Below are 66,260 nucleotides of genomic sequence, written 5' to 3' on the forward strand. Positions count from 1 at the left end.
CTACACCCGGCTAGTCGCACCAGGGGGCAGCAGGGCCCCGTGCTGCTGACGCTTACGAGTGGAATCGTTTTCCTTAAAGCCCCAGCTCCTGGAGTCAGGTGGGTCTGGGCTGGTTTCAGCCTTAAAGAAAAAGGCTGAAACCCTCGTGGCTGTGGAGAAAGCTACAAAATGTGACCCCGGGGATCCTAACGACTCAAAGATCAGACACCAAATAACAAGCTCCCCAGATCTCGTATCTTTACATAATCTTGTGATTTTAAAGCCAATCTCATGAGTTCTGGGAGCCTGACTCGCGATTAAGGATACGATTCTGTCACAGGCAGAGGTCACAAATTCCGGGACTTTCCGGGACCTCCAGGACATCTTTGGGGGCAGGGCTGGCGCAGCTGTCAGACCCGGAGCAGCGGCCAGGGTTGGGTCAGCCCCCCTGGGCCTGGCGCAGTGGGGCGGCGGGAGCAGCTGCAATCCCGGCAATGCTCTCACAGGGGGTGACCCAGGGAATTCAGACCGTTAATATGGGGAACTGCAGGCGCCAGTGAAAAGCCCCTGGCCAGTCGGGTTCAGGACCACAAGCCCTTGTCACACATCTCAGGACTAACCGAGATCCCAGCGCGGGTGCAGCCATTACAGGCCCAGCTGGGAAAAGCCTCACGAGGGATCCGGCGAAGGCAGACGGGTTCGGTGAATGTTCCTGCCCCGGATCGGAAGGAAGTGGGTCGAAACATTCGGCTCTAGCAGCGGTACCAGGCTTTCTGTTCAGCCAGTGACTGGGGGGGATGTTAAATACCAGATGCTAAAGTTACACATCTCTAAATCGGCAGGACCGGGTACCCTGTACGGAAGAGTTGCAAAAGAATTGGCCAAGGAGCTCCCTGAACCATGGATGTTGATATGCAACAAATCTTGGCATTCAAAGGAGGGCCCAGAGGACTGGAGAAAGCTCTTATACCAATATTTTAAAAGGGTGGAGAGGGCGACCCAGGAACCCCGGGCAGTAAAACCCCTGCAGGAGGGGGTGAGCCCTGTGCGGGAGGGGAGGCTCGTGTTCACTCCTCACTTTCTGGGGTGGGGCCGCCCCTTTTCCCCACAGTTTAGCGTGAAACACAAGACGGGCTTTGTGTTGCGTGACGCTGAATTCCTGGCATCAGCTCCTGTTACACGAAGGGCAGCCGCTGGCCTGGCCGCTTTCAGTTTCCATTTGACACAGGGTGTGGGGGGAGGGGGTTTCGGGCCCAGCCACTTCCCCATGCCTGAACTCCGTCGCCTGGAAGCTGTTAAAGGGAATCAGTGTCCTGGTGCAGAAAGCGGCGGCGTGTCCCGGCTCAGAGACAGTGACGAGGAGGAGCCGGTGGTCTGTCTGCAGCACGGCAGAGGGACCCGAGGAGCTGTGCTAATACGGGTAGTTAATAGATCACGTAACAGGCTGGGAAAGAAAAGGGATCAATAGGGTGCTTCAGATTCACTGGAAAGCCAGAGACCCACACATCCCGCTCTGCTCTCCGGCACTTCCTAGTCACCGCCCCCAGGTAAGCTCCCTACCGCGAGCTGCCCCAGTAGCAAATTGCTGAGACACAACATTGGTGTATAGGGTGAAACCCGGTGGGCAGCTGCCTTTCAATCAGGATAAGTATCAAAGAAGCAATTAAGCTCCTTTTATGGAACCAGGCAGCTGAAACTAAAGAAGCCACCACCCAAACTGTGGGACATATACAAAGCCTGTCAGGAATCCGAGCTGTATGGGTGGTGTTTTTGGTGGAGGGGTGTGTGTGTTTGAGGGGAGGGTGTGGCAGAGAAACAGCAGAATCACCACTGAAGCAGACACAGAAGGAAGCCAGCAAGCCCCAGAGATGTGCTTCTAACATGACCCTGAAAAAGAGAGAGCTTTTGGGCAGAGTGCTGTCTGGAAAGAGGCTTGAGATGTAAGTAAAACAACCTGCCTCTTGCTGTGTTCTGGGGAACAGGACTTTGTAAATAAAGACGTAGCAAAGAAGTACCTGACCCATCAGTAATGTCCCCCCCCATAACAAACAACACGTGAGACCCCAAATATGGTCAGCCACTCAGGCTACCGTTGGTGTGAAGAGTGAGATCCATTCTCCAGGAGGAGACTCGAGATTCCCCTGTTTGGCCAGGATCACCTGAGCCATTTGACCCTGGGGCAGGGCCAGATTACCAGTGGCCTGGCAGCTGACGGTGAGCTCACCTTCTCTCCTAATCGCATGATCATTTCCCACCCTGCAGGGGCCGGTTTTATACGTCCATTGCTGTCTTCAAAGGGCTGCTTGTCTGGCCCAGGCACAAAAGAGGAAGCGACCAGCCCTCTGCATAGACCGTCAGACCTGGAGGGCCCAGAAAAAGCCTCCCAGAGTCCAAACCCTCTGCTCCTTTCTCCCCCTCCCAGTGCTCAGCACCTTGGTGAAAAGTGCCGTCGACACGACACCCCGCGGGAACGTGCCCTGCCTGGAGGACGCCGTGACACTGCTGGCGGCTGTGGAGAACGAGGCGGCCGTCGCGGAGGCGCTGGCTCACTACGTGCCTGAGATGGTGACGTTCCCGGTGGCCATGATGGAGCTCTCGGAGCCTCACGGCAGAAGCCTGGTGGCTGCAGCTTTTCATGCCGTGCTCCTTCAAGGCTGAGAAGCCACGGTCTCAGTGGGAGCTCATGGTAACGCACTGTCACCGCTCGGGCTTCCAGCTCTAAAGGTCCCTGGTTCGATCCCTGTGGCAGCAGGGCCAGGGCCGGTCTAGGATCGAAACCGCTGTGAGCTCGCACGCTCGAGGTGAGCTTGGCTGTGCTTGAGCAGAGGGAGTAAGTTACCTGCTGGCGACAGGGCTAGAAACGCCAGGACTGGGGCCTTCTCTCCTGCAGGGCAGGGGCCCCCCTGACGCTCTAGGCCAGAGCAGGCTGCAGAGAACAGAAATGAGGTTTTTCCTTTTGTGGGCTAGGCCGGGATAGCAGAAAACTTTGGCGAAGTCTCGGGCAGAAGCGAAGCATCTCCAGGGAGCTTTGCCTCGTGCTGCGGGAGGAGCTCTCGGCCGCTGTGCGGAAGCAGCACCCGCCCGGGCTATACATGCAACCTGGCGGCTCCGGAGTCGACCTCCGAGACCAGAGCCGCGGGGTGGAGAACGTCGGGGCAGAACCCAGCCAAGGGGTCCAGGGGAGTGGCTGACGACCCGTCACTGGAAAGGGGGCAGGTGGGCGGAACGGGGGGCCGGGGGAAGGGGTGAAGCGGGGGCGAGGCCTCCGGGGGAGGGTAGTGCAGGGGGCAGGGCCACGGTTCGGGCACTGGTGGCCCCCCCACTCTTAGGGACCTTCCCTCACCCCTGTAGCCACAGCGGCACTTTCCTACCTCATCCCCCCCAGGTTTGTTTTCAAACTCCAGCAACGGCCCTTGCTCCCTTGCTAAGAGGAAACGTGTTTTAGTGGGAGAGGAGGGCGATTAGCATATTCATGAGAGCTCATGAATAATTCAGCACTGTGCTCTCATCTTCCCAGGCAGAAGCGGTACTGGACCGGTTCCTGGCCAGGAAAAGGCGGCGGCAGATGGAGCAGACAGCCAGGCCGGTGCTCGAGTCTGCAGGATTCCCGATCGAACCGGACCTGAAAATTCCCTGATTTCCTCAGACGGCTGAGGAGTAAATGGGTCAGTGCCGTGCAGGGAGGCACAAAAGCAGAGACTCACCCCCCATTGCGTGGCGACATCCCCACGCGCAGGAATAAATGGGTCCGTGTGTCCCTAGCGTTCCGGTCCCTGACCTAAGTGACTCGCCAGAATTTGGGGTCTTCTGGGTTGTTCCACTTGGGAGGGGAAATTGAGGCTGGAGTGTGGTGCCTTTGGGGCAATCCCGTTCATTTACCAAGCACGGACCAAGTCCAATTTTCCTGAACACAGGACGACTCGGAAAAGAGGGGCCCCCTCCTGCCCCCCACAGAAAGGATGTGGATGAATTGGAGAGAGTCCAGCGGAGGGCAATGAAAATGCTTAGGGGGCTGGAGCACATGACTTATGAGGAGAGGCTGAGGGAACTGGGATTGTTTGGTCTGCAGAAGAGAAGCGTGAGGGGGATTTGATAGCTGCTTTCAACTACCTGAAGGGGGTTCCAAAGAGGATGGAGCTCGGCTGTTCTCAGTGGTGGCAGATGACAGAACAAGGAGTAATGGTCTCAAGTTGCACTGGGGGAGGCTTAGGTTGGATATTAGGAAACACTATTTCCCTGGGAGGGTGGTGAAGCACTGGGATGGGTTCCCTAGGGAGGTGGTGGAATCTCCATCCTTAGAGGTTTTTAAGGTCAGGCTTGACAAAGCCCTGGCTGGGATGATTTAGTTGGTGTTGGTCCTGCTTTGAGCAGGGGGTTGGACTAGATCCCTCCTGAGGTCCCTTCCAACCCTGAGATTCTGTGATTCTAACAGGAGACAGTTTCCTTGCTCACAATTCGAAGCCTCTTTCAGCCAGTATTGTGCCCAAAAGCTCCCTCTCTGGGCTTCTCTCAGGCCTGTGCTATCAGTTGCTTGTTCAGGCTGCATCGCGCTTTCTGCTCCTTCTGTCTCTGAGTGTCTCTCCCCTTTTGCGGGGTCTTACACGCAGACTTTTAAGCCAAAGCAATATTCAGTGACGCCCCTCTGCCCGGATGTTTGCAATGTCTGTGAGTTGCTTGAGGCAATGACTGGTGCTTATCTGTCTCCTGCAGCTTATCTGAAACAAAGGGTAGCAGTTAAGCCTCTAATAACATGCTAAAAAAACCCTGCAGCTGGAATGAAGAGATTAAACGTGTGTGTGTGTGTGTGTGTGTGTGTGTGTGTGTGTGTGTGTGTGTGTGTGTGTGTGTGTGTGTGTGTGTGTGTGTGTGTGTGTGTGTGAGAGAGAGAGAGAGAGAGAGAGAGAGACAGAGGGAGAGGGAGAGGGAGAGACAGAGGGAGAGAGAGAGGGCTCCCCATCACTTACCCTCGATTTGGTCTCTTAGGGGTCGCTGACCCAGTCTTTTCCACCCATGTGACATTCACTCACTATAAATCAATACTGCGCTGGATTTAAATCTCTCTTCATCCTTGAATTATTTGCTGCCTGTCACAAGGCAGCCGAGCGTGTGTGAACTGTGGGGCACAGACTCAACTACCGTGAAGGAGACGCAAAAACCAAGCAAACCTCAGGAAGATTTAAAAGAAAAGTAGGGGGAGAAAATATCCTCGTTTAGTGGGAGGCCCCCCAGGAACTAATGGTGCGAGGTTCCCGTAGCAACTTCAAACGCTGCTCACTTGGACAGGGAACAAATCAAAACCAGAATTAGTTCTGGGGCAAGATTTTTCAAAAGCAGCTAAATGATTTAGGGGCCTAGTTTGATCCCCCAGCCCAGAGTCTGATAAACTCCAGCCAACCGGCAACCGCTCTCAGGGCCAGACCAAGCCATCAAACCACTACCGGCAACGTGCCCCACGCAGGCCGGTCTCGGGGCTTAGTCATCAGCTGAACCCCCGGGCACGGGCTGTGGCAGGATGCTGCAGTGAGAACACGTCAGTGTTTAGCTCCTTTGTCGCCCCTTGGAGCCCAGGGGTTCGCCAGGATTCCCCACCTTGCGGGGGTTTCTGTGGCGTCATCTGGCTGATTGATAAAGGATTTTCACAGGGGCCTGTGCTGCAGCAGGAAGTTCCCTTCCTCAGAAATCCCCACGCCTGCCTCTCCAGCAGGCTCTGTGCCCAAGAAAATCTCTCTGTGGCGCACTCCCTACGGGAGCTAGGGTGACCAGATGTCCCGGTTTTATAGGGACAGTCCTGATTTTTGGTTTTTTTTCTTGTATAGGTTCCTATTACCGGCCCCCCCGGTCCCAATTTTTCACATTTGCTGTCTGGTCACCCTAACAGCAGCCAATCTCCTGTCACCGGCGACCAGGGAAACCCCCACTCTTGCTAACAGACATTGGTAGCGTTGGAAGAAATTTTTGGTGCAATGTTTTTTTCCACAGATTCAGGGCAACCAAAGCTATTGGTAATTTAGGTCAATGTGTGGCCATAACATAACATAAGAACATAAGAAAGGCCGTACCGGGTCAGACCAAGGGTCCATCTAGCCCAGTATCTGTCTGCCGACAGTGGCCAATGCCAGGTGCCCCTGAGGGAGTGAACCTAACAGGCAATGATCAAGTGATCTCTCTCCTGCCATCCATCTCCATCCTCTGACAAACAGAGGCTAGGGACACCATTCTTACCCATCCTGGCTAATAGCCATTTATGGACTTAGCCACCATGAATTTATCCAGTCCCCTTTTAAACATTGTTATAGTCCTAGCCTTCACAACCTCCTCAGGCAAGGAGTTCCACAAGTTGACTGTGCGCTGCGTGAAGAAGAACTTCCTTTTATTTGTTTTAAACCTGCTGCCTATTAATTTCATTTGGTGACCCCTAGTTCTTGTATTATGGGAATAAGTAAATAACTTTTCCTTATCCACTTTCTCAACATCACTCATGATTTTATAGACCTCTATCATGTCCCCCCTTAGTCTTCTCTTTTCCAAACTGAAGAGTCCTAGCCTCTTTAATCTTTCCTCGTATGGGACCCTCTCTAAACCCCTAATCATTTTAGTTGCCCTTTTCTGAACCTTTTCTAGTGCTAGAATATCTTTTTTGAGGTGAGGAGACCACATCTGTACACAGTATTCGAGATGTGGGCGCACCATGGATTTATATAAGGGCAATAATATATTCTCAGTCTTATTCTCTATCCCCTTTTTAATGATTCCTAACATCCTGTTTGCTTTTTTGACCGCCTCTGCACACTGCGTGGACATCTTCAGAGAACTATCCACGATAACTCCAAGATCTTTTTCCTGACTCGTTGTAGCTAAATTAGCCCCCATCATGTTGTATGTATAGTTGGGGTTATTTTTTCCAATGTGCATTACTTTACATTTATCCACATTCAATTTCATTTGCCATTTTGTTGCCCAATCACTTAGTTTTGTGAGATCTTTTTGAAGTTCTTCACAATCTGCTTTGGTCTTAACTATCTTGAGCAGTTTAGTATCATCTGCAAACTTTGCCACCTCACTGTTTACCCCTTTCTCCAGATCATTTATGAATAAATTGAATAGGATTGGTCCTAGGACTGACCCTTGGGGAACACCACTAGTTACCCCTCTCCATTCTGAGAATTGACCATTAATTCCTACCCTTTGTTCCCTGTCCTTTAACCAGTTCTCAATCCATGAAAGGACCTTCCCTTTTATCCCATGACAGCTTAATTTACGTAAGAGCCTTTGGTGAGGGACCTTGTCAAAGGCTTTCTGGAAATCTAAGTACACTATGTCCACCGGATCCCCCTTGTCCACATGTTTGTTGACCCCTTCAAAGAACTCTAATAGATTAGTAAGACACGATTTCCCTTTACAGAACCCATGTTGACTATCGCTCAAGAGTTTATGTTTTTCTATGTGTCTGACGATTTTATTTTGGGTCAAATAAATTTTATTCTGGTCAATGGCAGGCTCGATTAGACGTGGGAAGACTGCAGTGAAAGGCAGCGTACGCGATGGGGGGGATGGAAGAGCTTCCATGTGAGGGAGGAAAGGCCTGGGACAGCTCCACCGGGCAAAGAGACAATGGGGGGATGTGACTGAGGTCTATAAAACCTTGACGGGTGTGGAGACAGCAAATAGGGACGTGCTAGTTACCCCTTTGTGCAACACCCAATGAACCGAGCGGGCAGCAGGTTTCAGACAAACAACAGGAAGCGTTTCCTCACGCAGCGCTTAGCCAGCCCGCGGTGCTCGCGGCCGGGGTGTGGTGAAGGGTTCAGCAAAGCACTAGAGCAGTTCCTGGAGGACGGGTCCATCAGTGGCTACTAGCCGAGATGGGCAGGGACACCCCCCCCCCGCTCCGGGTGTCCCTAAACCTCTGAGTGCAGATGCTGGGACCTGACAACGGGCTGGATCACTCGATAATGGCCCTGTTCTGGTCACGCCCTCTGGGGGGGGCGCCTGGCACTGGCCACTGTCGGCAGCAGGACACTGGGCTGGCTGGACCCTGGGCCGCTCCTATGTTCTTAACAAGAAGAACAAGTCTGGAAATGTTAAAATATTTCAGAGAGACGTTTTGTGCTGGGCTGACATTTCATTTGTAAAAATAATTTAAAACCACACGAAACAAAAAGGAAACAGAGACAAACACTTGTTTCGGGTGGAACGAAACGTTTCCTTTGACCCCAAATAACTATTTTCATTTTGCCGGGAAATCTGAACGTTTTTCGTTCCACTTTGATGCAAAACAAACATTTCTCTTTTGATTATTTGGTTGGGCCCCTGACTCGAAAACGTAGCTCTTCACTCGGTCCAGGCAGCGGCAGCTCCGCGCCCGACAGGCCATAGGCAGGAAATGGGGGGGCTTCATGTGCCTGAGAATCGGACTCTGGCAGATCTGCTCCAAATGCCGCCTGTTCTCGTTTAAACGCGTCTCAGGCGTCGTGTCTGCGATGGGAGGGCGGCGCCGTCTCACTGACCTTTACATCAGAATTGTTCCTTTCAACCCTTCTGCCCAATGTGCAGAGGAGCAGAGGGCCGAGATGCTGGAGCAGCAGCGGAAGGCGGCAGAGGAGAAGCGGCTGCAGGCGGAGCAGCTGCTGAAGGACCAGGAGCGCAGCCACCAGGAGAACGTGAAGCAGCTGGAGGCCAAGGTGGCGGAGGAGCTGGCCAGTGCCCGGCAGGAGGCGGAGCGGGCGCTGCAGAGCGAGCTGGGGGGGCAGGAGGCCATGATGCAGAAGGGCTTCGCGGAGAAAGCCAGGCTGATGGAGGCTGAGATCTCGGGCCTCAGGGAAGATACGTTCAGCCAACACCTCCCATGCCAATGGCCCCATTGTTCCCTTCTGTGCCCCGACCCCTCTGCCCCTGGGCCGCGTTCGGCCTCTTCCTCCCACCCGTGTCTATAGCCCCTGTTCTCCCGTCTTCGGTATTCACCGGGCCAGACTCTCCATGCGCCACAGCGACCACAGGACCTGCTGCTCCAGCGACAGCGACAGCGACTGTCCTTCACACACACCAGCTGGGCCAGGACAGCTCGGCAGCCCCCCATCCCCTCGCCAGCCCTCAGCCTTTGGCTTGTCTGAGTCTGAGCTCAGTCCCCCTGCGCTGTGGGTCTTTGGGGGGGGGTTACGGGAAAGAAAATCCCCAGTAAATAACGTAGCATGAGCTGACAGCCTGCGGCAGGGGGGGGGGGGGGTTAGGGGATCGGGGCCCAGGGTTTGGCGGGCGGGGGGTGTCTCCAAAGCTGTTGGGTGGGTTGGGAGCGGGGGAACCACTGGCGCTCAAGGCAGGATGAAGCTGTTTTCCTTCCCGTCGGCCAGGGCCGGCGCTGCCGTTAGGTGACCCTAGGCGGTCGCCTGGGGCGCCAGGATTCGGGGCGTGCGGGAGCTTCCGGTTCCGCTCCCATCGCGCCGCCAGAGAAGGACCTTCTGCCGACGTGCCACGGAAAACAGCGGCAGGCAACTGAGCAGCTCAATGACTGCCACTGTCGCCTGCGGCATTTCGGCAGAGGGTCCTTCTTCGGCGGCGCGACGGGACTGGAACCGGAAGCTCCCGCGCGCCCCGTGGGGAGCGCACAAAATGCCACCCCCCGAATTCTGCCCAGGGCGCCAGAAACCCTGGCGCTGCTCCTGCCGTCGGCCCTTGCGCCCCGGTTCCCAAGTGACCTGCCTGGCTCGGTACCAGGGCCGTGTCCTCGTCGGGGTCTCCCGCTCCCCCCGTTTAGGGGTTGGCTGCCAACTTTGTGTGTTTTCAGGGCCCAGCCCAGAGCCACGGGAAACGCCCGGCTCGGGCCGAGCCCCCGGTTACAGCTCCGTTTGGAGGCCGGGGCACTCGGGAGACGGCTGCAGGCCAGCACCCTGGCTCTGGCCCGGCCACCGAGCGCGGCTGCGTGGCCGTGTTCTCGCGTTAGTGCCAGGGCGGCCCCTGCTCGACTTCACCCGTCTGCCAGCCGCTGAGGCCCCCTGACGGCTGCACTGCTCCTTGGGCCCGTGCGCCCGGCGGGGGGCAGAACCCCCCTGGCTGGGCAGTAGCTGCCCCGTGTTCAAGGGGTTCACATGAGACCTGGCTGCTGTGGGGGGGGGAATGGGGGGCCCTCCCCCAGCTGGGCTGTAGGGAGCGTGTGTTAATCCGGCCCTGCACCCGCCCAGCTCCGGCCTCACTCTCGGGGAGACCCTTGGGGGGGGCGGGGGCGTCTCTGCCGCAGGGCAGCGTGTGGGGAGCCCTCGCTCCAGCCCCCTCGATGGATCCGGTTTAATTTCCCGTTTGCTCCATTAGCGGGTTGGACGGGGCCGGACACGGAGGAGACGGGAGCGAAGCTTCACTCATCAGCCGTCCAGGCGTCTGTCCCCCAGCTCTGCCCTGCCCCCGCTCCCCAGGACCCGCCGGCGCAGACACGCAGCCGCCTCCGGTTTGCCAGGGCGTGGAGAGAATCCCCAGTCTGGTCATTGAGCCCGGCTCTAACCACTCGCCCCCACTGCCCTCCCAGAGCCGGGGAGAGAACCCAGGAGTCCTGGCTCCCGGCCCCCCCTGCTCTAACCACCAGCCCCCACTCCCCTCCCAGAGCCGGGAGAGAACCCAGGAGTCCTGGCTCCCAGCCCCCCCTGCTCTAACCACTCGCCCCCACTCCCCTCCCAGAGCCGGGGAGAGAACCCAGGAGTCCTGGCTCCCAGCCCCCCCCCAACCCCCCACTCTAACCACTCGCCCTCACTCCCCTCCCAGAGCCGGGGAGAGAACCCAGGAGTCCTGGCTCCCAGCTCCCGCCCCCACCGCATCCAGGTCCCCCATAGTGAGTTTCACCTCTTCCCACCCCATGGAACCCCCTTGGCTCTTGTCACTTTAAGGCGGGGGGGTCACCTGGCCCCCACCGCTACACTGGTGCCGAGCGGAAGGCGCTCAGCCAATCAGCGGGCCGGGGGCGGCGTTCCAGGGACCGCAACGGGCGGGGGGGGGCGCTTGAGAGTGTCCCCTCCTCAGGCCCCGCCCCCAGCCAGCCCCGCCCACAAAGATCCCCCCCCGGGGGGGCGGGTCCCCGCTGCCCCACAGGTGCCCAGAGAGCAGGTGTGAAATCGGGACGGGGGGGGATAGGTGCAGATAAACCCCCCCGACAGGGGGTGTCCGGTCCCCATTCCAGCCCCCAGCTCAGCCCCCGCCCGGCGCCCCCAGCTCGGCCCCGACCGGCGCCCCCAGCTCAGCCCCCGACCGGCGCCCCCGCCCGGCGCCCCAGGTCTCTTGTTTGAGCAGCTCGCGGCTTGTCCAGCCTCTGTGCCCGCAGCCCCCCCGGCCCCGCCCCCCACGGGGCCCGGAACCGGCCGGACCGGTCCAGCCGGCGCCCCGCCCGCGATGGAGGTGGCTGGGGGAGGGGGGAATTTACCCCCCCCCACCCCACCCCCCCCCCAGTGCTCAGCAGGAGGTGACCGCGGCTGCCTAGTTCCCCTTCCCCACGGGGGGGTTGAGTTTTGCGGCGTCCCCGGGTCACCCCCGCACAGATCTTCCCATGGGGGGGGAGGCCTAGGATTGCCCCAAATGCATGGGTCAGCGGGTGCCCCTCACTCCCGACCTGCAGCCCCTGCCCCCGCTCTGCCTGTGCCCCTCACTCCTGACCTGCAGCCCCTGCCCCCTCTGCCGGTGCCCCTCACTCCCGACCTGCAGCCCCTGCCCCCCACTCTGCCGGTGCCCCTCACTCCCGACCTGCAGCCCCTGCCCCCCCAAGCTCTGCCGGTGCCCCTCAATCCTGACCCGCAGCCCCTGCCCCCCCTCTGCCGGTGCCCCTCACTCCCGACCTGCAGCCCCTGCCCCCCCAGCTCTGCCGGTGCCCCTCACTCCCGACCTGCAGCCCCTGCTCCCCCAGCTCTGCCGGTGCCCCTCACTCCCGACCTGCAGCCCCTGCTCCCCCAGCTCTGCCGGTGCCCCTCACACCTGACCTGCTAACCCAGCCCTGCCCTGCCCCCCTCCCGCGCACACTTTGTGTGTTGTGTGTTGGAATTGCACCATCACATGCAGTTGCTGGGAGTCAGTTACAGGCGGTTTTGTATTGACTTTCCGCCCCCGGGAGGGGCCTGGGCCCTGGCGTCTCTGCTCCCCCCCCCCCGCAGGTGCAGGGTTCGAGGCAGGCGGAACCCCGGCTCCCCCCCCCCCCCCCCAGCCTTCCTGCTTCTGCTGCGACACGGAAGCCGGACGCCAGAGTCTGCCTGGAGCCCTCGCCCGCTGCCATGGCCCTGCCAGGCCCCCTGCTCCTGCTGGCCGCCCTGGCCCTGCGCTGGGCCCACGGGGGTGAGTGGGTCAGAGCCTGGCCCCGTCTGCGGCCTCCCTTCCTCGGGGGGGGGCTGGGGCTGGGGCTCCTTCCCCCCAACACGGTGACCCTGTTCTGCCAAAGGGGCCCAGTCGGGCCAGGGGGGGCCTCTGCGATTGGGGGCAGCAGGGTGGGGGGAGCTGTTCCCGCGCCAGCTCCCCCCCGGCCCCAGGGCAGGGCCTGGCTGGTTAAAGGGGGGTGGGAATGGGGCAGGGAATGGGGCACAGGACCTGTCCCCTCTAGGGGGGGCGGCTCCCACCCGGCCCCAGGGCAGGGCCTGGCTCGGGGGGGGGCGGGGAATGGGGCAGGGGCCTGTCCCCTCTAGGGGGGGCGGCTCCCTCCCGGCCCCAGGGCAGGGCCCGCCCGGCTCAGGGGGGCGGGAGTGGGGCCTGGCCCCTCGAGGGGACGCTCATACTGTGCCCCATCGACTGTTCCAGAGATACCCACCGTCCACCTGATTGACCAAGAGGGCCCGATCCTGGAGGGCAGCTCCGTGACCCTGGAGTGTCTGACGGACGAGGCCGGAGCTGACATGAGCCAATTCACCTTCCAGAAATACAGTCCGGTCAGGACCCCCCCCCCCCCAGCCCCACCGGGGACGAACCTGCCCCTCACCCGACACTGAGGGGTGCCAAGCTGCAGGGGGCGTGGTGGGGGGTCAGCAGGGGGCAGTGTGGAGGGGGCGGGGGGTCCGTGTCACAGGGGCCAGGGCACGGGGTCAGCAGGGGCGCCGTGGGGCAGGCAGGGGGTCTGTACCATGAGGGGCAGGAAAGGGAGACCAAAGGGGGTGCCATGGGGCAGGCAGAGGGTCTGTGCCACAGGGGGGCAGGGCAGGGGATCTGTAGGCAGTGCCGTAGGGCAGGCAGGGGGTCCGTGCCATGGGGGTAGGGCAAGGGGCTCCATAGGGGGCACCCTGGGGCAGGCAGGGACTCTGTGCCACAGAGGGGAGGGAAGGGGGTCAGCAGGGGTGCTGTGGGGCAGCCAGTGGGTCTGTGCCTCAGGGGCAGGGGGTGCATACGGGGTGCCATGGGGCAGGCAGGGGTCTGTGCCGCAGGGGTGGGGCGGGGCTGGGGGTCCATTGTGGGCACCGTGGAGCAGGCTGGGGGTTCGTGGGGGTCGTGAGGCAGGCTGGGGTCCGTGCAACGGGGGGGCCGGGCAGGAGGTCCATAGGGGGCACCCTGGGGCAGGCTGGGGGTCTGTGCCAGGGGGGGCAGGGCAGGGAGTCCATAGGGCGTGCCATGGGGCAGGTCAGGGGTCCATGCCACAGGGGGCAGGACAGGGGGTCCATGGGGGTGCTGTGGGGCAGGCTGGGGGTCCATGGGGGCACCATGGAGCAGGCTGGGGGTCTGTGCCAATGGGGCAGGGCAGGGGTCCGTAGCACAGGGGGTCCATAGGAGGCACCGTGGGGCAGGCCGGGGTCCATGGGGGGCAGCCAGTCGGGGTTTAACGGTGACACCGGGGGCGTCTCTCCGCAGTGGCTCCACTCCTGGGTCTCGCTGGACAATCCCGACCGGCTGCGCTGCTGGTTCTTCGACGTGAACGTGACGCGGGCGGACGGGCGCCTCCTGCTGGCCATCGGGGCCCTGCAGTCCTGGCACGCCGGGGCCTATCGCTGCGTGGCCGCCAACGGCACCGGCAACGCCTCCGCCTCCGCCGAGCTCAGCCTGCGCGTGGAGTGTGGGTGGCGCCCGCCCCGGGCCCCTCGGCACACTCAGGGGGGCCCACCCACGTCTGTCTCTTGGGGGGCCGTGGGGGGGTTACCCCTGGTTATATTTGAGCATAACCCCCCCCAATTTGCCCCTTGCTCCCCCAGGCTGGGTGGGAGGAGATGGACGGGGGGTGCTGCAGGGAGCCCAGAGTGGGGAAATTACGTCAGTTTGGGGGTGCGTCTGTGGGGCAGGCGGGGGAGGGGGCAGTTTGGTGGGGGGTGTCTACTCCCCACAGCTAGAAGTGGGGTACAGAGGGACACCCCAATTGTAACCCGGGGGCGGGGGGGCGGTTAACTCTCCGGCAGCTGGGCAGGCGGGGGAGGAGGAAGGATTTCGGGGGGCGGCGCCCGTGGGGCCTGACGCAACGTGTCCCCCCAGATCTGCGCAGCGTCTTCGTGACCCGGGCCCACACCTGGTGCGGGACCGTGGGCGACTCGGTGGCCGTGATGGAGGGCGAGGACGTGGAGCTGCAGTGCTCGGCCGACGCCTCCCAGCCCCCCGAGTACGAGTGGAGCCGCCAGGTGAGGGGCTGGGCAGGACCCCCGGGCAATGGGGGGGGATCATACCCCAAAATATCAGGGATGGATGTGGGGTGTCACACAGTAGACCCAGCAGGGGGCGCCATGGGACAAGGAGCAGGGCAGAGGGTCAGCGCGGGGCACCATGGGGCAGGGAGCAGGGCAGAGGGTCAGCAGGGGGCGCCGTGTGGCAGGCAGTGGGGCGAAGGGTCAGCAGGGGGTGCTGTGGGGGAGGGAGCGTGGGCTCAGCAGGGGGTGCCATGGGGCAGGGAAGGGGGGCTCAATAGGGGGTGCCGTGGGGCAGGGAATGGGGGCTCAGTAGGGAGTGCCGTGGGGCAGGGGGTCAGCAGGGTTGCCATGGCAGGGAGGCGGGACGGAGGGTCACCAGGGGCACTGTGGAGCAGGGAACGGGGGCTCAGTAGGGGGCGCCGTGGGGCAGGGAGCAGAGTGGAGGGTCAGCAGGGGGTGCCGTGGGGCAGGGGGTCAGCAGGGTTGCCATATGGCAGGGAGCGGGACGGAGGGTCACCAGGGGGCACTGTGGAGCAGGGAACGGGGGCTCAGTAGGGAGCGCCGTGGGGCAGGGGGTCAGCAGGGGTGACGTGGGGCAGGGGTCAGCAGGGATGCCATGGGGCAGGGAACGGGGGCTCAGTAGGGAGCGCCGTGGGGCAGGGGGTCAGCAGGGGTGCCGTGGGGCAGGGAACGGGGGCTCAGTAGGGAGCGCCGTGGGGCAGGGGGTCAGCAGGGGTGCCGTGGGGCAGGGAACGGGGGCTCAGTAGGGAGCGCCGTGGGGCAGGGGGACAGCAGGGTTGCCTGGGGCAGGGAACGGGGCTCAGTAGGGAGCGCCGTGGGGCAGGGGTCAGCAGGGTGCCGTGGGGCAGGGAACGGGGCTCAGCAGGAGCGCCGTGGGGCAGGGGTCAGCAGGGGTGCCGTGGGGCAGGGAACGGGGGCTCAGCAGGAGCGCCGTGGGGCAGGGGTCAGCAGGGGTGCCGTGGGGCAGAGGAACGGGGCTCAGTAGGAGCGCCGTGGGGCAGGGGTCAGCAGGGGTGCCGTGGGGCAGGGAACGGGGCTCTGTGGGGTGCGCGGTGGGGCTGGGGGTCAGCTGGGGTGCCGTGGGGCAGGGAACGGGGGCTCAGTAGGGAGGGCCGTGGGGCAGGGGGTCAGCAGGGGTGCCGTGGGGCAGGGAACGGGGGCTCAGTAGGGAGCGCCGTGGGGCAGGGGGTCAGCAGGGGTGCCGTGGGGCAGGGAACGGGGGCTCAGCAGGGAGCGCCGTGGGGCAGGGGGTCAGCAGGGGTGCCGTGGGGCAGGGAACGGGGGCTCAGCAGGGAGCGCCGTGGGGCAGGGGGTCAGCAGGGGTGCCGTGGGGCAGGGACCGGGGGCGCAGGAGGGCGCGCCGTGGGGCGGGGGGTCAGCGGGGGTGCCGGGGGGCAGGGAACGGGGCTCAGTAGGGGCGCCGTGGGGCAGGGGTCAGCAGGGTGCCGTGGGGCAGGGAACGGGGCTCAGTAGGGGCGCCGTGGGGCAGGGGGTCAGCAGGGGTGCCGTGGGGCAGGGAACGGGGGCTCAGTAGGGAGCGCCGTGGGGCAGGGGGTCAGCAGGGGTGCCGTGGGGCAGGGAACGGGGGCTCAGGAGGGAGCGGCGTGGGGCCGGGGGTCAGCCGGGGTGCCGTGGGGCAGGGCAGGGGGCTCAGTAGGGAGCGGCGTGGGGCAGGGGTCAGCAGGGGTGCCGTGGGGCGAACGGGGCTCAGTAGGGAGCACCGTGGGGCAGGGGGTCAGCAGGGGTGCCGTGTGGGTCCCCGCCCCCTAAGCGGTGCCCTCGTTGCAGGGGGCCGACTGGGTGGTGGCGTCCAGCGCGCTGAGCCTGCCCCACGTGAGCCGGGAGCAGGCCGGGACCTACGAGTGCCGGGCCCAGCACCCCAGCCTGCCCCACCTGGCGCGCAGCCGGGCCGTGCGGCTGGATGTGCAGGGGCCGCAGAGCAGCTACCAGCTGGGTGAGTCGGGGGCTCCCCGCCACGTCCCCCCCACGGGCTGTGACCCGCCCGCCCCTCACTGACCCCTCTCCCTGCCCCCAGAGCCGGGCCTGGGGCTGAGCACCCCCGTGCTGCTGCTGGCCGTGGGGCTGCCGGCCCTGCTGCTGCTGCTGCTGGTGCTGGGGCTCAGTGTCCTCGTCCTGCGGCGCCGCCAGGCCGCCAAGATCCCGGCCGGGTGAGTGCGGGGCCGGGCGGGGGCCGGGCGCGGGGTCTGTCCTCCGGGGCGCCGGGCGGAGGGGCCGGGCGGGGGTCTGCCCTCCAGGGGCGCCGGGCGGGGGCGCCGGGCGGGGGTCTGCCCTCAGGGGCGCCAGGCGGGGGCCGGGCGGGGGTCTGCCCTCCAGGGGCGCCGGGCGGGGGCGCCGGGCGGGGGTCTGCCCTCCAGGGGCGCCAGGACTGATCCAGCCCCATAGCGGGAGCCGGGGGCAGGGAATGTGACATGGGTTTGGGCCCTTTGATTTATTGAATCCCCGGCCGCTGGCGCCGACTTCGGCGCCTCAGTAGCTCGTGGTGAAGGGGACGTACAGTCCCCAGGGGATCCGGCTGTTCACGGGGTCGTCTCTCTTCATTTCCTCTCCCCCAGCTCGGTCCCAGGAAGATTCGGGGGCTGGGGGGGGCTAATGGGGGTCTGCCCACAGGGAAGGTGGAATGGGGGATGGGATCCCGGGGGCTGGCTGGGGGGGGTCTTTCCCCCTGCCTGGAGGGGTCTGGCTGGGGCTCTCCCCTGCCTGGGGGCTGGCTGGAGGGCTCTCTCCCCTGCCTGGAGAGGGCTGGCTGGGGTCTCTCCCCTGCCTGGGGCTGGCTGGGGTCTCTCCCCTGCCTGGAGGGGCTGGTTGGGGGTCTTTCCCCTGCCTGGAGGGGGCTGGTTGGGGGGGGTCTCTCCCCCTGCCTGGGGGGGCTGGTTGGGGGTCTCTCCCCTGCCTGGGGTGCTGGTTGGGGGCTCTCTCCCCTGCCTGGAGGGGGCTGGCTGGGGGCTCTCCCCTGCCTGGAGGGGTCTGGCTTGGGGCTCTCCCCTGCCTGGGGGCTGGCTTGGGGGGCTCTCCCCCCCTGCCTGGAGGGGGCTGGCTTGGGGGGGGCTCTCTCCCCCTGCCTGGAGGGGGCTGGCTGGGGGGGGGCTCTCTCCCCCTGCCTGGAGGGGGCTGGTTGGGGGGGGTCTCTCCCCCTGCCTGGGGGGGCTGGTTGGGGGGGGCTCTCCCCCCTGCCAGGGGGGGCTGGCTGGGGGTCTCTCTCACCCCGGCGCTCTGTCCCCCGGTGCAGGGAGGAGCCCGGCCAGCGCACCCCCATCTACAAGGGCAGCCTGGAGTCGGTCCCCTCGGTGGCGGGGGACCAGCAGCCCCTGGTGCTGTGAGCTGGGCCCGGCCCCCGGCACAGGTAGGGGATTCGCTCCTCCCATGATCCTTTGGGGACTGCAGCCCCCACCCCTATTTCTCACCACCCCCATTGAAATCTCTTTTCTCCCCCCCAGGCAGAACCGCACCGGCCGTCACAGACGAGATTCAGCCACTTCTATAATCAGCGGTGGGGGGGAGGGGTATGGGGGGGCTTTGGGGGAGGAGGAGTTATTGGGGGCTCAGCTGCGTTTTCTGAGGGGCTTATTCTGGGGTGGTTTCTATAGGTGGTTGATGCAGCTACGGCCACTGTGGGGGGTGGGGAGATACTCTGGATGGGGGGGCTGGTGTTATTTTGGGGGTGGGGGGGATCTTGGGGCGCTGTTTGACCAGCCCAGCTCCCCCCCCCGGTGGTCTCTTTTGGGGGCTCTGACTTAGGGGGCTGGGAGCTTGGTTTGGGGGATATTGGCATTCGGGAGCCAACCCCCCGTTTTGTAATGGGGGGTTGTTCATGGAACCCTCCCAAAATGCAAACCTCCCGCCACCCCCAAATTCACTCTGCAGGGGTCACCGGTCCAGAGACCCCCAATCTCCAGAGGCCTGATCCCCCCCCCCCCAGCTAAACAGAGTTAATTTGCTTTGTTAATGGGGAGACTGTAATCAGTGTAGTGGGGGAGGGGTCAGGGCAGCCTGAGGGGGGGGTCCCCCTAAACAGGGACCCCCCAGTGCTGATCCCCTGCAATCTGCTCTCGCCCCTTTGCTTTCATCTGCCCTGCATGTAAGTGCTTGCGGGGCCGGGGGCTAAGCGTTATTTCGGGGGGGGGGTATTTCTTAGGGCTGTTGCTTAAAATCTGGGTATTGTAGTTCTGGGGGTGGGGCCTGGCCCTTTAAATGGGGAGCATGGGCCAGCCCCCCGGGCTTAAATGGGATTAAAATGACACTTTTAAACTCTGGGTGCGAGTGCTGGCGTTTGAACCCCCCCCATGGGGCCGGGATTGAGGGGCACCAGCAGGGCTGTGGGGCAACCCTGGAGTCTGTCGTTGCCCCTAAACCCCACTTCCCTCCCAGAGCCGGGGAGAGAACCCAGGCGTCCTGGCTCCCAGCCCCCCCCCCAACCCCCCACTTCCCTCCCAGAGCCGGGGAGAGAACCCAGGCGTCCTGGCTCCCAGCCCCCCCCCAACCCCCCACTTCCCTCCCAGAGCCGGGGAGAGAACCCAGGCGTCCTGGCTCCCAGCTCTCCCCCCAATCCCCCACTTCCCTCCCAGAGCCGGGGAGAGAACCCAGGCGTCCTGGCTCCCAGCTCTCCCCCCAACCCCCCACTTCCCTCCCAGAGCCGGGGAGAGAACCCAGGCGTCCTGGCTCCCAGCCGCCCCCCAACCCCCCACTTCCCTCCCAGAACCGGGGAGCGAACCCAGGAGTCCTGGCTCCCAGCGCGCCCCCCCCCCCGGCTATCTGGGGCCCTGCCCTCGGTCCCAACCGTGGGGAGGTTGCTGGGGTGTGGGTCCCACTGCTCCTGTTCTCAGCTGCGAGTCTGGTGGGGGGGTCCCTGTGACTTGGGGGGGGGTGATTCTTCTTCAGCCCCCTCGGGATCTCACTCAACCTGCGTCCCTCATTTCTCAAGCCCAAGCTGTGATTTTTAGGCCCCTGAGTGACACTTTCTGAAGGGGGGAGACGGGCCCCCCCCCGGGACGGACCCCACAAACCAGGTCTCTGCCCCCACTCGAGTTAAAAGAATTAATCGGGGAGTTTATTGAAGTATCAAAGGCGGTTAAAAGGCGACAGATATTTACATATATATTAACGTTCTGGCTGCGGCGGGGCCGCGTGAACAGTCTCGGGGTGGGGGGGCCTGGCCCCCCCACAGAGCCCCCTCCCCGCACCCCGGTTATATATTAATTATTATATCTCCCATTCGTTTCCCCTCTCCCCTCCCCCGACACACACGCTAGAAAATAACCTCGAGCCAGAGATGGGGCTGGGACCCACTGGGGGGTTCTTCTGGACAAAGGGGGGGCTGGGGGGCAGTCAAGGAACTGGGGGGGTCAGAGGGGATCAGGGAGGAGATACCCACACTGGAGATGCGGCCCCTCTGGGGTGGGGTGGGTTATGGGGGGACCCCTTGCCTAGTGCAGGACACGGCCCCTCAGGGGGGCAGGTTATGAGGGGACCCCTCGCCTGGCGCAGGACACGGCCCCTCTGGGGTGGGGTGGGTTATGGGGACCCTCGCCGGCGCAGGACACAGCCCCTCGGGGGCAGGTTACGGGGGGGACCCCCCGCCCGGTGCAGGACAGGGCCCCTCTGGGGTGGGGTGGGTTATGGGGTGCTGGGAGGGGAGGGGGTCCCTGCTCCAGCAGGCCTTGATGGGGCAGCTCTTTCCCAGTTTAACTGGGGGGGGGGGAGAGGGAGTTCAGGGTCTGGCTTCTCTAATGCCTAGGGTTGGGGGGTGGCACTGACTACGGGGGGGCGAGCGAGCCCCACCCCCACAGCACCCCCAGTGCTGGGGACATCCGAGGGGCTGGTGCATTGGGGGGGCAGGAGGGTGAAATCTGGATTTGCCCCATTCACCCCCTCTGGGCCCACGGGTGCCCCCAGGCAGGGGAGTTCCGGAGGGGTGGGGGAAGACGCCCCGGCCCCCCAGCTCCTCTGGGCCCCCAGCTCCTCCACCCCGGCCCCGTCTCAGGCTCTTGTGCTTGGTGAGGACGTCACATGACGAGGACGGACAGACAATGATGGACAGATATACCCCCCCCCCCCCCCGAACAATCATGGCTTTAAAGAGTCCAACCTGCTTTTAAGGCCCACAGCAGGAATTCGGGAGCCCGGGATGGAACCCAGGAGTCCTGGCTCCCAGCCACCACCCTCCACCCCATTAACTCCCATCGCCCTCCTGGAGCCGGGGAGAGAACCCAGGAGTCCGGGCCCTAGCAGGCCCATCCCCCATCCAGTCACGGCCCAGTTAAACTGTTTACAAAAGCACCCCACGGTCTCCACCCCACCTCCCTGGAGCCCCGCCCCCATCAGAGGGGCCTGGTCCCCCCAATCGTAGGGTGGGTGAGGCCTGAATCCCCTGCTTCACCCCCCCCCACCCCCTCCTCTGCCTGGGCAAAGGGCACCACCTGGGGTCCCTGGAGGCCGGGGCCATGGGTGGGCGGGGCCTCAGCCCGGGGGCGTGGTCTTACTACACAGGGGTGGGGCTTCTTGTAGGAGGCGGGGCCTCAGCCCAGGGGCGGGGCTGGAACCCCAGGCTGCTGGCACATAGGCCTTGGTTTCAAAAATTAAACCAGCCCCGCCCCATCCTGTGGTTCGGCTGCTGCTCGATGGGCTGGTCCACGCTCCTGGCTCCGCCCGGCTCCGCCCGGCTCAGATGAAGAAGTCCTCCTTGCGCTTGTGCCCGTCCCCGCCGTTGAGAAAGGCCTCCCGCGCCTCGCCGTGCTCGTCCAGCCCGCTGGCCTCGTGCGTCAGGTACGAGCCTGGGGGCGGGGGGGAGGTGAGGGGCTGCCCCGGACCCTGCTGCCCGGGCCCCTCCCTCCCCCTGGTGCCCCGCCCCCTCGGCCCCCTGCTGCCCCGCCCCCTGCTGCCCTGGCCCCTCCCTCCCCCTGGTGCCCCGCCTCCTGTAGCCCCGCCCCCTCCAGCCCTGGCCCCTCTCCTGCCCCTCCCCGTCCTGCCCCTCCTCTGGCTCTGTCCCCAACCCCACTGCCCTCTCCCCTCCCCACTGCTTCTGTCCCATCCCCTTTCATCCTCCCCAGCCGCTAGCCCCGCCCCACCTTGTCCCCTCCCCTTCATCCTCCCCCAGCCCTGTCCCCTGCTCCCCACTGCCCCACACCACACCACACCCCAACCCCTGTGCCCCACGCACCTTTCTGCCGGATGGAGCACCACACCCCAACCCCGCACACCTTTCTGCCGGATGGAGCACCACACCCCAACCCCGTGCCCCACGCACCTTTCTGCCGGATGGAGCACCACACCATGCCGATCAGGACGCAGATGACGCTGAAGACCAGCAGGGCGAGGATGCCGCCCACGATGGCGTAGGGCACCGAGGTCTGGGCCTCCACAATGGCCCCGGGGTCTGGGGGCGGGAAGGAGGGGTAATAAAGGTAATAATTGAAGATAGACCAATCTCCTGGAACTGGAAGGGACCTCGAAAGGTCATCGAGTCCAGCCCCCTGCCTTCACTAGCAGGACCCATTTTTGCCCCAGATCCCTAAGTGGCCCCCTCAAGGGCTGAACTCACAATCCTGGGTTTAGCAGGCCAATGCTCAAACCACTGAGCTATCCTGGGCCCGGGTAGACACCCAGTGGCCACATGGGCTGGAGCTCCCAGCCGCCCCGCCCCCAGGGGGCTGTGGGTTGGGAGTGAGAAGCACCGGGGAGGGGAGGGCTGCGGGGCGGGAGTGAGGCTGCGGGGCGGGAGTGAGGCACCGGGGCGGGAGTGAGGGCACTGGGGGCAGGGGCTGCGGGTCGGGAGTGAGGCGCTGGGGGCAGGGGGCTGCGGGTCGGGAGTGAGGGGCACTGGGGACAGGGGCTGCGGGTCGGCAGTGAGGTCCCGGGGACGGGGCTGCGGGTCAGGAGTGAGGGGTGGCAGAGGGTGGGAGTGAGGGGTGCTGGGGACAGGAGGCTGCGAGTCGGGAGTGAGGGTCCCCAGGGGACAGGGGCTGTGGGTCGGGAGTGAGGGCGACTGGGGGGACAGGGGCTGTGGGTCAGGAGTGAGGGCGACGGGGACAGGGGCTGTGGGTCAGGAGTGAGGGGCGACGGGGGGGACAGGGGGCTGTGGGTCTGGTGTGAGGGTCCCCTGGGGACAGGGGGCTGTGGGTCAGCAGTGAGGCGGCGGGGACAGGGGCTGTGGGTCGGGGTGAGGTCCCCAGGGGACAGGGGCTGTGGGTCAGGAGTGAGGCGGCAGGGGACAGGGGCTGTGGGTCGGGAGTGAGGTCCCCAGGGGACAGGGGCTGTGGGTCGGGAGTGAGGGCAACGGGGACAGGGGGCTGTGGGTCGGGGTGAGGTCCCCAGGGGACAGGGGCTGTGGGTCAGGAGTGAGGCGGCGGGGGGACAGGGGCTGTGGGTCGGGAGTGAGGGGCGACGGGGACAGGGGCTGAGGGTCGGGAGTGAGGCGGCCGGGGACAGGGGGCTGTGGGTCGGGAATGAGGCGGCGGGGACAGGGGCTGTGGGTCGGGAGTGAGGAGCACCGGGGACAGGGGCTGCGAGTCGGGAGTGAGGCGCGGGGGCGACAGGGGCTGCGGGTCAGGAGTGAGGCGCCACGGGGCAGGGGTGGGAGTGAGGCGCCGGGGGCGACAGGGGCTGCGGGTCAGGAGTGAGGCGCCACGGGGCAGGGGTGGGAGTGAGGGGTGCTGGGGACAGGGGCTGCGGGTCAGGAGTGAGGCGCCACGGGCCAGGGGTGGGAGTGAGGGGTGCTGGGGGACAGGGGCTGCGGGTCAGCAGTGAGGGTCCCGGGGACAGGGGCTGTGGGTCAGGAGTGAGGGGCGACAGGGGACAGGGGCTGCGAGTCGGGAGTGAGGCGGCGGGGACAGGGGCTGCAGGTCAGCAGTCAGGGTCCCCAGGGGACAGGGGCTGTGAGTCGGGAGTGAGGCGGCGGGGGACAGGGGCTGCGAGTCAGGAGTGAGGGGCGGCGGGGACAGGGGCTGTGGGTCGGGAGTGAGGGGCGGCGGGGACAGGGGCTGTGGGTCGGCGTGAGGGCACCGGGGCAGGGCCGCAGGACAGGCGGTAGGGCGCTGGGGGCCGTGGGTCGGGAGGAGGCGCCGTGGGTCGAGCGTGAGGGCACCGGGGCAGGGCCGCAGGACAGGCGGTAGGGGCGCTGGGGCCGTGGGTCGGGAGGAGGGTGCCGGGGCTGGGGTCAGGCGGGAGGCGCCGGGGGGCCGCAGGACAGGCGGGAGGCGCCGGGGCCGTGGGTCGGGAGGCGCCGGGGGCAGGCGGGAGGGGCGCCGGGGCCGTGGGTCGGGAGGGAGGGGCGCCGGGGCAGGCGGGAGGGGCGCTGGGGCCGTGGGTCGAGGGAGGGGCGCCGGGGTCAGGCGGGAGGGGCGCCGGGGCCGTGGGTCGGGAGGGAGGGGCGCCGGGGCAGGCGGGAGGGGCGCGGGGCCGTGGGTCAGGAGGGGCGCCTGGGGCAGGCGGGAGGGGCGCCGGGGTCAGGCGGGAGGGGCGCCGGGGCCGTGGGTCAGGCGAGGGGGGGGGGGGGGCCGGGACAGGCGGGAGGGGCGCCGGGGGGCAGGCGGGAGGGAGGGGCGCCGGGGGGCAGGCGGAAGGGGCGCCGGGGCCGTGGGTCGGGAGGGGCGCGGGGGCAGGCGGGAGGCGCTGGGGGCCGTGGGTCAGGCGGGAGGGGCGCCGGGGCAGGCGAGGGGCGCCGGGGCAGGGGCCGCGGGACAGGCGGGAGGCGCCGGGGCCGGGGGGTCAGGCGGAGGGGCGCGGGTCGGGAGGAGGCGCCGGGGTCAGGCGGAGGGGCGCCGGGGCTGCGGGTCAGCGTGAGGGGCACTGGGGGCAGGGGCCGCGGGACAGGCGGGAGGGGCGCCGGGGCGACAGGCGGGAGGGAGGAGGGGGCCGTGTGTCGGGAGGAGGGGCGCCGGGGCAGGCGGGAGGGACACCGGGGCCGGGGTCAGGCGGGAGGGGCGCCGGGGTCAGGCGGGAGGGGCGCCGGGGGCAGTGGGTCGGGCGGGAGGGGCGCCGGGGGCAGGGGGGACAGGCGGGAGGGGCGCTGGGGCAGGCGGGAGGCGCGGGGGCCGTGGGTCAGGCGGGAGGGGCGCCGGGGCAGGGGCCGCGGACAGGCGGGAGGGGCGCCGGGGGCAGGGGGCTGGGGTCGGGAGGAGGGGCGCTGGGGCAGGGCGCCGGGACAGGCGGGAGGGGCGCCGGGGGGCAGGCGGGAGGGGCGCCGGGGGCCGTGGGTCGGGCGGGAGGGGCGCCGGGGCTCCTTACCGTACACCACCAGCACATACTGGTCGGAGGCGCGCCCGTGTTTGTTGGCCGCGTGGCAGGCGTAGGTGCCGTTGTCGCCCGGGCTCAGCGCCGGCAGCGTCAGCTCCGCACCCTCCATCTGCGCCCGCTCGGGCAGCGAGTCGTTCGCCCGGCTCCACGTGATCTCCGTGGGGCTGCGGGGACACACACCGGGGAGGGGGGTGAGCGGGGCCCACGGCCCTGGGGTCCGGCCCCTGGCACCAGCGGGCAGGGCCGGCCCAACACCAGGGGGACGGGCAGCAGCACGGCTCCCAGGGCGACACCCCCAGCCCCCCATGTCCCAGCCTCTGGGCACAGCCGGCGCTGGGAGCTGGAGGCCTGGCGTGACGCTGTATGAAATACGGGGGTGTCACGGCGTGTGGGGGGGTCCGGGCCCCCCCCCCGCGCGATTCCCCGGGGCTCTCAGCCAGCCAGGAAGCCTGAGCCTGCCTGAGCCCTGCTGCCCTGGGCTTCGGCTGGGGCCCAGGCCCTGACCTTGGCGCTGCGAGCTTCCCCCCAGCAGTGTCTCCAGCACACGGCCCATGGCCCCCACTCACAGCGGGTTGCCGTTGACGACGCAGGTGAGGAGCAGGGTGTCACCCTCCCGCAGCACGGCCTGGCTGGGCTGGATCCGCGCTGTGAGCTTCCCCCCAGCAGTGTCCCCAGCCAGGGGCCCTGGCGCTGCGAGCTTCCCCCCAGCAGTGTCCCCAGCCAGGGGCCCTGGCGCTGCGAGCTTCCCCCCAGCAGTGTCTCCAGCCAGGGGCCCCGGCGCTGCGAGCGTCCCCCCGGCAGGGTCTCCAGCCAGGGACCTGGCTGGGCTGGATCCGCCGTGAGCTTCCCCAGCAGTGTCTCTAGCCAGGGACCCCGGCGATGCGAGCTTCCCCCCAGCAGTGCCCCAGCCAGGGGCCCTGGCGCTGCGAGCTTCCCCCCAGCAGTGTCTCCAGCCAGGGACCCCGGCGCTGCGAGCTTCCCCCCAGCAGTGTCTCCAGCCAGGGACCCCGGCGCTGCGAGCTTCCCCGCAGCAGTGCCCAGCCAGGGACTCTGGCGCTGCGAGCTTCCCCGCAGCAGTGCCCAGCCAGGGACTCTGGTGCTGCGAGCTTCCCCACAGCAGTGCCCAACCAGGGACTCTGGTGCTGCGAGCTTCCCCACAGCAGTGCCCTGCCAGGGACCCCGGCGCTGCGAGCTTCCCCCCCAGCAGTGCCCCAGCCAGGGACCCCGGTGCTGCGAGCTTCCCCCCCAGCAGTGCCCCAGCCAGGGACCCTGGCGCTGCGAGATTTCCCCCAGCAGTGCCCCAGCCAGGGACCCCAGCGCTGCGAGCTTCCCCCCCAGCAGTGCCCCAACCAGGGACCCCGGCGCTGCGAGCTACCCCCAGCAGTGCCCCAGCACACGGCCCATGGCCCCCACTCACAGCGGGTTGCCGTTGACGACGCAGGTGAGGAGCAGGGTGTCACCCTCCCGCAGCACGGCCTGGCTGGGCTGGATCCGCGCCGTGGGCGAGTCTGTGGGGACAAGACCAGGGCGGCTGCACACGGAGCCCAGGGGCTGCACAACCCGACAACCCAGCAACCCCACAACCCGACAACCCAACCCCCGCACACGCTAAAAACAGCCCAGTTCTCCCCGGCCGCACAACCCCACCACACCCCCAGTGCACCCCCCTAGCACGACAACCCCACAACCCAGCAACACAATGCCGCCATGTCCCCCCAGCAACCCGCCACCACCACAACCTGAGAACCCAACACCACAACCCAACACGATGCCCCCATGTCCCCACAGCAATCCAACAACACAACCTACCACCACACCCCCATACACCCACCAGCAACCCATCAACACCGCAACCCCGTGACCCCCAGCATCACAACCACCCAACACCACCGCAACACGACGCTCCCCCCAAAACAGCACAGCTCACCCCAGCACACGCCCAGTGCGCCCCCCCCGCACGACAGCACAACACGACAACTCACCACCTCCGCCAACAGCCCCCGCACTCCCTCAGCAACATGACAGCCTATGACCCCCACACACAACCCCCTGCAACACCCAGCACACACAGGACAACACAACACAACCCCAGCCCCAGCCCCCCTCGCCCTGGCAGGACACGCCCTCCAGCCCCGTGCACCCACAACCACCCCCCATCCCGGCCCCCTGCACACTCACAACCCAAAGCAGCCCACGGCCACACGCCGCCCCCAACCCACTGCCACAGCCCAGCCCAACCCCACACGCGACTGAGACATGAGGAACCCCGGGCAGCCCCATGCACAGCCACTTCCTGCCCCAGCCTAAACCCTGCCCCCTCACCCCACCCTGCCCCAACCCCGTTCCCCTCACCCCCACCTGCTCCCGGCCCCGCCCGCCCCCGCACTTACACTGCACGTCTAGCACGTACTGCGTCTGCTTCCGCTGCCCGCGCAGGGCGGGGTGCGTGGCCTCGCACGTCACGATGGTGCCGTGGTCCCGGCGCTCGACCCGCAGCCGCACCGATGTGCTGACCCGGAAAACCTTCCCCAGCTGCTCCCGGCTGCTGAGCCCTGCCACGGCACGGCCGGGGTGGCGAGCGGTGACCCCGCCCGGCCCCGCCCTGCCCCAGCCCCGACCCCAGGGGGGACGGGCCCCCTGCCCCATTCCCCGCCCCCCTGAGTCAACCACCTCCCCCCCCCCAGAGGGGACAGGCCCCCTGCCCCATTCCCCGCCCCCCAGAGGGGACAGGCCCCCTGCCCCATTCCCCATCCCCAGGGGACAGGCCCCTGCCCCATTCCCGCCCCTGAGGCCCCTGAGTCAACCACCTCCCGACCCAGGGGACAGGCACCCTGCCCCATTACCCAACCCCCCAGCCAGCCCATGCCCCCTAGGGGGAGTAGGCCCCTTACCCCCCCTCACCTCGCAGCTCCCGCCGGTCCCGGTACCAGCGCAGGGTGGCCGCGGGGCGCGACCGGGGCACGACGCACGTCAGCTCAACCTCCCCGCCCTCCACCGCCTGCTCCTTCACCTCCACCGTCGGGTTCTCGGGGGCCACTGCAGAGACACGGGGCGGGGGGGACAGGGCAGGGCAGGGGGGTCACTGGGATGGCCCCTCGTCCCATCCCAGAATCCCCCCCCGTCCCTTCCCAGCATCCCCCGGGGCAGCCACCCCACATCTCTTCCCAGAATCCCCCTCGTCCCTTCCCAGGATCCCCTGAGACAGCCATCCCCCATCCCTTCCCAGAATCCCCCGGGGCAGCCACCCCACATCTCTTCCCAGAATCCCCCCCTCGTCCCTTCCCAGGATCCCCCAGCCACATCCCCTCCCGCCCCAGCCCCGGGGACCCCGCGCACCCAGCACGGTGAGCGAGGCGATCTGGTGGTGCGTGTCGTCGGTGTAGAGCTGGCAGAAGTAGCCGCCCTCGTCCTCCAGCCGGACGTCGGAGAGCAGGATCCGCACCTGCCTCTGGGTGAACTCCACCAGCTGGAACCGCTCGTCCTTCAGCGCTGGGGAGACAGGGACGGGCTCAGCGGCTGCCCCCCCGCCTGACAACCCCTCACCCCGCCTGACAACCCCTCACCCCGTGCCCCCGCCCGGGGCCCTCACCCGTGTGCACAGACCCCCGCCTGGCAGCCCTCACCCCGTGTGCCCACCGCCCGGGCGGCCCTCAACCCACGTGCCCCCGCCTGGCAACCTCACCCCGTGTGCACAGACCCCCCCCGCCCGGCGGCCCCGCACCCCGTGTGCACAGACCCCCGCCCGGCGGCCCTCACCCCGCATGCACAGACCCCCGCCCGGCGGCCCTCACCCCACGTGCCCACCCCAGCCCGGCGGCCCTCACCCCGCGTGCCCACCACCCCTGCCCGGCAACCTCACCCCGTGTGCACAGACCCCGCCTGGCAACCCTCACCCCACGTGCCCACCCCGCCCGACAGCCCCTCATCCCACGTGCACAGACCCCGCCCGGGCGGCCCTCACCCTTCGTGCCTGACCCCGCCCGGCAGCCCTCAACCCACATGCCCCCACCCAGCGGCCCTCACCCCACGTGCCCACCCCGCCTGGCAACCCCTCACCTCGTGTGCCCACCCCCGCCCAGCGGCCCTCACCCCACGTGCCCACCCCGCCTGGCAACCCCTCACCTCGTGTGCCCACCCCCGCCCGGCGGCCCTCACCCACGTGCACAGACCCCCGCCCGGCGGCCCTCACCCCGTGCCCACCCCCACCGCCCGGCGGCCCCTCACCCCGCGTGCACAGACCCCCGCCCGGCGGCCCTCACCCCGGGTGCCCACCCCCACCGCCCGGCGGCCCCTCACCCCGCGTGGCCAACCCCCGCCCGGCGGCCCCTCACCCCGCGTGCACAGACCCCCCGCCCGGCGGCCCCTCACCCCGTGTGCCGTTGAAGAAGAGCGTCTGCCGGGCCGGGTTCTGGATCACCACGATGGAGCCGTCGTATCGGTGCAGCCGGCAGTTGATCTCGGCCACGCCACCCTCCACCACTGTCATGTTCTCCGTCTGCACCTCCTGCGCCAGGGCTGGGCGGGCGAGAGCAGGGGTCAGGGAGGGACTGGGGGGGTCAAGCTGCCACGCGGACCCCCCCACGGACCCCTGCAGCACCGAGGGCGCTCATCAAACCTCCCAGCGTCACAACGACCTCGGCGCACTGGAGAATTGGGCTGAGGACACGTGGGGTCAGGGAAACGGAGATGATGGACCGGGAGCCCACGGTGCCAAGCCGCCAGAGCCAGGCTGAGACTCCTGGGTCCGGTTCGGGGGGGTCGCACTTTAGGGAGGAGCCAGACAGACCTGGAGAGGGTCCCGAGAAAGCCACACAACCCCAGGGCACATCTGGCCGAGCGGGCGGCTGACTGGTCTGCCAAGGCCGGGGATCGCGGCAGGACAAGCCAGGCAGAGCGCGGCTCGTTCAGCGAGACCCCGGCCAAACCCCTGCCCGGCTGGTCCAGGGTGCCCCGAGCCCGCCCGGTGTCTGTGCGGGGTGTGTGGAGAGGAAGAGATGGACACGGGCCCTCTGCACGACTGAGCCGCCCCTGGCGCCGGCGCCGTGCCAACCGTAGCTGGTGAACGGCCCGGGAGGGACACGCTGCCGGCAGCGTCGGGGGAACCAAGCCTGGGGCTGGCTGGGGGGGGTGGCACCTCCTGGTTTGCAATGACCCCAACCCCCAGGGAGACGATCTCCCTCAGAGCCCCCCCCAGACCCGCCAGATCTCCCCCCCCACCAGATTTGGTAGTGACTTGTCACATGTGGCATGGAAGTAGGGGGCGTGGCTTGTTGGAACAGGGGCGTGTCCTATGCAGATAAGGTGGGGCTAAAACATCCTTGGTCCCCATTGGCCCATAAGCGGCCAGGGCCAGTTCATGCTACTTCCGCCGCTTTCCCATCCCACCAAACAGGCCGACGGTGACCTTTGGCCTCTGCCGTGAGGCCACTTCCTGTCTTTGGCTTAACCAGGGGTTGGCACCCCACGGCACAGGGGCCGCAGGCAGCGTGCGAGCTGGTTTTCAGCGGCACTCGCACTGCCGGGTCCTGGCCCCCGGGCCGGGGGCTCTGCAGCTTGATTTAGTTTTAAATGAAGCTTCTTAAACATCTGAAAAACCTTCTGTACTTTGCAGACACCACTAGTTTGGTTCTGCGTTACAGCCGTATAGAAAGAGCCCTTCCAAAGCCGCTCACGGGTCGGACCGGCCGCGGCACCTTAGATCAGGGGGACTCCGTGCAGGCTCGGCCCAGCGCTTGGGAAAGGGGCCGACCCCTGGCTTAACCGCTCCCCCCGTGCGTAGCCAGGAAGCCACGGCTCGTGTCACTTCCTGCTTCACTCCCACCCGTGGCTGCGTACTGTGCTGTGTAAATCACGTCATCACCAAGCAACAAACATGGCCGCCCCTTGGCAACGCAGACAAACGTGGCCGCCCCTCGGCAACGCAGACAAACGTGGCCGCCCCTCGGCAACGCAGACAAACGTGGCCGCCCCTCGGCAACGCGGACAAACGTGGCCGCCCCTGGGCAACGCGGACAAACGTGGCCGCCCCTGGGCGACGCGGACAAACGTGGCCGCCCCTGGGCGACGCGGACAAACGTGGCCGCCCCTGGGCGACGCGGACACACGTGGCCGCCCCTCGGCGACGCGGACACACGTGGCCGCCCCTAGGCGACGCGGACACACGTGGCCGCCCCTCGGCAACGCGGACACACGTGGCCGCCCCTTGGCAACGCGGACAAACGTGGCCGCCCCTTGGCAACGCGGACAAACGTGGCCGCCCCTCGGCGACGCGGACACACGTGGCCGCCCTCTCCTGTACAACCCGGATGAAAACCAGTTGCCCTGGGGACCGTTGGCCCCTCAGGGACACTCCGTGGGGTTTGGTTGCTGGCTCCCAGTACCAACAGAAAGGGGACGGGCTGATGGGACCCAGACTGACAGGCGCCAGGGCCAATGGGGAGAGGCCAGCACTCCAGGTCAGCCTGATTGATAGGGCAAGCAGGCCAATGAGGGAGTCAGGAGGCCGGGGGGTCCCGTCCTCTGTGTGAGCTGGGGCAGCCTGGCCCAGAGGGGCAGAGCTAAGGGGAGGGCAGGAGCTGGAGGCAGCGTGGGGCTGGGGCTGGGCGTGGGGTCCCCAAGCCACGGACCGGGGTGATGGGTTTTCCTGCCCCATTTCCGCCTGAGTTTTTAATCGGTTGCTGTTTAATCAATTGTATTTGCTGGAGCTCTGTGCAGTGACCAGTGGGCCAGGGAAGCGCCCGGAGCACAGAGGCCCCCGGATCCCGGGCCCAGCCTGGTGGGGCTTACGAGGACTCTGCCCCACGGGAAAGGGGAGCCCCCGAGGTCAGGCAGGGCTCGGGGTGCAGGGAGTGGGAGCGAGGCCTCCGATCCTTTCACTAGCCCATTTCACCGGGTCCTGTATGAACCAGGAAAGTTCCCCACCATAGCAGGACACCTCACCTGCACCAAGAACAGGGGGCTGCGGGTCAGGAGTGAGGGGCGCCAGCGGGTTGGGGCCTGCGGGTCGGGATTGAGGGGCACCGGTTGAGTTGGGGGCTGCGGGTCGGGATTGAGGGGCACCGGTTGAGTTGGGGGCTGCGGGTCGGGAGTGAGGGGCACCGGTTGAGTTGGGGGCTGCGGGTGGGGCTTGTGGGGCACCGGGTGTGTTGGGGGCTGCGGGGCGGGATTGAGGGGCACCGGTTGTGTTGGGGGCTGCGGGTCGGGATTGAGGGGCACTGGTTGAGTTGGGGGCTGCGGGTCGGGATTGAGGGGCACCGGTTGTGTTGGGGGCTGCGGGTCGGGAGTGGGGGGCACCGGTTGAGTTGGGGGGGCCACCGGTCATGGTGCCACTGTAAGTCCCGGGATGGTTTGTCTCCTCCTCCTTTGACATCATAATGGGTTGTCATGGGAACAGCTCTGATCAGCTGGTGCAGTCAGTGGGGGATGGGGGGGTCTGGGCAGAGCAGGGGGCGAAAGGCCGGGGGAGGGGTGGCGATGGCGGGGGGGGGGAGATGGGAGAGAACTCCCCAAATAACCTCACCCCCTGGGCCCATCCCCCCCCAGCAGTGAAGGATTGTGGGTAATCCCCGGCCCTCTCCAGAGTGGTCTGGGCTGTACCCCTATAGCTGGGACCCCCCGTCCGGCCTGGGAGGGGGCGTCGGGGTCCCAGGGGCAGTTCCCTTCACGCCCTCCAGGGGGCGCTGGGCGGCATCACCCGCCTCATCCCCACCCCCCACGGCGCCATTCAGCTCCAGCTAATCAGGCGTTGCCATGGCAGCCAGCCACCGCGATTTGCATATCCGAGTCCTTAAATATTTGGCTGAGAGCTGGAGATGGGGGGGCTGGAGATTGGGGGGGGCAGAGAACTGGGGCCTGGGACCCACATGGCCCCTCCCCCCACAGGTTAATGCCCCTCGGCCCCTAGGCCAAGCTCGGCCTCATCTCTGGCTTTGGGGTACCCGGGGTGGGGGCAACTGGAGGGGCCTGGAACAGGGGCTGGCTCATGGGGGGCAGTGGGGTGGGGGTAACTGGAGGGGGTTGGGATGGGGCTGGCTCCATGGGGGCAGTGGGGTGGGGGTAATCGGAGGGGGTTGGGATCATGGGGGGCAGTGGGGTGGGGGTAATCGGAGGGCCTGGCACAGGGCTGGGATCATGGGGGCAGTGGGGTGGGGGTAATCGGAGGGCCTGGCACAGGGGCTGGCTCATGGGGGCAGTGGGGTGGGGGTAATCGGAGGGCCTGGCACAGGGGCTGGCTCATGGGGGCAGTGGGGTGGGGGTAACTGGAGGGGGTTGGGATGGGGCTGGCTCACGGGGGCAGTGGGGTGGGGGTAACTGGAGGGGTTGGGATGGGGCTGGCTCACGGGGGCAGTGGGGTGGGGTAATCGGAGGGGGTTGGGATGGGGCTGGCTCCCGGGGGCAGTGGGGTGGGGCTAATCGGAGGGCCTGGCACAGGGGCTGGCTCATGGGGGCAGTGGGGTGGGGGTAATCGGAGGGGCCTGGCACAGGGGCTGGCTCATGAGGGGCAGTGGGGTGGGGGTAATCGGAGGGGGGTTGGGATCATGGGGGGCCGTGGGGTGGGGGTAATCGGAGGGGCCTGGCACAGGGGCTGGCTCGCTGGGGGCAGTGGGGTGGGGGTAATGGAGGTTGGGATGGGGCTGGCTCATGGGGGCAGTGGGGTGGGGGTAATCGGAGGGGGGTTGGGATGGGGCTGGCTCATGGGGGCAGTGGGGTGGGGGTAATTGGAGGGTTGGGATGGGGCTGGCTCCCGGGGGCAGTGGGGTGGGGTAATCGGAGGGTTGGGATGGGGCTGGCTCACGGGGGCAGTGGGGTGGGGGTAATCGGAGGGGTTGGGATGGGGCTGGCTCCCGGGGCAGTGGGGTGGGGGTAATTGGAGGGGGTTGGGATGGGGCTGGCTCATGGGGGCAGCAGGCGGAGAAGGCGCCAGAGCAGAGAAAGGGGCGCAGGCGCGGAGGAGGAAGGGAGAAGGGAAATGTCAGGAAGGGGTGGGCGGGGATAATGGGGGCAGGGCGGGAAATGGGGGCAGGGGGCAGAAAGGGCTGAACGGAGAAATCGTGGCCAGTTCCTCGCTCCGCCGCTCGCTCATTCATTCGCTCCGGCCGGGGTCCCGCGGGCTGGGGCCGGAGCCGAGGGGCAGCGGCTGGGAACGAAGCGAGGGAGGGTGGGGGGGCTGTGGCCAGGGGGAGTCACCGAGGGGGGGGCAGAGCCCCCAGGCAACCAGCCAGCAAATGGAAACCACCACCCGGGGGGGGGGGGGGGCGGAAGGGCTGGACCCGGAGGAAAGGAGGCGACACAACGCAGGGAGCCTGGGGTCTCAGCCCCCCAATGAGCGTCTGCCCCCCCACCCCTGGGGGTGCCCCTCACCCGCCCGCCTGGTCCTGGGCTCTGACCAGAGGGACACAGAGAGCGGGGAAACGCCAAGGTCTGGGAGGGGAGCGGGGGCTGGTGGGTCAGAGCAGGGGGGGCTGGGAGCCAGGACTCCTGGGTTCTCTCCCCGGCTCTGGGAGGGGAGTGGGGGCTGGTGGATCAGAGCAGGGGGGGCTGGGAGCCAGGACTCCTGGGTTCTCTCCCCGGCACTGGGAGGGGAGTGGGGGCTGGTGGTTACAGCAGGGGGGGCTGGGAGCCAGGACTCCTGGGTTCTCTCCCTGAGGCTGGGAGGGGAGTGGGGGCTGGTGGGTCAGAGCAGGGGGGGCTGGGAGCCAGGACTCCTGGGTTCTCTCCCTGAGGCTGGGAGGGGAGGGGAGTGGGGGCTGGTGGGTCAGAGCAGGGCACCCCGGGGCCATAGTTCTCCCCACGGCGGGATCCCCCAGCCAGCCCCTCCCCCCCGCACCCCCCGCTGGGCGGGACCAGACCAGCACAGCTGGGCCCCCCCATGCAGCTGTCTCCTCACCATCCCAGCGATGCCAGCCAGGGTTGCCGTGGCAACACCCCCATCGCCCGTTGCTAAGCACCAAGACTGTAGGACTCCCTGGTGTGTGGAGGGGGGCGGTTTATTGCAGTGTCAGCTCCTTCCCCAGCCCCCAGCCCCCCTCCCATCTCTGGCAGGGTCTCCACGGCGACCGCGGCGCAGCCAGCTGAGACTGTCAAGGTCACTCGCGCCACCAAGGTCACCGGTTTCCCCCCCCCGCGCCAGCTCTGCCGGTGCCCCTCACTCCCGACCCGCAGCCCCCCCAGCTCCGCCGGTGCCCCTCACTCCCGACCCGCAGCCCCCCCCAGCTCCGCCGGTGCCCCTCCCTCCCGACCCGCAGCCCCCCCAGCTCCGCCGGTGCCCCTCCCTCCCGACCCGCCGCCCCCCCCGCTCCGCCGGGGCCCCTCACCCCCGACCCGCAGCCCCCCCCCCCGAGCTCTGCCGGTGCCCCTCACTGCCAACCTGCAGCCCCCAGCTCTGCCGGTGCCCCTCAGTCCCAACCCACAGCCCCCGAGCTCTGCCGGTGCCCCTCAGTCCCCACCCACAGCCCCGAGCTCGGCCGGTGCCCCTCACTCCCGACTCGCAGCCCCTGCTAGCCCAGCCCCGGGCTCCCTCTGCCCCAGGTTAACTCCGTGCTGCTGGCCCAGCCCCCCCGGGGATGCAGCACTGGATTCCTGGCATATTTTGGGCCGTGCCCCCTCGGCCAGTGCCAACAATGGGGCCCATTTTTCTGCCAGCTCGACCCCCTTCCACACAAGGAGGGAGAGGAACTGCCTGGGCTCCCAGCCCCCCTTCCCCTGGGTGGGAGAGGCGCAGTTCGGCCCTGGTGACCCAGGGGGGTGAACCCTCCGGGGGCCAGTGTAACCCCCTGAAGAGCTGCCCCCCATTCACCTCCAGCCACTGCCCAGCTCTGCTCCCTGGGTGGGGAAACTGAGGCACATGGCGCTAAGGTCATGGAATGAGGCAATAGCAGGAATAGAACCCAGGCATCCGGGCTCCCAGCCCCCCCGCTCTAACCCCCCCACTCCCCTCCCGGAGCCAGGGAGAGAACCCAGGCATCCGGGCTCCCAGCCCCCGCTCTAACCCCCACTCCTCCCGGGCCGGGAGAGAAACCAGGAGTCCTGGCTCCCAGCCCCCGCTCTAACCCACCAGCCCCCACTCCTCCCAGAGCCGGGAGAGAACCCAGGAGTCCGGGCTCCCAGCCCCCACCCTGCTCTAACCCCACTCCCCTCCCAGAGCCGGGAGAGAACCCAGGCGTCCGGGCTCCCAGCCCCCACCCTGCTCTAACCCCCCCCACTCCCCTCCCAGAGCCGGGGAGAGAACCCAGGCGTCCGGGCTCCCAGCCCCCCCGCCAGGGCCAGTCCGGCTCTGGCAGCAGGTCCAGGCAGCTGGACTCCATCCAGCCCTGGTGCCCCAGCAACCCCTGGGGGGAGGGGAGACAGTGACCAGCCACCCCCCATGGGCCCATATAGAGGCCTGGGGCCCAGGGGTATCAGCCCCCCCCCGGGGCAGATTCCTTGGGGGACAGCAGGGGGGACGCTGCCCCCCCCATGGGTGCGGCCCTGACCCACACATTCCTGCCAGGCCAGGAGCGCCCGCCACTGCCCACGGTGCCGCCGAGCTGGGAACAGACAAGGGGCTTTTGTTCCCCTGCCAGCGAGCTCCCAGCACCCCACCCCCACTCCGGACGCCTGGGTCCCTCGGACTGGCTCAGGCTGCTGCGCTCCCCATCAGATCCCTCCGTCCCCAGGACACCTGGGTCCCTAACTCCAGCTCAGGCTGCCCCCCGGCACACCCACCCCACCTCTGCCGGTGCCCCTCAATCCAGACCCACAGCCCCCGGCCAGCTCTGGGAGGGGAGTGGGGGCTACTGGTTAGAGCAGGGGGGCTGGGAGCCAGGACTCCTGGGTTCTCTCCCCGGCTCTGGGAGGGGAGTGGGGTCTGGTGGTTAGAGCGGGGGGGGGGGGGGCTGGGAGCCAGGACTCCTGGGTTCTATCTGCAGCTCTGGGAGGGGAGTGGGGGCTACTGGTTAGAGCAGGGGGGCTGGGAGCCAGGACTCCTGGGTTCTCTCCCCGGCTCTGGGAGCGGAGCGGGAGCTAGTGGTTAGAGCAGGGGGCTGGGAGCCAGGACTCCTGGGTTCTCTGCCTGGCTCTGGGAGGGGAGCGGGGTCTGGTGGTTAGAGGGGGGGGGCTGGGAGCCAGGACTCCTGGGTTCTCTGCCTGGCTCTGGGAGGGGAGCGGGGTCTGGTGGTTAGAGGGGGGGTGGGGCTGGGAGCCGGGTCTGCTGGGTTCTCTCCCCGGATCTGGGACGGGAGTGGGGGGCTCGTGGTTAGAGGGGGGGGGTTGAGAGTTCAGGGAATGAAGGGTTGGGCTAGTGGGGGGCCGGTTGCCATAGCGAGGGGATGGGCCGGGCCTGGGGGAGGGGCTAGTGCCCGGGGGAGCTGGCGCCGTGGGGTGACAATGGCCTTTTCTCCGCTGCCTGGCAGGGATAAGGGCCCGGTGTGCGGGGCACAGAGCCGCCTGTCAGCCCCACGGCCTGCACGGGCCGGCTCCTCCTGGCACAGCCCCCGGGACACGCCACTGGGGGGAAACTGAGGCACAGACTGGTCCAGGGGACCCCCAGGAGAGAACCCAGGAGTCCTGGCTCCCAGCTCCGCCTGCTGTAAGCAGCCAGCTCAGTGTCATCCCAGGGGTTAGGTGGTTTCACACAGATACAACATTCCCTTCGGACCAGCCCCCCCCCCCCCCAGCGGGGCCGCGTCCTGCGCCAGGCGAGGGGTCCCCCTATAACCAGCCCCCCCCCAGCGGGGCCGCGTCCTGCGCCAGGCGAGGGGTCCCCCTATAACCAGCCCCCCGAAGGTGGCCGACGTGTTAGGAGCTGGTCGTATCTGGCCCCCCGGGCGCTGACAGGCCGAGCGAGCGTCTCTTCAGGCCCGGTTCCCAGGGACGCCTCCATCGCCATGTGCCGGGGAGGAGCCGGCGCTGTGGGGTGGCACAGGTGTGGGGCTGGCACGGGAGATAATTGGGACGAGCTGGCCCCACGCGCCAGGAGCTGCCAGCGGGCCCCACGCCCCCCTCCCCCCCGGAGCCAGAGCCCCGCCCCCCTCAGCGAGCGCCCCAGAACCAGCGCCCCACTCCCACAGCAAACCCACCTCACCCCACAGCACCCCTGCTGGGAGCCCCAGAGCCAGCCCCCCCAGCACCCCCTGTAGCCGGAACCCCCACCTGCCACAGCACCCACACACACAGCCAGCGCCCCACCCCATCCCCCAAAACACCCGGTGCTGGGACCCCCCCAGAGCCAGCTCCACACAGCGCCCCCTGCCAGGAGCCGCCCCATGGGGGCTGGAGGAGGAACTCTGACCTCCGGCACTGGGGCTGGGACACAAAGGGGGGAGGACGACACCCAGGGGACCCACAGCTGGTCCCAGGGGTCAGCATCAAGACTGGCTGCTGGGACCCCCCCCCACCGGCCCCTGACACCTTGTGGGATCCAAGCGGGGAATCCCAGCACCCCAAACCCGGCCCAGTGCCTGTGCTGGGGGCCAGGGGCCACCCCCCCTCGCTCACCCCAAACCCGACCCAGCGCCTGTGCCGGGGGCCACCCCCCCTCGATCACCCCAAACCCGACCCAGCGCCTGTGCCGGGGGCCACCCCCCCTCGATCACCCCAAACCCGGCCCAGCGCCTGTGCTGGGGGCCAGGGGCCACCCCCCCTCGCTCAGCCCAAACCCGGCCCAGCGCCTGTGCTGGGGGCCACCCCCCCCTCGCTCACCCCAAACCCGACCCAGCGCCTGTGCCGGGGGCCACCCCCTCGCTCACCCCAAACCCGCCCCAGCGCCTGTGCCGGGGGCAACCCCCCCCTCGCTCACCCCAAACCCGGCCCAGCGCCTGTGCTGGGGCCAGGGGCCACCCCCCCACGCTCAGCCCAAACCCGGCCCAGCGCCTGTGCCGGGGGCCACCCCCCCCTCGCTCACCCCAAACCCGACCCAGCGCCTGTGCCGGGGGCCACCCCCCCTCGATCACCCCAAACCCGACCCAGCGCCTGTGCCGGGGGCCACCCCCCCGCCCGCACCCCAAACCCGGCCCAGCGCCTGTGCCGGGGGCCAGGGGCCACCCCTCGCTCAGCCCAAACCCGACCCAGCGCCTGTGCTGGGGCCACCCCCCCTCGCTCACCCCAAACCCAGCCCAGCGCCTGTGCCGGGGCCAGGCCACCCCTCGCTCACCCCAAACCCAGCCCAGCGCCTGTGCTGGGGCCAGGCCACCCCTCGCTCAGCCCACACCCGCCCCAGCGCCTGGGCCGGCGGCCACCCCCCCTCGCTCACCCCAACCCCGACCCAGCGCCTGTGCCGGGGGCCACCCCCCCTCGATCACCCCAAACCCGACCCAGCGCCTGTGCCGGGGGCCACCCCCCCTCGCTCACCCCAAACCCGGCCCAGCGCCTGTGCTGGGGGCCAGGGGCCACCCCCCCTCGCTCAGCCCAAACCCGACCCAGCGCCTGGGCCGGGGGCCACCCCCCCTCGCTCAGCCCAAACCCGACCCAGCGCCTGTGCCGGGGGCCACCCCCCCTCGCTCACCCCAAACCCCGCCCAGCGCCTGTGCCGGGGCCACCCCTCGCTCACCCCCAACCCGGACCAGCGCCTGTGGCGGGGGGCACCCCCCCCTCGCTCACCCCAAACCCGGCCCAGCGCCTGTGCCGGGGGCAGGGGCGGCTCTAGAAATCGGGCTGCCCCAAGCAGCGCGGTGTGCTGCGCCGCCCTTCCCCGGTCCCGCGGCGGGTCCCCTCTTCCCGCGGCTCCGGTTGAGCTCCCGCCGGGACGAGCGGACCTGCCGCAGTCATGCCTGCGGGAGGTCCAGCCGAGCCGCGGGACGAGCCCCCCTCCGCAGGCATGACTGCGGCAGGTCCACCGGCCCAGCCTGCCGCCCCCTAGAGTTGGCCGCCCTAGGCACCAGCTTGGTTAGCTGGTGCCTAGAGCCGCCCCTGGCCGGGGGCCACCCCCCATCACTCACCCCAAACCCGACCCAGCGCCTGTGCCGGGGGCCACCCCCCCTCGCTCAGCCCAAACCCGGCCCAGCGCCTGTGCTGGGGGCCAGGGGCCACCCCCCCTCGCTCACCCCAAACCCGGCCCAGCGCCTGTGCTGGGGGCCACCCCCCCTCGCTCACCCCACACCCCGCCCAGCGCCTGTGCCGGGGGCCAGGGGCCACCCCCCCTCGCTCACCCCAAACCCGGCCCAGCGCCGGGGCGGGGGGCCCGGGGCCACCCCCCCGCGCTCACCCCAAACCCGGCCCAGCGCCTGTGCCGGGGGCCAGGGGCCAACCCCCCTCGCTCACCCCAAACCCGGCCCAGCGCCTGTGCTGGGGGCCGGGGGCCACCCCCCCTCGCTCACCCCAAACCGACGCCTGGCTCAGCAAGACAAGTCCCCCCCCCCGCCGCCCCCCCACATCGCTGTGTCGCAGGCCACCCGCTCCTCACATCTCCACCTGCCGCTGGGGGCGGCTGCGTCTTTCAAACGCCCTTCTGGGCCACCAGGATTCCCCCCCCCCCCGGGGATCTTGCAAACCTCCCAAGGGGGGGGGTCTCCTCTGAGCCCAGCCCCCCACGCTTCAGCGCTGACCCCGGAGCAGCTTCCCCCCCCCCCCAGGTTTCCCCTTCCAAAGCGAAACCGGAGCCTTGGAAATTCCCGTCCCCTCGCCAGCAATTTATGGCTTCACATAATCAGCTTCCCCCACATAAGGGCGGGGGGGGCAGCGATCAGAGCCCCCGCAGCCCCGCTGGGGCTCCCAGCCCAGCTGACACAGTCCAGGGAGGAGGTGTCGGAATGTCTTGGGGGAGCCGGACCCGGACACCTGGGTCCCACTTCCCCCCAGGCCCCGCCAGGGGATGGGAAGAAGGCAAAGATGATCCCCCTAATCGCTAGCCCCCCCCCATCCTGGAGCCGCCCCACAGCTGCAATGGGGCGGGGGGAGGGATACCAGCTGGGCCCCCCCAGCGCTGGGCCGGTGGCTGCAGGGGGCAGGGCCGGGCCCAGGCCAGAGGGCACCGAAATGCCACTGTGGGCTGGGGAAGCTGGGCCCAGCGGGCCGGGCAGAAGCTGGAGCCGGTGCCCACGGCCGGGGGGCTGGGCCCTGCCAGGAGCCGCGTCTGGTGCCCAGCGCTGGGCCGGGAGAACAAAGACTGGAAAACTGCAGCCAGCGGGATGGGGGGGGGGGGCACAGACACGCCATTTTCCTCCCGCTTTTTCTAGTCAGAGTCCCCGTTAATCATGTATGAAAATAACCCGAGGCCCAGCGCTTGGGCTGCCCGGCTCCGGCTCCCCGACCCCGGCTCCAGCTCCCCGACCCCAGCCCCCCGGCTCCAGCTCCCCGACCCCGGCCCAACCCCCGGCTCCCTGACCCCGGCTCCCCGGCCCGACCCTGGCTCTCCGACCCCGCAACCCCAGCTCCCCGACCCCGGCTCCCCGACCGTGGCCCGACCCCGGCTCCCCAACCACGGCTCCCCGACCCCGGCCCAACCCCGGCTCCCTGACCCCGGCTCCCCGACCCTGGCCCGACCCCGGCTCCAGCTCCCCGACCCCGGCACAAATCGCTCGCCAGTTCCCGTGCCCCCGGAGCCAGGCCGGGATAAAGGCAGGAACAGAACAGGAGAGAGGAATAAAGGGGGGGGGGGGTGGCAAGGGGACGGATGCGGCAGCTGGTCGGGACCCCCCCTCCCAGCAGCGAGCCGGGCACAAGCAGGTCGGGTGCAGAAATACAAGGGACGGGCGAGGCCGGAGCAGCGGGACAGGGTGACCGAGGTCCCAATTTTATAGGGACAGTCCCGATGTTTGGGGCTATTTTTATACAGGCTCCTATTACCCCCCACCCCGATTTTTCACACTTGCTGTCTGGACACCCTACAGCAGGGGGAGGTGCTGGACTGAAGCAAAAAAGGGGGTGCATGGGGGATACAAAGGGGAATGCGTGGGGGATGCAATGCAGAGGGTGCAGGGGGGAATGCTGGAATGAAGGGGGGTCACAGGGATGAATACGGGGTGCAGGGGATGCTGGGATGAAGGGGGGTCACAGGGATGGATACGGGGGTGCAGGGGATGCTGGGATGAAGTGAGGGCACAGGGATGGATACGGGGTGCAGGGGATGCTGGGATGAAGTGGGGGGCACAGGGATGGATACAGGGTGCAGGGGATGCTGGGATGAAGTGGGGGGCACAGGGGTGGATATGGGGGGGCTGGGGATGCTGGGATGAAGTGGGGGCACAGGGATGGATATGGGGGTGCAGGGGACGCTGGAATGAAGGGGGCACAGGGATGGATATGGGGGTGCAGGGGACGCTGGAATGAAGGGGGTCACAGGGATGGATATGGGGTGCAGGGGATGCTGGGATGAAGGGGGTCACAGGGATGGATATGGGGGTGCAGGGGATGCTGGAATGAAGGGGGGGTCACAGGGATGGATATGGGGGTGCAGGGGATGCTGGAATGAAGGGGGGTCCCAGGGATGGATAGGGGGGTGCAGGGGATGCTGGTATGAAGGGGGTCACAGGGATGGATACGGGGGAGCAGGGGACGCTGGAATGCAGGGGGGCACAGGGATGGATATGGGGGTGCAGGGGATGCTGGGATGAAGGGGGCACAGGGATGGATATGGGGTGCAGGGGAGGCTGGAATGAAGGGGGCACATGGATGGATGGATACGGGGTGCAGGGAGGCTGGAATGAAGTGGGGCACAGGGATGGATACAGGGGTGCAGGGATGCTGGGATGAAGGGGGTCACAGGGATGGATACGGGGTGCAGGGGATGCTGGGATGAAGGGGTCACAGGGATGGATACGGGGTGCAGGGGATGCTGGGATGAAGGGGCACAGGGATGGATACCGGGGTGCAGGGGATGCTGGGATGAAGTGAGGGCACAGGGATGGATACGGGGGTGCAGGGAGGCTGGAATGAAGGGGGCACAGGATGGATGGATACGGGGGTGCAGGGGATGCTGGGATGAAGGGGGGGCACAGGGATGGATCCGGGGGTGCAGGGGATGCTGGGATGAAGGGGGGCCCAGGGATGGAGATGGAGGTGCAGGGGATGCTGGGATGAAGGGGGCACAGGGATGGATACGGGGTGCAGGGGATGCTGGGATGAAGGGGGGTCCCAGGGATGGATACGGGGTGCAGGGGATGCTGGGATGAAGGGGGCACAGGGATGGATACGGGGTGCAGGGGATGCTGGGATGAAGGGGGCACCGGGATGGTTACGGGGTGCCGGGGATGCTGGGATGACGGGGGGCCACAGGGATGGATACGGGGTGCAGGGGATGCTGGGATGAAGGGGGCACAGGGATGGATATGGAGGTGCAGGGGATGCTGGGATGAAGGGGGGGCACAGGGATGGATACAGGGGTGCAGGGGATGCTGGGATGAAGCGGGGGCACAGGGATGGATACGGGGGTGCCGGGGGCACTGTCAGGAAGCGGGGGCCGGGGGAGCTGGCAGGGTTGCTATGGGCTCTGCATGCTGAGCTGGCGAGAGGGGGGCGGGGGACACGGGGCCTGAGCCCAGGCGGCGGGGGAGGCTAATCCCACAGACCGGCATCTGAATGGTGAGGGGGAGAAGATCTAACAAAGCCAGAGGCGGCATCGCTGCAGAATGGCAGGCGCGGGGGGGGCATTGTTCCCCCCCCCTCCGCCGCAGCAGCAGCTGCACCCGTCCTAGGCCCCGCACAACGCAGATCGGGGCGCTGAGCCAAGAGCCCCCTCAAATCCCGCGGCTGCCGGGCCCCCCGCCCAGCGCGCAGGGCTGCAAGGGCCCCCCCGGAGCCGGCTGGGGGGCAGGAGACCCGCGCACCTGGCAGGGTCCGGGGGGGGGGCGCGCCCCAGTGCGCAGCCCCCCCGCGCCCCAGTGCGCAGCCCCCCCGCGCCCCAGTGCGCCCCACTGCCCAGCCCCACCCCGCGCCCCACTGCGCAGCCCCCCGAGCCCCCCGCGCCCCCGACCGCGCCCGGCTGCCCAGAGCAGCCCCAGCGCCGCCAGCATCGCCCGGCCCCGGCCCCACCGCGCCGGCCCCATCGCTCCCGCTGCGCCCGGCCCGGCTGCACCTGCACTGGGGCCGCTCCCGCCGGCACGGCCGCTAATGAGATGCTAATGAGATGCGAGGGGCCGGGCCAATGGCAGCCGGGCGGGGCCCCGGGAGCGGCGGCCGCGTGTTTACAAGTCCCATGCGGGAGTGGGGCGGGCGGGGATTTAAAGAGACCCCCCCCCCCGCAGGGATTGGCTGGCAGGTCGCCCCCCACCGCTGGATGGGGGGGGCTGTTCTGCCCCCCAGGGGAAGGCGAAAGGGGGCCTCAAAGCCAGAGCAGGGGGACCCAGGGGCTTCTCCAGACAAGGGGGGAGGGTCATTGGCAAGAGGAGAAACTGAGGCACAAAGAGGGCTCAGGTCAAGCAGCGGGGCAGCAGCAGATCTGGGGCTCGAACCCAGGAGTCCTGGCTCCCTGCCCCCTTCCTGCTCTAACCACTAGACCCCACTCCCCTCCCAGAGCCAGAGAGAGAACCCAGGAGTCCTGGCTCCCTGCCCCCTTCCTGCTCTAACCACTAGACCCCACTCCCCTCCCAGAGCCAGAGAGAGAACCCAGGAGTCCTGGCTCCCTGCCCCCTTCCTGCTCTAACCACTAGACCCCACTCCCCTCCCAGAGCCAGAGAGAGAACCCAGGGCCCCCGTCACCCCAAGTGCTGCCCAGACCCCACACTGAGCTCAGGGCCCCCTCGTGCCAAGCACACTGCACTGTGGCCATTCCCTGCCCCCCAGGGCCCATAGAGGCGGGTCGGGGCGGGGACCGCAGGACCCAGGGGAAGCACAGCGTCCGTTACAGCAGCCTCGAGGTTGCTCTCATTTGCCCCAGGGGCCGGGCAGTGAAGCCAGGGAACCTGAAGCCACCTTTGTGCCCTGCCCCCCGGCCCGGTTCTAAGCTTGGGGCCAAAGCGACTGAGGATTGGGCCAAGTGCCCACCTGCCGGGGGCACTGAGGCGTCTCTGATCTCCCCCAACCCCACCCCCAAGCTCCCAGGCCCTTCAGCAGGCTGAGCGCAGCTCCGCGCCTCTGGGGGGACCAGCACAGCCACGGCAGCCCCCGCGCCCGGCGCAGATCTGGCCCCGGCTGGAGGCAGCCCCCGGCCAGGCTCGTCCCTGGCGAAAGGGCCGCGGTTGGTGGCAGCGCCCGGCAGGGGCAGGAGCAGGAGCAGAGCCGCAGCCCGCAGCGGGTTGCAAAGGCCACGTTCCCACGGCCGCTCGAGACGGCGAACGAGGCACCAAGTCCCGGCCTGTTCCCGTGGGCGGCGTCTCTGCGCCACCCAGGCTGGCAGAACTCGCTAGGCAGCTCCAGGCCCTGGGGCTGGGGCTGGATTCCTCACCCTGCACCCAGGGGCCCTGGGCCCTGCCGGAGGAACGGGCGGGGCCTCAATGGGGCCTGGAGGGAGACGTGGCCCTCGGGCTCTGGCGCGTCGAGCAGCCGGGCAGGGGCGGCCTGGAGCCAGGGAGCAAATCCCAGGAGCCCCACAGGGGGATTCGGTCCCCAGCCGAATGCATCCCAGGCTGTACAGACGGGGGCGTCTGCAGTGGGAGGGGGGGGACACTGCTGCTGGGCCCTGGCCCTGGCTCTGGGGCACCCAGTCAGCCGGGGAGGGGCCGGAGCAGAGCCCGGAGGACGATTGGCGGGTTCGAAGCCCCGGGCCGAGGCGCGAGACGCTCCCGGTTCGGCTGAGCCCAGGGCGGCTCCGGGCGCCGCGCCCCCCGTCCGTCTGTCCCTACGCGGGAGCGAAGGTCTCCGAGCCCGGCCCAGCCGCCTTGGCCTGGACCCTGGACTCCCGGCGCCCAGCCCCGCACGCTGCAGTGCGTCGGCGCGGGCCCCGGCCCGGAGCCTGTCGGATCCTCGAGCCGGGCTGGGGTCACAGGAGCTCGGGCTGTGCTGCCTTGTGCCCCCGGAGCCCGTTCCAGCCCCAGACCTCAAACCACACCGGGCCTTTTAACCCCCCCCCCGAACCGGATCTTCCCCCTGCTGCTGCTGGGGCGAAAATCCCGCCCTGCGGGGCCCCCGCTGCCCCCTCCCCTCCTCTTCCTTCCCCCCGGGTACCAGCCTCTGCAGCCAGCCCCCTCCTGGCCCCTGCCCCGCCCCTCCTCTTCCCTCCCCTGGTATCAGCCTCTGCAGCCAGCCCCCCACCTCCCCTCCTGCGGGGCCCCCGCCCCTCCTCTTCCCTCCCGCCTGGTACCAGCCTCTGCAGCCAGCCCCCCACCTCCCCTCCTGCGGGGCCCCCGCCCCTCCTCTTCCCTCCCGCCTGGTACCAGCCTCTGCAGCCAGCCCCCCACCTCCCCTCCTGCGGGGCCCCCAGGCACAGGGCCGGGGGGGGCACGTTCTGCGGCCGGGGGGATCTGGGCACCCGAAGGGGAACAGGACGGCAGCCTCCGGGGAGGGGGAGGGACACGGGGAGGCAGCTGGCCCAGGCCCAGGCCCACAGAACGGGGGGTTGGCAAGCGGGGAAGCAAAGGGCAGAAACTGCAGGGGAGGTGGGGGGAAGGGGCAGAGGAGGAGGGGGGAGGGGCAGAGGGGGTAAGGGGAAGGGGCAGAGGAGGGGGAAGGGGCGGAGGGGGCAGAGAAGGGGTCGCGTCCCGCGTTTCACACAAGGCTGCGGCAGAGGGGGAAGGGGCAGAGGATGGGGAAGGGGCAGAGGAGGAGGGGGAGGGGCAGAGGAGGGGGCAGAGAAGGGGTCGCGTCCCCGCGTTTCACACAAGGCTGCGGCAGAGGGGAAGGGGCGGAGGAGGAGGGGGAAGGGCAGAGGGGAAGGGAAGGGGAGGAGGAGGGGGAAGGGGCGGAGGACGGGGAAGGGGCAGAGGAGGAGGGGGAAGGGGCGGAGGAGGAGGGGAGGGGCAGAGGAGGGGCAGAGAAGCGGCAGGGGAGGGGCAGAGGAGGGGGAAGGGGCGGAGGAGGAGGGGGAGGGGCAGAGGATGGGGAAGGGGCGGAGGAGGAGGGGGAAGCAGCAGAGGAGGGGCTGAGACGGGGTCGCGGCCCCGCGTTTCACACAAGGCTGCGGCTGAGGGGGGGGAAGGGGCGGAGGAGGAGGGGGGAAGGGGCAGAGGGGGGGGAAGGGGCGGAGGAGGAGGGGGGAAGGGGCGGAGGAGGGGGCAGAGAAGGGGTCGCGTCCCCGCGTTTCACACAAGGCTGCGGCAGGGGGCCACCAGCCACGCGAACGCCCCGTCACCGAGCCCATGAGCTGGGCCCTGACGGGATTAACAGGCAGCAGGTGTAAGATGAGCCCAAGGACGTCATTTCAGCCTCCCCAGAGCGACCTGGGGAACTCACCACCGGGGGATGCTGCGGAGGCGAAAGGGCGGGTCCATCCGTGGCTACTAGCCCAGGTGCTCAGGGCCACGGCCCCTTGCTCGGGGGGTCTCTGAGCCCCCGACTCCCAGGCGCTGGGAGTGGCCGCCTGGGCCGGGCGCACTCGATACCTGCCCTGTTCTGTTCATTGCCCTGGCGCAGCCGGGCTCGAGGGACCGCGGGGCGAATCCTGCGCCCAAATCACAAACTCTTCACACAATACCTGGGAATTCTGCACATTTCACATGTCAAAGTAACACACCAGAATCATGCCGGTGTCAGTGATTTTGGTCATTTATTTCCACATCTCCGAAGCAGTGAGAAGGCAGGGGGGAGTCGGGGGAACGGAGGAGCTGAGGGAGGGGAAAGGAGCCTGGGAGTGAACCTGGAGGGTGTTGGGTGTGGGTGGGAGAAGGGTTTTTTGTTAGGGAGTTGGGGAACCCCCCCCCCGCAGACCCACCTCACCCCAACCCCTCCCGTTCAATCAGGCACCTCTGCCCCAGTCCCCGCACCCCCATCCCCGTGGGTCTCTGCAGCCCCCCCAGGCTCAACGCTGCCCCCCCACTAGATCCTGAGCCCCAGGCTGTGACCCCCAGCACCCCTGGGTGCCCCACTCTGTCCTAGCCTGGTCCGCGGGCAGGGGCGGTGATGCACCCGGCTCCGGGGGAATGTGCAGCACTGAGCATGCACAGATGTTCTGCCCCCCCGCCCCACCCCCAGCTCTGTCCAGGTATCTATTCCAGGGACACCATCACAGGACCTGATCACAGCAGCCACCCGTCAGGGGCTCGTTCACCTGCACAGCTACCCACGTGATCTGTGCCATCGTGTGCCGGCAATGCCCCTCGGCCACGTACATTGGCCAAACCCGACCGTCTCTGCGCAATAGAATCAATGGACACAAATCTGACATCAGGAATCAGAACATTCAAAACCAGCGGGAGACACGTCGACCTCTCCGGCCACTCAGCGACAGACCGGAAGGGGGCAATTTTGCAACAAAAAAACTTCAAAACCAGACTCCGAAGAGAGTTCTTTTCCTGTTCTCTGTGTGTGTCACTAGCTCCTGCCTGTGCAGCCGGGGAAGTGGCTGTAGCCCAGGGAAGCTCAGGCTCAGATAAACGTGTTAGACTCTAAGGTGCCACAAGGATCCTGTGCTTCTTACACCCCGAAAATACAATCTGCCCCAGACGTGCTGCAGTTCCGCCCCTTTCCCACCAGGGGACGCTGTGGCGCCAGAACCGCCGCTGTGTCCTGGTGTCCCAGCGGCCCCTGGTGGGCAGAAGGCGGAACTGCAGCACTGCTGGGGCGGGGATGGTTTTTATGCGGGAAAGTAGGAAATGCTGCGGGGCAGATGGATTCTGCGTGTCCCCCCGGCGACAGGCTGGAGCCGGGCTCCCCAGACTGGGACCCCTCGGCTCTTACATGGGGGTCAGAGAATCTCAGGGTGGGAAGGGACCTCAGGAGGTTCTAGTCCAACCCCCTGCTCAAAGCAGGACCAACCCCAACTAAATCATCCCAGCCAGGGCTTTGCCAAGCCGGGCCTTAAAAACCTCTAAGGAAGGAGATTCCACCCCCTCCCCAGGGATCCCATCCCAGTGCTTCACCCCCCTCCTAGGGAAATATCCACCCTAGACCTCCCCCGGGGCGCGAGCTGCCAGCCTCCCCCCAACCCCGCTTTGCCTCCAGCGTTTATAATGGGGTTAAATATATAAAAAGTGTTTTAATTGATAAGGGGGGGGGTCGCACTCAGAGGCTTGTCACCAGGGCAAAAGTTTGAGACCTGCTGGGCTAGAGGGACCGTTGGTTCCCCCGTAGCAGCTCCGGGGGGGGGGTCTGGCTTCTCCCCCACTCAGGCACTGGCTCGGCCCCGCGTCCGTCCGAGGCAGCCCGGGGCAGGAGGTCTCCGGGGGAAGCACAGGCTGTAGCTGGTGCTTTCAGCGCCGCTCCGGGGTCAGGACTGGCCCCGGCGCCCCCGGGAGGAGCTGGTCTGGATGGTGCCAGTTCCTCCACTGGTGGATGCTGGCCAAGAACCCAGCCGGGAGCAGAGAGGGACGGGGGACGCGGAGGGAGGTTAAGGTGCCTTCAAAGAGCCGGCTGCAGCTCCCGGCTGCACCACGCTCCTGCCGCCGCCGCGTGCCTCAGTGTCCCCTGTGGTCGCAGAGCGGTGCCGACTCCAGGGAGCTCTGGCCCTTGGGGGCTCACCGATGATCTGCCCCCCCCAAATCCAGGCTGATTACAAAGCAGGAGCAGGGGAGGGTCAGATGCTCCTTTCTATTTCCCTCCCCGGGATTTAACTTCCACTTTTTAAAGGAGCCGTTTCGCCTCCCCTGCTTCTTGCTTGTCGTTCAGCCACAGTGGCTCTTCGCTGGTTCTCTCACGCTGGGTTTTGAATTTGGGGGACACATTGAGGTTGAGCCTCTGTTATGGTGTCTAAAACCTTCCCCCGCAGCTTGCAGAGATTTCACGTTTGGGGCTGAACCTTTTCATTCCTGTGTCACCAACCTCCCCTCATTGTGTCGTTCCCCTTTCGGAAATGAAATGCTGCAGCGTGGGGCCGCCGGGGTGTCTCCCGCCACGGGGATGTTACATGGAATTATATTATGGTCCCTATTACCAAGCGGCCCAGCTCCAGTCACCTCTTGGCCCGGATCCTGGGCTCCACGTAGGACTAAATCAAGAACTGCCTCCCCCCTGTGGGTTCCAGGACTCGCTGCTCCAAGAAGCTGATGCTTAAGGTGTCAATAAACTTCATCTCTGCGTCCCGTGCTGGGGTGAGAGGTACCCAGGCACTATGGGGAGAGTTGAAATCCCCCGTTGTTATTGAGGTTTTTTTATAGCCCCTTTAATCTCCCCGAGCATTTCACAGTCACTGGCGCCTGGCCAGGTGGGCGGTAACAGATCCCCACCGCGATATTCTTCTCCCGCGGTGTTACTAGCCAGAGACTCTGGTGCAGTTTGGTTCATTTAAGATTTTTACTCCATTTGATTCAGCTCCTTCTTTCCCATCTAGCGCCGCAGCACGACCAGTTCTGTCCTTCCGCTGGGTTTGTACCTGGGATCAGCGTCCCACTGAGCAGCCTCATTCCCCCCGGTTTCCGTGAGGCCCGTTACACCAATCTCCTCCTCCAACACGACACACTCCAGCTCCCCCAGCTCAGTGTTCAGTTCCCAGCAGTGGTAGAGAAGCACTTTAAAAACTTGTCTCCTTTTAGCTCTCTGCCGTTACATGATGAATTTAAATGGGCCTCTTTTTTATGGGTTGTTTCTGATCAGAGCCTGCCGGCATTTTATCATTTTCCATCCTCTGGGCCTCACTAGGACACAGATTCTCCATGAACAGACCCTGCCCAAGGGATGTCTGTGTCCCAACCACGTGCCCCTCCGCACCTGCCGGCTTTCCCCCGGCCCTGAGCTTAAAAGCTGCTCAACGACCCTTTTAATGTTACGTGCCGGCAGTCTGGTGCCAATGCGCTTTGGGTGGAGCCCAGCCTGCCTGTCCCGGCTCCCCCTTGCCAAGGCTCCCACGTTCCTAGTGAATCTAACCCCCTCCCGGGCCCAACCTCGGAGCCTTCAGCCCCCTGCTCACCCCAGGAGCTCCCCGCAGCAAGTCCCTCTGGGCAGGGCCCCTGGGGAGCCTCACCCCCCCCAAAGGGCCCTGCCCCCCCACCAGCGAGTGACACCAACAGCTTATTAGTCATGGGGAGCAGGGGGACCCCTGGCTGGGAGCAGTCTCTGTGCGTCTCACGTCCATGGGGGCGTCTCCATCACTGACCCTTGGAAAATCGCCGTGTTTGGCCAGCAGAGGTTGGGATTAGACCCCGGGCTGGCGCCCCGTTGGCAGAGGGAGCCAGGGCTCCTGCCCCAGCAGTGCTCGGCCGGCGCAGCCTCGGCCCAGCCGTGGAACCGGGGCAGCAGAGCGGAGGCTGAACGGCGGAGCTGGGCTCTGAGTGGCAGCGAAGACACAAACGCCGGCGCTGCCAAACGTAGCAGCCGGAGCCCAGCGGTGCCCGAGTGCAAGTGGCTGCCCAGGGCTCCTCCTCCAGAGCGAGTGACTGGGGAGAGTCCCAACCCGCTTGGCAAGCTTGGCCAGGGGCCGAGCCAGCCAGGCAGGGCCCGTGCCCCTGTTACGGCTGCTAAGACCAGCTCTGGGCCAGGCCAAAGCTGCGTGTGGACAGAGCTCCCGGCCCCCAGGAATCCCTCCGTGCTGCTCCCCCCTGGCACCCGGCTTCCTCCGCAAGCCACCGCTCCAGCCCAGGGAAGAGCAGCAGGCGGGAAGGGACCCCGAGGTCACTGCCCCCAGCCCCCTCCCAGGGAGACGGGGCCAAGGGACCCCAGACCAGCCCTGACTCCTCCAGGGAGGGGATCCCGCACCCCCGGGGCACCCGCTCCCGGCTGGAGCGGCCGTGGAAAGCTCTCCCCAACGTGCAGCTGAAACCCCCCTTGCTCCCGCAGCCGCCAGCCCCTCGCCAGGGACTCGGGAACATTTGCTCAAAGCCGGTTGGTCTAAGATGGTGAAGACCCAGCAGGCCCCCACCCCGTGTGCTGCAGGCTGAACCCACCCAGCTCTTCCCGCGGCTCCTCCGAGGCCGCGAGCTCCATGGGTCGTTGTGTAGCCAATGCCGGGCCCCACAGTGCGGTGCCCAAACCCAGCCCGGGGACCAGCGCGCGTAGAGCAGACTCGTTACCAGCCCCCCTGGGCGCAGCACCTCCCCAGCCCCGAAACCAAGGGAGCCAAGCTCCTGGCAGCTGGAGGAACACAACAGCCGCCATGTCTCCAACCTGTCCCTGCCCCCCAGCCCATGAGGCTCCGCCCCTGCCCGCCCAAAGCCCCGTAGCCCCCTCCCTCGGGGGCTGATTTCCCCTCCGGGGTCTCCTCGGGGGAAGGGGCGACAGGGGAGACTCAGCAGCTCCTGTGAGAGCCAGAAGGGGCCACCCAGGGTGGCTGGAACCATCGCAGCCCATTAAATGAGTCCCAGGCCATTTCTCCCAACCCCCACCCCGGAAACCTCCCCCCGGCCCCACGCTGCCAGCTCCTGCTTCTCCCCGGACCCGCTGCCAGCCCTGCTTCTCCCCGAAACCTCCCCGGCCCCGCGCTGCCAGCCCCTGCTTCTCCCCCAGCCCAGAAACCTCCCCCAGCCCTGCGCTGCCAGCCCCTGCTTCTCCCCACCCCGGCCCCGCGCTGCCAGCCCCTGCTTCTCCCCCCAGCCCCGCGCTGCCAGCCCCTGCTGCGCGGAACCTGGGACAGGCGAGAGGAGCCCGGCGCCAGCCCCCGGGACAGGCTACATTCCCGCTAGCCCAGGAGCTGGCGGGACGGGGGGATTACGAGCCAGAGGGTCGAGGGACTCAGACAGCAGGTTTCTAGGCCTGGATCTGGCACAAACCAGGCCTTGTGCAAGGCGACGCTCCCCCCAGGGCAGCCCCGAGGCCGGGAGCCCCCACAGGCAGCCGAGAAGCCAAGTGCCCGGGGCGCACTGGGGTTTCCACACTCCCACGACGGCAGCCTAGACCCCCCCACACCTGCAGGGCGGCCGGGTCTCGGCGCTGGCCTGGAGCCGGAGCGAGCGGCCGCCCCCGGCCACACCCGCCCTGCGCCTCGGGGAAGCAGCAGGAGTCTCTGCGGAGACCCCGGTCACGGGAGCCGGGGGGGGGGGGAAGGGGGGTCCTACACACTCCCATGCCCTGCTGGGGATCCCCCAGTCTAACACACAGCCCTGCTTGGGGTGGGGGAGGGGGACACACTGCAGACACCCAAGATGGTGACATGTCTCCCCACCCACCAGAAAACACCCTGGGACACCCCCCCCCCCCCCAGGGCCACCAAGTGACGGGAAGAAGGGGACCAACTTTTGGCTACCTGGGGAGTTCACACAAGTGCCAGAGCAGAGATCCCCCCGCCCGACAGAAAGCGCCAGGTCTCCGGTGCTGATGCGCCCCATCCCCGAGGGGCGCCCAGAACGGGCCAGCTGCGAAGCCCACGTGGTGCCCCACTGCCGGCCGCCCCAGCGCGAAGCCTCGCAAAGGAACAGGCGCAGGCGTGAAACAGGAACCGGGTTTTATTCTCTGACGCTCATTTTAATGTTTCTTGTTTGCAGCTGCCACCTGGAAGAGAGGAGGCGGATGAGAGCCGTGCCGGAGGGGAGCAGCCCCCCATCCCCCTCCCAGGACAGGTTGTGGGGGTCACACGGCGCGGAGCCCAGCAGGGGGCGAGCGAGGGAGGAATGGGGACGCTCAGCACTACGCGGCCGGGGCTGCTAGCCAGGGCACCAAGGCAGCGGCTGGCTCTGTCCTGGCCGTGGGGCTGGGCGAACGCCCCTCGCCATGCTGCCATGGGCTGAACTAACCCGCTTTCAGGGACCCTGAACGCACGGGCGGGGTCCCCGGGCCCGACCCAGCACACGGGGGTGGGAACGCAGCCTTACCTGGCCGGCGATTCTGTCCAGATCTCTCTGTCCCTGGGGGGTGAGTTTGCGACCTCTGGCAGGAAACAGGAAGGGTAAAGACCTGGACTAACGCTCTCCCAGCGCCCCGGCCCCTGGAGCCGGCTCGGCTGCTGCCCGTGCCCACCACACAGCGTTCAGATCTGGCTCCGACACCCGGCGCACTCAGTGTAAACCCGACAGGCTGCTCCGAAACCCGCCTCCCCTCCCACCCAGCAGCCACGTCCGTCCCCGTCACGAGCGCCCGGCCAGGCCCCTCGACACTCACCCGTCCTGATCCTTCTCCACCATTTTCAGCCCCTCCAGGGCCTGCAGCACCCGCCTGGCCACGCTCTTGGAGCCGCGGCTGAAGTGGCTGGGCATGACGCCGTTGCGCTGCCGGCCCCCGTAGATCTTGGTCATGGAGCCGACGCCGGCACCGCCGCGGAGGTACAGGTGCCGGGCTGTGGAAGCTGCAGAACCACAGGCAGAGCCCGTTAGCCTGGCATCCCAGCGGCTGCTTCCAAGCCAAAGCATTAACACGCCCCCTCCCCCACCGCACAGCCTCTCTGAGCAGCCACCACGGCGGGGGAGCGAAGGCGCCAGGGATCGGTCCAGCTGGGCTGCGACCAGGACATTCACGGGGATCAGGGCTCGGTTTGCCAGCTAGGAAGCCGGAGGTGCCGGAATCGCTGCGCAGGGCAGAGTTCCTCCCGCCACCACCCGCTCGGGGTTCCCTGCACGACTCCCACAGCCTGCGGGGCTGGTGAAATCAGCGCACACCCCCAGGCAGCGGGCTGACCCCTCACTCACAAACCCAGGGCAGGGGGGGCTGGGATCAGAGCCCGAACGTTTCTCTAGTTCAGCGCTGGAAGGTTCGGGGCGCAGGACACATTCGAGAGCCTCTCGCCAGCCAGACGAGGCTCCCGGCCGGGCAGGAAAGGCTGCGGCACAGAGCTGAATTCAGAGCCCGTTCCTTTGCCCTACGTGGCATGTTCACAAGCCAACCCAAGAGTCACAAATGAGCCCCGGCGCCCGGAGACTCCAGAGGAACCGTGGCGGCCATGCCCATGGATCAGAGGCACAAGGCCACAGTCCCTCACTAGCAACGCAGGGTGATCGCGAGTCAGGGCATCTCCTCCCACACCCCCAGCAGGACCGAACACAACCCACTTTTCAGTGCTTAGCGCTCAGATTCCGGGTTCAATGGGCGTTTGCTGGCTGAGGCGAGCGGCCGCCCCTCCCCAGGACACACCACACAAGCCGAAGCCCCCGAGACGACGCGGCAATGCCAGCCGCGTGGGAGGGACGTGGGCTGTGACTCCCCAGCTCATTCAGGGGTCACTGCTCTGCTGGTTCGGGGGGCAGACGTGCCCCTGGTGCCATGGGCAGGGCTGGGATTCTTACCTGCTCTGGTATAGAACCAGTTCTCATCATACGGGGCCAACTCCTTGTGCTTGGCCAGCTTGACCGTATCCACCCACTCGGGCACCTTCAGTTTCCCTGACCTGGAAGCAAGGCAGAGACAGGTCAGCCCCAGCTCCCGAGCAGCCCAGCCGGGGGTAACGCTGCGTGGCCGGCGAGGGACGGGCCGGCAGAGGAGACTTCCCGGGCCCAAGCAGCGCAGGGACCCACAGGCCCCTCCAGAGCAAAAGGGGCATTTGGGGAGAGGAAACGTAGCCTGGGCCGATCCGCGGCAGCGGCCTCCCCGGTGCGAACGAGCCGCGTCCGGCCGCTCCACCCGCCCCCGGGGAAGGGAAACTCACTTCTTGAGGAAGGCGGCCAGGGCCCTGACGAACTCCTGCTGGTTCACGTCTTTCACCGTGACCCCGGGCATCTGCGAGACAGGAGACCGCGCTCAGCGCTGCGCGGGGACCCGGGCGCTGCCGGGCGGCAGAACCGACCCTGCTGGGCGGGACGGGGGGCCCCTGCCCTGCCCCCCCCAGCGGGGAGCGGCCCTGGGACAGGGGGGCCCCCTGCCCTGCACCCCCCCCAGCGGGGAGCGGCCCTGGGACGGGGCCCCGCCCTGCACCCCAGCGGGGGCCCTGGGACGGGGCCCCTGCCCTGCACCCCAGCGGGGAGCGGCCTCGCCAGCCCGCCGGGGCGGGGCCCCCCCGCCCCGCGCACGGGCCGAGCCGGGTCCCGCCCGCCAGGCGCTGCGGAACCCAGCAGTTACTGCGGGGGCCGGGCCGGGCCGAGCGGGGCCGGGTTACTGGGACCCCCACGGGGCAGCGGCCGCACAAATCCGGATCAGCTCAGCCCGGCCGCGGCTGATCCCGCCCCGCCCCGCCCCCCCCGGCATGGCCCGCAGGGCAGATCGGAGCCCCCCCCACGGGGCGGCCCCCCCAGCGCCTCTTCCCCGCTCCGACGCGCCCCCTCCCACCCCCGGGGTGAAGCGGGGGCTCCCGGGGGGGCCGGTGCCGGGCGCGGGGGTTCCGGGGGGGGCCACGCGGGGTCCCGCGCCCGGGGTGAAGCGGGGGGCTGCGGGGGGGCCGGTGCCGGGCGGGGGGGGCCATGCGGAGGGGGGGCTGGCCCGGCCCCCCCCGCTCCTCACCTCGCTGCTGGCTCCGCGCTGCCGGGCTCGGAAAGGGCCGTACGGGGCCGCCCGCCCTCAGAACACGGGGCCCCAGATCCCGCGAGAGCCGCTCGCCCAATCGCGCCCCGCGAGAGCTGCGCCCGGCCAATGGCCGCCGAGCGGGAGTGGGGGGGGGGGCGGGGCCCCGCGGGGCGGAAGTCAGGGGGCGGGGAAATCAGTAAGGGGCGAAACGCCGCTTCGTCATCCGCTGCGGGGCGGAAGCGGGGCTTGTCCGGAACAGCGGGGCGGAAGTGTGACGTCACATCGGTTCGTCGTGACATTACAGGCTCGACGTGTGATGTAACCGCATCCAATCCCATGACATCACAGCATCCAAATGTGATGTAACCGCGTTTGATCACAGACTTGTGACGTCACAGCGACTCATTGTGACATCACCTCATCTGATCACAGTCTCGTTGTGACATCACAGCGACTCGTTGCCATGCTGGGGAGTTTCACTGGGTCACTTTCACTGTTGCCGGGTGGCTCGAGCCAGCCCCCACCTGGGAATGGCCTGCGCTGGACAGAGCCACGGCCCAATCCCCCTCCCCCGCCAAGCCCCCCCCAGCTGGCCAGTCCCCCCCACCCCGCCCCCACCTGGGAACAGCCTGCGCTGGACAGAGCCGTGGGACGTCCCCATCCAGCCAGTTCCTTCTGAGCCCCGCCCCAATCCGGAAACATGCTGCCTTTGATGGAGCCGTGGCCTGTTCCCCACCCCAAACCAGCCCCCGCCCCAGCCAGTCCTTCCCAACACCCCCACCAGCTGGGAACCATTCCCCGACCCCGAGCCAGCCAGTCCCTCCCAGCCTCCTGCCCCCACCAGCTAGGAACCATCCCCTCCCCGAGCCAGCCAGTCCCTCCCAGCCTCTGCCCCCCGCACCAGCTAGGAACCATCCCCGAGCCAGCCAGTCCCTCCCAGCCCCCGCTTTTCCCCAACCCAGCTGGAAGGGAGCCCTGGCCTGTTCCCCCCGCCCCCAAGCCAGCCCATGGCCCCGCACCCCTGCCCTTTCCCAGAATCGATTTAACAAACATTTGGTAAAAGCAGGAGGCCAGTCACGGGACGGTTTTATTGCCCGGCAGCAGGGTCCATTATCCGCCTGACAGCTGCGTGATCGATCCCTGCCACCACTTCAATAATTGCTCCGTGAGCCGGCGGGAGCCCCCCCCTTGTTTTCCCTGCTCGCGCTGGCTGGCGGGGCTGGGTGCCTCCGACTCGCCCAGAGACCGGGAACCCATGGCTGGAGCTCAGCGTAAGCCAAGCGGCTCAGCACCGTCCAGGATGGGGCCGGTATTTAACAGACAATAACCCCAGGGACACAAAGCCAGGAGCAGAAAACCCAGCCCCTGCTGGGGGGTTGCTGAGGGGGCAGGCACCAGAGATTGGGGGGGGGAGCGTCACCCCTTCCCTTTACCAATAGGACAGGGAGCTCGGCGGGGCGCCACGCCGGGATCGGGGAATAAGGACCAGGGCTGGGCCTTGGTCCCTCTTATCTTCGGCCGCTGCGGCCCTGGGGCTGAACCTTGGCGCCGGAGCAGCAGGGGACGTAGCGGAGGAGGACGGACCTGAGCGCCCGCCCGAAGTCCTTCTTCCTCATGGCGTAGACGAGCGGGTTGGCCAGGGAGTTGAGGTGGGACAGCAGCACGGCCAGGCGGTCCAGGGCCGCGTAGCTCCGGCAGCCGGGGCAGAGGAGCCGCACGCAGTAGATGACGTGCAGCGGGATCCAGCAGAGGCAGAAGATGCCGAGCAGTTGGAGGAGGGTGCGAGCCATGTGCAGCTCCCCGCGCCTGGCCGCCCGCAGCGGCTGGGCGAGGAAGTGCCCGCGCACCAGCCGGAAGAGGTCGGCGTAGATGCCCAGCAGGGCGCCCAGGGGCAGCAGCGTGCAGGCGAAGAAGACGAAGTAGACCAGGTATTCGGGGGTGAAGACGGAGGTGAAGGAGCAGCGCCCCAGGTGGTCGTCGTGCAGCTCGCTGTAGGGGGGCGCCGCGCGCGCGGCCGGGTACACCTTGGAGAGGAAGCCGCCGTAGGGCTGCTCGCGGGCGATGAGGACCACGGCGGCTCGCTCGGCGGCGAAGCTGGCGGCCAGCGTCCGGTTCCCCTCCACGTAGCGCCCCAGGCGGTTCCAGCCCATCATGGGGGAGAGGCCGATGAGCAGCGAGAGCAGCCAGCACAGGCCCACGGCGCCCAGCACCCGGCCCTTCCTCACGTGCACGGCGTAGCTGCAAGGAGAGAGCCGGCTCAGGGCCTCGGCACCCCCCTGCCGGCCCCGGTGGGCACCAGCTGCCCGGCAGCCTGGGCAGAGCCACGCCCGCCGGGATGGCCTGGCGCGCACCGGAGCCCGCGTGCCAGCGCTGCCTGCCGGATGGGCGGGTGCCCCCCGCGGCCTGCTAGGAGCCGCTCAGCCCCCAGACCCACCGGGGGCCACAGACTGGCTTGCCCGGCCCCGGAGCCAGCCAGCTGGCGTGTCCCACTGCCCCTTGGCTGGGGAACTCCCCGCGCCCACACCCCCGGGAGGCCCTGCCCCAGGGGGCCCCGTCTCTCTTGCCTGCTGGGCAGCCGGATTTTCAGGTGGGCGTTGAGCGCGATGAGCAGCAGCAGGAGGATGGAGAACTGGGTGGTGACCAGCGGGAAGCAGGCGAGGAAGAGGCAGGTGTAGAAGCAGAGGGTGAGCTCCAGGCTGAGCACCATGGAGAAGGGGATGGCCAGGGCGCCCACGCCCAGGTCGGCCAGCGCCAGGCAGGCCACCAGGCAGTTGGTGACGCTCCGCAGCTCCCGGTGCAGGCAGAGCGTGGCGCACACCAGCAGATTGGTGCCCACCACGGCCAGGGCCAGGAGCCCCTCCAGAACGACGAAGCCGAGGGACAGATCCATTGGGGCAGGGGCGAGGGGGCACCCGCCAGCCCTGCTGCCGAAGGGAGCGTCCCCTGCAGCCGGCCCTGCCCGGGGATAAGCGGCTGCCGGCTGCGTTTGCCAAGCGATCCCTGAGCAAACAGATCAGGGTGGTGGAGGGCGGGTGCCGCGTGGATCGATCCGGCTCCCACGCGGGTGTCAGGCGCCAGCTGGCGGCGGGAGAACGGCAGGGACCAGCGAGGTGCCTGCGGGTTCGGGGAGCAAGCGAGGGCGCGGGCAGACTGAGGCGCTGCTCGCGTTGGGGTGGGGCGCTGGGGGGCACCGCTCGGGGGGGCAGGGGTCCCCTCCCCAGAGGTTCAGATAAACGCCTGACTTCCAATTCTGGCACTTCAGCGGTTCGCCCCTCACGATGAATGCAGGGCTGGGAGCACCCTGGGGCAGGGCCCGGCTCTGGGTTCTGTGTGCGTGCAGCCCCTGGCGCGCTGGGGTCCTGGGCCAGGACGGGGGCTCCTGGGCGCTACCATAATACACCTAATAGCAACCGTAACGTGCAGCCCCTGGCGCGCTGGGGTCTTGAGCAAGGACGGGGGCTCCTGGGCGCTACCGTAATACACCTAATAGCAACCGTAACGTGCAGCCCCTGGCGCGCTGGGGTCCTGGGCCAGGACGGGGGCTCCTGGGCGCTACCGTAATACACCTAATAGCAACCGTAACGTGCAGCCCCTGGCGCGCTGGGGTCCTGGGCCAGGACGGGGGCTCCTGGGCGCTACCGTAATACACCTAATAGCAACCGTAACGTGCAGCCCCTGGCGCGCTGGCGTCCTGGGCCAGGACCTCGGCTCCTGGGTGCTACCGTAATACACCTCTTGAGCAAGACGGGGCTCCTAGGCACTACCATAATACACCCAGCCCCTGGCGCGCTGGGGTCCTGGGCCAGGACGGGGGCTCCTGGGCGCTACCGTAATACACCTAATAGCAACCGTAACGTGCAGCACCTGGTGCGCTGGGGTCCTGGGCCAGGACGGGGGCTCCTGGGCACTACCATAATACACCTAATAGCAACCGTAACGTGCAGCCCCTGGCGTGCTGGGGTCCTGGGCCAGGACGGGGGCTCCTGGGTGCTACCGTAATACATCTAATAGCAACTGTAACGTGCAGCCCCTGGCGTGCTGGGGTCTTGGGCAAGGACGGGGGCTCCTGGGCGCTACCATAATACACCTAATAGCAACCATAACGTGCAGCCCCTGGCGCGCTGGCGTCCTGGGCCAGGACGAGGGCTCCTGGGTGCTACCGTAGTACACCTAATAAATACCAGCCGTAAGATGCAGCCCCATCAGAGCCCAGGGGAGCAGCTGCTAGTCCGGGTGGCAGAGCAGATGGCCCCGGAGCCGGTGGCTGCCGAGGGAGGTGCTGGTAGCCGGAGACTGAGGATCCGCCCGCCCTTCCCTGCCCTGCACCATCCCTCCCAGTCGCCCCTCGCGAGAAGCAGAGACCTTCGCCTGGCGGGTCTCCCAGCGGCCTCCTGCTGCAGAGAGCTACCGGCCGGGGTAGGGGTGTGGGGGGACACTGGGGCTGGGTCCCTGGACTAACGGACCTCGCGAGGTGCCCAGACCTGGCACCTTGGCGGCTGCAATACAGACCTGCTGGCTAGAGAGGGGCCGTGACGCGCCTGCCTCCCTCTGTGGAGCGACAAGGCCGGGGCGTTAATGTCACTTATTGGACCAACTTCTGCGGGCGAAAGGGCCGAGCTGCCGAGCTCCCTGGAGCCCTGCCCCCGCCCGCCGGGTTCGTCTGAGGAGTGGCCCAAACGGGCTCTGCCGGAGGAGCGGTTATGGCCCCCTGAGCCCGAGGGCAGGCGGGGGCAGGACTAACGTTAATCCTCTCTCAGCTGTGAACGATCTCGGGTCTGTGACGCGCAGGGGGACAGGAGCCTCCCGTGGCCGCGAGGAAGAGTCACCGAATCGCAGCCGGTACAAAGAGGCAGAACTTCGGTGCCACCTTCTCTCTGCCGCTCGAGGCCAGTGCCGGGGTCTGCCCGGCCGTGCCGGGGGTTTCATGCCCCAGCTGAGCCCCAAAGCTTGCGGGAGGCTCCAGGGTGAAAGGGAGCTAGACAAGTTCAGGGAGGACGGGTCCATCAGTGGCTATTAGCCAGGCTGGGCAGGGAGGGTGTCCCTGGCCTCTGTTTGCCAGCAGCTGGCAATGGGCGACAGGGGAGGGGTCACTTGCTGATTCCCTGGTCTGTTCATCCCCTCGGGGGCTCCTGGCACTGGCCACCTTCGGCAGCAGGACCCTGGGCTGGATGGACCTTTGGGCTGACTCAGGCTGGCTGCTCTTGTGTTCAGGGAGGGAAGGATTCATTCACTGGGAGGAAAACAAGCCGCCTGTTTCCTCCACCTCCCTATTGCCGAGCCAGCCGGAGGAAACCCGGGCCCGGCCCGCGCCAGTCGGAAGCGCCAACGGGCACAGATGCAGCGGCCGAAGCGCACAGCCCGCCAGCGCCATTCACACCAGCTGCCCGAGCACCCAGGGGAGCCGGCGAGCGGCCGTGCAGGGCCGGGACCCGCCCCTCGCTGGGCCCTGCTGTGAGATCTGCGGGCCGGGCCCGGCTCGGGGGCTGTGCGGCGCCCAGGGGAGCCGGCGAGCGGCCGTGCAGGGCCAGGACCTGCCCCTCGCTGGGCCCTGCTGTGAGCTCTGCGGGCCGGGCCCGGCTCGGGGGCTGTGCAGCGCCCAGGGGAGCCGGCGAGCGGCCGTGCAGGGCCACCACCCGCCCCTCGCTGGGCCCTGCTGTGAGCTCTGCAGGCCGGGCCCGGCTCGGGGGCTGTGCGGTGTCCAGGGGAGCCGGCGAGCGGCCGTGCAGGGCCAGGACCCTCCCCTCGCTGGGCCCTGCTGTGAGCTCTGCAGGCCGGGCCCTGCTCGGGGGGCCGGGGAGCCCAGGGGAGCCGGTGAGCGGCCGTGCAGGGCCACGAGCCGCCCCTCGCTGGGCCCTGCTGTGAGCTCTGCAGGCCGGGCCCGGCTCGGGGGCTGTGCGGCGCCCAGGGCTTCGGGAGAGGGGACGCACTCGCCCCGCCGAGGATCCCTGGCGCCCGGTAGCCGGCCGGCCCCCCATCTTCCCTGTCCCAGGCCAGGCGCACCCAGCTTGGTGTACGCAGGAGGCTGGGCTGCCCTGGGGATTACGAGTGAGAGACGACCCCGAGTCTGGGGGGAGCAGAGAGCTCGGGAACCAGAGTCCGGATGGCGGCTGCTGGCCCGGAGCCCGAGAGCCGGAGCCCGAGGGCAGCTGCAGCTCTGCTCCCCCTCGACAGCCCAGCAAGGCTCCGCTCCAGGCTCCCCGGCCTGCCCGGCTCCCGGCCCCGCGGCGAACTCCCCAGCAAAGGCAGACGAACCGGGCCGGCTGGGTTCTCCTCCGAGACCGATCACCGAGTCCTCGCCAGGCGTGGGGCGCTCGCGGCCAGCGCTCCCTGGGCCAGGCGTGTTATTCTTGGGGTAGAAACGTTACAGAGAAAACACCCGAGAAGCTGCCCCCCTGCTAGCGAGCTCGCCAGCGAGTCCCCGGCCGGCGCCACCGGGGCTCTGGGGCGTGAGTCCTGCACAGTCCCCTGCAGCCGGTGTCTCCCAGGCCCCCGCCGTAGTTCAGAGCTACCTGCCAGCCCTTCCCAAAGGGCTGGGCCCGCCACGGGCCCGGGCGGGGCTGGTTAAAGGCCCCGAGCCTGCTCAAAGCCGGGCGATTTAGCCCCAACCCCCTTTCTCTGGCTGCTGATCCCTGGGGAATCCAGCGTGAGCCCCTCCCGGGCCGGCTTGCGAGGAGGAATTGCACGAGCCCCCCGTGACACACACCCAGACAATTGCGTTTCAGTGCCGTGCCCCCAAAGGCACTGAACACAATTCAGGTGGTGCAACGATGCTGGTTCTGGCGGGACCCAACTGAGGTGCCAGTTCAGGACACATCGCTCCGAGCAGGGCAGTCACAGCCCCAGGCTGGGGTTTTTCCACTTCTAAGGCACCAAACCCGCCGGCCAGAGAGGACTTTGGTCTCACCCCACTAGCTAAGCACAAGTCACACAAGCAATTCCCTCAGACACTCCAGTCTCCCAGTATCCCCACCAGTGCCCCTCATATGGGGACGAATGGTTATGAAAACCAACACCCCAGTAAAAGAAAAGAGGTTCTCCCGATCCCAAAGGACCAAGCCCCAGACCCAGGTCAATATACAGATCAGATCTTACCCACAAATCACGCTGGTGCCGATCCTTTAGCATCTAAAATCTAAAGGTTTATTCGTAAAAGGAAAAAGCTAGAGCTGAGAGCTAGAATTGGTTAAATGGAATCAGTTACATGCAGTGATGGCAAAGTTCTTGGTTCAGGCTTGTAGCAGGGATGGAGTAAACTGCAGGTTCAAATCAAGTCTCTGGAACATCCCCGCTGGGATGGGTCCTCAGTCCTTTGTGCAGAGCTTCAGTTTGTAGCAAAGTCCCTCCAGAGGTCAGAAGCAGGATTGAAGATAAGATGGAGATGAGGCATCAGCCTTTTATAGGCTTTTCCAGGTGTAAGAACCTCTTTGTTCTTACTGTGGAAAATTACAGCAAAATGGAGGCTGGAGTCACATGGGCCAGTCCCTGCACTTTGCTGAGTCACAAGGCGGATCTGCCTCCTCTCCATGGGTCAGTTGTGTCGCTGATGGTCCTTAATGGGCATCAAGCAGGCTGGGCAGAGCTGACACCAGCTTGTGTGGGGTCTCCCAGCAGCACAGCACATGTGTGACATACAGACAGCACAGAGCCAATACTCATAACTTCAGCTACAAAGTGACACACACACCCAGCCAGCAGCATCACACCCAGCCAGCCAGCACCTGGTCTTAGACACCTCATTTGACCCCCTTTATACAAGGTTTGGTGCCACTCCAGGCCCTTGGTTGCAGCCATGATCTACACGGTCCCAGTTCAAGTCAATGACGTGGCAGGCGGGTGTTGCTGGGCTCCAGCAGGGCCGCCCAGGAGACTGTCGCACGCTGGGGAAGGATCGAGGGTTCAGCCAGCGCCAGACCCGCGACTGATGCAGGGCCGAGACGCTCCGCGCGAGAGGGGGGGGGGCGGAGGCCAGTGAGACGCGGAGCCGTGGGGCACAGTGAGAGCCGCGGGCGCTGCCTCTGCTGTGGCGCTGATCCCGCCGGGCCGTGGCGGCTCGAAGGCGCTGGGGGTTAGGGCTGGGGGACATTTCTAACCAGCGACCCCCGCCCAGGCCTGGCTCGATTTGGGGAAGCCTGTGTGCCGTTCTGGGGGGGAGGAAAATGGCGGCCCGGGGACACTTGCACGGCCCCCCAGCCCCTGAAAGGGCCTGAATGTAGTCTCCCAAAGGGCCTGCTTTTGCAGATCCCTCTTGCACCCGGGAAGGAGAGAAAGGCCAGAGAGGAGGGGCCGGAGGGGGGGTCAGTCTGGGGCTGGCTGGGGACGGGGAGTGAGGGCAGACGTGGGGGTCTGGCTCACTGCCCCCAGAATGGACTCGGCCGAGGGGTCCGGCTCGCGGTACCTACAAGCTCTGTGTTAGCCCCTGTTCCTGTCATCGAATAAACCTCTGTGTCCCTGGCTGGCTGAGAGTCATGTCTGACTGCGCAGTGGGGGGGGGGCAGGACCCTGTGGCCCCCCAGGACCCCGCCGGGGGGACTCGCTGGGGGAAGCGCACGGAGGGGCAGGGGATGCTGAATGCTCCAAGGAGAGACCCAGGAGGTGAAGCCGTGGGAGCTCCTTGCCCTGCAGACAGGCTGCTCCGAGGGGGAGGAGGCTCCCCAGGGTCCTGCCTGGCTTGGTGGGGAGCAGCTCCAGAGCAGCGCCCGGGGGACCCCGGGACACAAGGCCGCGGTGCCAACGCCTGAACCCCCCGGGAGGGCTCCTTTCCCCGGACCCTGGGTATCCCCAGGTGCTGCAAGCAGGGCCGGCCCGGCCACCTTGGTGCCCTACGCAGCCCCCCTGCGGGGGGGAGGGGTCTGGTCCCAGGCCCCTGCAGGGGGGAGGGCTGCACCCAAGGCCTGTGGGGGGAAGGAGAACACTTGGGGGGGCAGGGGGGAAACTGCCCCCAGCACGAGCTGGCAGAGCGGAGCAACGACTGCAGGGAGCCCGACCCCTGCTGCAGTCCTCAGGGGAAGGGGTGGAGTGGGGCTGGGGCTGGGGCGGGGCGGGGCAGGGGTAGGAAGAGGCAGTGGGGCGGGGTGGGGGCGTGGCAGGGGTAGGAAGGGGCAGTGGGGCGCGGGCGGGGCAGGGGTAGGAAGGGGCAGTGGGGCGGGCGGGGCGGGGCAGGGGTAGGAAGGGGCAGTGGGGTGGGGCGGGGCGGGGCAGGGGTAGGAAGGGGCAGTGGGGGCAGGGTAGGAAGGGGCAGCGGGGGCGGGGCGGGGGTAGGAAGGGGCAGCGGGGGCGGGGGCGGAGCAGCAGGCGGCTGGGTGGGGCACAGGGAATCTGGCGCCCCACGTTGCCGGGTGCCCCACCCAGCCGCGTACGTTGCGTCTGGGTGGGGCGGCCCCGGCTGCAGGCTGCAGGGTGCAGAGCAAGGAAACACCCCATTGCTTCCTGCGTCGGGGTTACAGTCGCCGCTGCCAGCCTGGGTCGTACCCGCCGCCCGGGTCTCTCGCCGGCCTGGCGCCAGGAGGAGGGGGGGCATCTTGGTCGCCGCGGCCCCACGCCTCATAGGCCATCGTGAGAGCCTTAGCTAGGACTTTGGCCGTGTTGAGAAGCTCCTGCTCTTTGGAACGGGTTATTTCCTTCCTCAGCTCGGCGATCTCCTCCCCCAGCATTTGGGCCATTTCCTTAAAGCCCTGCTGCAGCATGGCCTCCTGCTCCCCCAGCTTGCTCTGCAGCGCCCGCTCCGCCTCCTGCTTGGCATTAGCCGCCTCCTCTGCCACCTTGGCCTCCAGCTGCTTCACGTTCTCCTGGTGGCTGCGCTCCTGGTCCTTCATCAGCTGCTCCGTCTGCAGCCGCTTCTCCTCCGCCGCCTTCCGCTGCTGCTCCAGCAGCTCCGCCTTCTGCCTCTGGGCTTTTGGAAAAGCAGGTGACAATTAACACCCAAGCCAGGCTCCAGCTTCCCCGGAGCCTTGCGGGCTAAGTATCGGAGAGAAGCATCGTGGGGCACCGCTACCCGACCCACAGCAAGGCCGTCCTGCCAGCTGCGTGCCCACTCGCACGGCTATTGCACACGGAGGAGACGCCACAATGGGGAACCCGTGGGTACATCCCCACAGCGCTGGGGAGGCGATGGAGCTCCGGGGATGATGGAGAGGGCTCTGGCCCCGGGTAACTTTCAAAAGCCCTTCGTATTTGCCTTAATCTGCTCCCCTGGAAACCCCTTTTCCTTCCCCGGGAGCAGAGGTTGGCCAG

At 67.5% G+C, this 66,260-nt stretch overlaps 5 protein-coding genes across 5 annotated transcripts in view; 1 reads left to right on the top strand and 4 right to left on the bottom strand.

Moving 5' to 3' along the window:
- The first annotated feature begins 12,116 nt into the window (after window positions 1–12,116).
- On the top strand, window positions 12,117–18,073 carry LOC120390367 (cell surface glycoprotein MUC18-like). The gene is made up of 8 exons (XM_039512972.1): window positions 12,117–12,276; window positions 12,733–12,860; window positions 13,771–13,972; window positions 14,383–14,525; window positions 16,341–16,506; window positions 16,588–16,720; window positions 17,800–17,913; window positions 18,008–18,073. The coding sequence occupies exons 1-7, from the start codon at window positions 12,216–12,218 to the stop codon at window positions 17,888–17,890; spliced, it is 924 nt and encodes a 307-aa protein (XP_039368906.1). The 5' UTR covers window positions 12,117–12,215; the 3' UTR covers window positions 17,891–17,913; window positions 18,008–18,073.
- A 3,147-nt stretch (window positions 18,074–21,220) lies between these two features.
- On the bottom strand, window positions 21,221–43,829 carry CADM4 (cell adhesion molecule 4). The gene is made up of 9 exons (XM_039512893.1): window positions 43,684–43,829; window positions 29,169–29,315; window positions 28,137–28,289; window positions 27,702–27,836; window positions 27,191–27,352; window positions 26,218–26,308; window positions 24,792–24,964; window positions 21,814–21,942; window positions 21,221–21,340 (listed from the first exon to the last, which is right to left on the bottom strand). The coding sequence occupies exons 1-9, from the start codon at window positions 43,754–43,756 to the stop codon at window positions 21,231–21,233; spliced, it is 1,173 nt and encodes a 390-aa protein (XP_039368827.1). The 5' UTR covers window positions 43,757–43,829; the 3' UTR covers window positions 21,221–21,230.
- A 9,263-nt stretch (window positions 43,830–53,092) lies between these two features.
- On the bottom strand, window positions 53,093–56,160 carry RPS19 (ribosomal protein S19). Its single transcript, XM_039512945.1, has 6 exons — window positions 56,028–56,160; window positions 55,240–55,310; window positions 54,881–54,981; window positions 53,763–53,946; window positions 53,477–53,531; window positions 53,093–53,156 (listed from the first exon to the last, which is right to left on the bottom strand). The coding sequence occupies exons 2-6, from the start codon at window positions 55,308–55,310 to the stop codon at window positions 53,130–53,132; spliced, it is 438 nt and encodes a 145-aa protein (XP_039368879.1). The 5' UTR covers window positions 56,028–56,160; the 3' UTR covers window positions 53,093–53,129.
- A 1,378-nt stretch (window positions 56,161–57,538) lies between these two features.
- On the bottom strand, window positions 57,539–58,920 carry LOC120390116 (adenosine receptor A1-like). Its single transcript, XM_039512429.1, has 2 exons — window positions 58,595–58,920; window positions 57,539–58,268 (listed from the first exon to the last, which is right to left on the bottom strand). The coding sequence occupies exons 1-2, from the start codon at window positions 58,918–58,920 to the stop codon at window positions 57,539–57,541; spliced, it is 1,056 nt and encodes a 351-aa protein (XP_039368363.1).
- A 6,392-nt stretch (window positions 58,921–65,312) lies between these two features.
- Window positions 65,313–66,260, bottom strand: part of LOC120390176 (guanylate-binding protein 1-like) — a 10,766-nt gene continuing 9,818 nt past the window's right edge. The window contains exon 10 of the mRNA XM_039512565.1: window positions 65,313–65,919. Coding sequence (XP_039368499.1) covers window positions 65,468–65,919 — 452 coding nt within the window. The 3' untranslated portion in view covers window positions 65,313–65,467. The remainder of the gene's footprint in view (window positions 65,920–66,260) is intronic.

This window comes from Mauremys reevesii, linkage group 24 (assembly GCF_016161935.1).
Source record: "Mauremys reevesii isolate NIE-2019 linkage group 24, ASM1616193v1, whole genome shotgun sequence".
Classification (NCBI taxonomy): Eukaryota; Metazoa; Chordata; order Testudines; family Geoemydidae; genus Mauremys; species Mauremys reevesii.

Coding starts and splice junctions, on each gene's coding strand:
- LOC120390367 (XM_039512972.1), top strand. CDS start 12,216: ATGGCCCTGCCAGGCCCCCTGCTCCTGCTGGCCGCCCTGGCCCTGCGC. Junction 12,277..12,732: donor CCTGCGCTGGGCCCACGGGG/GTGAGTGGGTCA, acceptor CGACTGTTCCAG/AGATACCCACCGTCCACCTG. Junction 16,721..17,799: donor GCCGCCAAGATCCCGGCCGG/GTGAGTGCGGGG, acceptor CCCCCGGTGCAG/GGAGGAGCCCGGCCAGCGCA.
- CADM4 (XM_039512893.1), bottom strand. CDS start 43,756: ATGGGGCCGGCGCGGTGGGGCCGGGGCCGGGCGATGCTGGCGGCGCTG. Junction 29,316..43,683: donor GCTCTGGGCAGCCGGGCGCG/GTCGGGGGCGCG, acceptor TCGCCCGCCCAG/CCCTGGCGCAGGAGGTGCAG. Junction 21,341..21,813: donor GTGCTCCATCCGGCAGAAAG/GTGCGTGGGGCA, acceptor CCCCGCCCCCAG/GCTCGTACCTGACGCACGAG.
- RPS19 (XM_039512945.1), bottom strand. CDS start 55,310: ATGCCCGGGGTCACGGTGAAAGACGTGAACCAGCAGGAGTTCGTCAGG. Junction 53,947..54,880: donor CTGGTTCTATACCAGAGCAG/GTAAGAATCCCA, acceptor GTGGTTCTGCAG/CTTCCACAGCCCGGCACCTG. Junction 53,157..53,476: donor TGGACAGAATCGCCGGCCAG/GTAAGGCTGCGT, acceptor CCTCTCTTCCAG/GTGGCAGCTGCAAACAAGAA.
- LOC120390116 (XM_039512429.1), bottom strand. CDS start 58,920: ATGGATCTGTCCCTCGGCTTCGTCGTTCTGGAGGGGCTCCTGGCCCTG. Junction 58,269..58,594: donor AAAATCCGGCTGCCCAGCAG/GCAAGAGAGACG, acceptor CTCTCCTTGCAG/CTACGCCGTGCACGTGAGGA.